Source organism: Bos grunniens, chromosome 18 (assembly GCF_055505025.1).
Source record: "Bos grunniens cultivar Pamir isolate PY7600 chromosome 18, Bosgru_T2T1.0, whole genome shotgun sequence".
NCBI lineage: Eukaryota > Metazoa > Chordata > Mammalia > Artiodactyla > Bovidae > Bos > Bos grunniens.
The window spans coordinates 27,512,966-27,585,054 of NC_141182.1; positions in this window are offsets into that span (position 1 = coordinate 27,512,966).

Consider the following 72,089-nt stretch of genomic DNA (forward strand, 5'->3'; position numbering starts at 1 on the left):
ATTTTTTAAGGTAGTAAAAATTATGGTAGCAATGCAAGCATAAAATGTGCAAGAACAGGGTCTGTCATATAGTAGGAACTAAAATGTTATGTGGAAAAATGATTGCCTTTTCTTATTTCTGAAATAATTTCTAATATGCTCATGGACATTTTAATATGAAATATTGAAATTTTGTATACATGCTTCTATTTCACAAAAATGAAGCAAACTTCCAATAGCATTATCCCACATCCCACTGACACTCTTGCATACTATGCCACCTCAGTAGTCAATCGCATACAGTAATTTGTGGATGAAAGTCAAACTCTTTATCTTTCAGTCTGTCAATGTGCTATTTTTACATGTAAGCCAAAATAGAGTACGTACAGGTGTTCTACCAAAGTCGCTTGATGCTATTTGCGCTAAATTATTTGCGCTAAATTATTTGCGCTAAAGTCTGATGAAATAGAAATTATCTCCTACTACTAAAATATGGACAGACTACTTTTCTATTGCTAAAAAATAGATGAAATATCCAGTTGATGGGTTAAAAAAAGAAGTAAACCTCTCTGATTTTAGTTTCTCTGAATTTCAACTTATTTCCAATAATTCTCTAAGATGATGTATTACAAGATTTTGTATGGATATTCATCTTTTATGGCAAATATGATTTGCTTTGAATTTTGGTTCTTTTTATAATTAGTCAGTAAAAGAACTTCTCTTCTAGTGTAACTCAATTCCATGAACCAGACTTGACAGATACTATCTTTAAGCTAAGTCACTTCAGTCGTGTCCGACTCTGTACGATCCCATAGACGGCAGCCCACCAGGCTCCCCCGTCCCCGGGATTCTCCAAGCAAGAACACTGGAGTGGGTTGCCATTTCCTATGCAATAAAACTATATAAAAGACTGCCTAAAATTATGTTGAAAAATCCTTTACTTTTTATATCAGTGAAACCATTCCAGGAACCAAGCATAAAATATGTGTTTTAATGTAGAAAATATGTAATCAAGTCTTTCTGAAGCTATTCTGTTTTTAAAACTGTCCTGTTATACTCAGTGTTCTTTGTGATTGTCAGACAGTGTGTTTGGAAAGATAGAGTCATTCTATATTGGCTGTTATATAACGTTAAGATGCATATATGTGTATCTAAGAAAATATTTTTTTAAACTGAAGAAGTTGATAGGCAATAAGAAATTCAAGTCCAAAGCTTAGAAATTAGGTTATTGCCTGAGATGAAAATGATGCTTTATTAAACCCTTGTATGGGATTTAATGTAGCCTCCTCAGGAGTGAGTATGGAGGATGGGGAAGAGGAGAGAAGAGGGGAGTAGAAAAGAGAAGAGCAGGAGAGGGAAAGGGGAGTCTGAGGTTAAATGATTAGAAGGAAAATGTGTAGAGGCCTGAGAAGCAGTGGCCACTGAAGCAGGTCCAATGATAAAGCAGATAAAACAGTGCAAAAAGAGAGTAAAAAGAGGCTAAAGTCAAGAGGAGAGATAAAAGTGAAGGTGGAAACTTCTTTAATTGGGCTTGGCTGTAAAGGGGAATATAGTATGCTTAGAAGAAAAACAGAAAATTATTTCTTTTTTTTTAATTGAAATATAGATGGTTTACATCTTGTTGTATTACTTTTAGGTGTATAACAAAGCTTCTTTTCCATTATAGGTTATTGCAAGATAATGAGTATAGTACTGTATCCTATACAGTAAGTTCTTCTTGTCTATTTATATATAGTAGTGTGTATCTGTTAATCCCAAACTCCTAATTTATCCCTTTACTGGCCCCTCTTACTCTTTGGTTACCATAAGTTTGTTATTGTCTGTGAGTCTATTTCTAAGGAAACTTTTGGTTGGATTATTTTAAATGGCGGAAGTCATCAGTGTCTACATTGCTGAAGGAATGATACTGTGGAGAAAGAAAATTAAATCGTGCAGGAGGAAGCAGGGGTGATTTGGCAACAAAGCAGAACGGCCCTGGAATCCGATTTTGCTGACAGTTCTCCCAGCTCACTAGGTCATTTGTAGGCTTGCATGGAATCTAACAGCCTTTCTAATTGTGACCCCAGCACATTATGTAATCCCATTAAGAAAAATCATAACTCCAAGAAGAATGCACGGACACTGGTCCTTTCTGTCTATATTTCTTAAAAGAATCTCCTTTAATTTTTTTTTTTTTAAATTGCATTTTCTCCCCTGTAAAAAACACTGCCTTTCTTAGGTGGCAAATGTGTTTTTGAAATATTCTAAATCAAATCCAAACTATCCAGACTATTTCTTGTGTGTTATTGAATACTTTCAGATTGTAGCTATAACAAATCATTACTTTAAGGGTTTTTATCATGAAAAGTAGAGTGAAGCAAAGGTAAAAAAATAAAGAAAAAATATACAATACAAAAATCAAGTGTCCTTTTGATACTGAGGATCAAAGACTGTTTTGACACTTTAGAAAATATAAATTGTTATAACTCATCCTTTTATAGTTGATATTTTTTGTTCTACAATACACCTGCTGTTTTTGGACACCACAAAACATTTGAACATGATGAGTAAAAGTGACCCATTTGGCCTAAAAACATTGTTTTGATCCTTTCCCTCCTCCCTACATTTTCTAAAAATCTGAGTTTGATTTTTGGTTTTAAAATGATACCATCTATATTTTATGCTGATACTTTTTCCCCAAGATATGACTGAATTTTTTAATATCCAGTAAAACTTAAGGTTGTACACATAAAAAAAATGGAAACCATTTAAAAATGAAAAGTTACCTTACTGAGTGTACAGAGAAAATTTTATTTATTTATTTAAAGAATGAATCATTACAGAATACATGACTTTAGAAGGTTTAAGTGTTTGGGTTTCAGATGACTGTGATTTCCACTTTAATATATTCATATCAAATATTGGTTGTATAGTCCTTGTTAAACTTGATGATTTTTGTTATTATCCCTGTTATCTCTTGTTGCCTTTTGGGCTTCCCTTGTGGCTCAGCTCGTAAAGAATCTGCCCACAAGGCGGGAGACCCCGGTCCGATTCCTGGAACAGGAAGATTGCCTGGAGAAAGGATAGGCTACCCGCTCCACTATTCATGGGCTTCCCTGGTGGTTCAGATGGTAAAGAATCCGCCTGTGATGAGGGAGACCCTGGTTCGATTCCTGGGTCAGGAAGATCACCTGGTGACGGTAAAGGCTACCCACACCAGTATTCTGGCCTGGAGAATTCCATGGGGTCCCAAAGAGTTGGACACGACTAAGTGACTTTCACTGTTGCCATTTATTCTTCTGATTGTGTTATAAGTCTTAAAGTGAACTGGAGGCATCCATCAACAAAACCAATAAGAACATAAGCTCCACGCCCTTTGCTCTACATCTGTGGACTTCTGTGAGAGTAATCCCAAACTATAGAAGTTATTGTTGATTAAAGCTAAAATTTGGATGAGCGTTAACACTTAACTCTTAAGATTATATCCATAGAGTATTGTATTTGTTCCAAGGTAGCTCAAAACTCTTGGAAAGTTCCCCTGAGGAAGTGGGACAAACAAGCAGTCACATTTTAACAATATATATATAGCTGTGAACTAGAAAAATAGTTCAAAATTGTTCAAATATAGTTCAAGATAGTTGAAAAAAAATAGTGCAAAATTTTTATGGTCCTGGCCTCAGGTAGTTTAAAACTGAAGTCCATGCATACAGAAAATATTTGCAAGGCAATATTAGAATAAGGACAAGAAAAGTCAGCAGAAGGAATCCTTTAGATTCAGAGTTACGATTTACTTTTCAAATGGAATTGACTCAACTCCTGGCAGTTTTGCTTCTAGAGTAAAGTGGTCTTGAGAAAGTCATTTCACTTTCTTGTATGTGTTCATTTGTTATTTTTTATAGACTATTCCAGGTTCATACATCTCATCTCACCCTCATGATTTCATTGGTAACCGTGGTAATTGAGAAATACATCTTTGCAACTGAAAAATGTCTTTGAACTAAAATTCCTAAATGAAACTTTCTTAATGACTGTTTTTATATAGTTACCCAGGGTCTCAAAAGCCAATGAGAAGTTACAGAAACCCTATTGCAGAGGTGAAATTTGAATCTTTAGACAAAATGGAATAAAATGTGTCAATAATTAATAAGTTGCTGCTGCTGCTGCTGCTAAGTCGCTTCAGTCATGTCCGACTCTGTGCGACCCCATAGACGGCAGCCCACCAGGCTCCCCTGTCCCTGGGATTCTCCAGGCAAGAACACTGGAGTGGGTTGCCGTTTCCTTCTCCAATGCATGAAAGTGAAAAGTGAAAGTGAAGTTGCTCAGTCGTGTCCCACCCTCAGCGACCCCATGGACTGCAGCCTTCCAGGCTCCTCCATCCATGGGCTTTTCCAGGCAAGAGTACTGGAGTGGGGTGCCATTGAATCCTTTGTAATTCTTTCCATTTTTTTTTGTTTTTATATTTAAAAATAAAATCCTTTGCTTAGCTTTGTGCACACTAATTAGACAGTTTTTCAGGTATTGTTCATTTTTGGAACACAGGACTGATTAACAACTAATCCTGTTAATGGGCTGAAATGAGGGCAGTATTTTCTTAATACAATACTGGTAAATTTAAGTAGGGATATTTTTATGTTTGGTCATATACTTGACATCAATATTTGACTCAGATTATAATTTGTAAAATTGTTTTTCCTGTCAAGACTTGGATCCTTTCATAGCTCTTAACTTTGTGATTTAGTAATAGTAGCCAACATCATCTCAGCTCTGACGGTATTCTTTTCATTTCTCCAGTTGCATTTTCAGGCTTACCCCACTGGGATTGCTCTGTCACGTTGCTAACAGAATAATTTTATTCAAAACAACACTGTTCCTGAAAGTCTCCTGCTAAGGTCATTCAATGACTCCTCATTAGCTTCCAGATAAAAATTCAAACTCCATTATGTATGGTATATAATGGGTCCATAATCTGGATATTTCTGTATCCATTACCGATTGCCACAAGAACACTGCTCAGTTCTTGAACACCCATGCTCAGTGGCTTAAAACGACAAACATTTACTCTTTTTTGAGTCTGTGGGTCCACTGGGGAGTTTGCTGCTCTAGCTCAGGCTTAGCTGACCTCACCTAGACCTCATGGATCTGTGGTTAGCTGACAGGTGCCTGGTGGCAGGCTATTGGTTGGTGTGATGTAGTGATGAGGCCACAAGTCTCCTTATACAATAGACTCAACAAAGCTTGTTATCTGGCTGTTGAGCAAGGTTCCAGGAGAGGATATAGAAGGCCACAGACCTCTTTAAGGCCTAGGCTTCATCCTGGTACACTGCCACTTGTGTTGGATTCAACTGGCCAAAGTAAATCATAAAGTTGGCTCATAGATAAGGCATAGGGAAAGGGAATTTTGATGGGAGAAACTACAAATATATGTAGCAAAGCCTGTGGATACAGATGAGGGTAAAAACTGGGGAGATTTTGCCTCCAGCCTGCTACACTTGCCCACCTCTCCATCTTTGATTCTTGCTAAACACACGCAGCAAAGTAATGCTCAAAATTCCCCAACCCAGGCTTTAGCAGTCTGTGAACTGTGTACTTCCAGATGTTCAAGCCAGATTTAGAAAAGGCAGACGAACCAGAGATCAAATTGCCAACATCCTTTGGATCATCAAAAAAGCAAGAGAATTCCAGAAAAACATCTACTTTTGCTTTATTGATTATGCCGAAGCCTTTGACTGTGTAGATCACAACAAACTGTGGAAAATTCTGAAAGAGATGGGAATACCAGACCACCTTACCTGCCTCCTGAGAAATCTGTATGCAGGTCTAGAAACGAGTTAGAACCGGACATGGAACAACAGACTGGTTCCAAATTGGGAAAGGTGTATGTCAAGGCTGTATATTGTCACCTTATTATAAATAAGCTATATATTGCTTATTTAACTTACATGCAGAGTACATCTCGTGAAATGCCTGGCTGGATGAAACACAGCTGGAATCAAGATTTCTGGGAGATATATATCAATAACCTCAGATACGCAGATGATACCACCCTTATGGCAGAATGTGAAGAGGAACTAAAGAGCCTCTTGATGAGAGTGAAAGAGGAGAGTGACAAAGATGGCTTAAAACTCAGCATTCAAAAAATGAAGATCATGGCATCCAGTCCCATCACTTCACGGCAAACGGAGAAACAATGGAAACAGTGACAGACTTTATTTTCTTGGGCTCCAATATCACTGTAGACAGTGACTGCAGCCATGAAATTAAAAGACATTTGCTCCTTGGAAGAAAAACTATGACCAACCTAGACAGCATATTAAAAAGCAGAGACATTACTTTGTTGACAAAGGTCAGTCTAGTGAAAGCTATGGTTTTTCCAGTAGTGTATGGATGTGAGAGTTGGACTATAAAGAAAGCTGAGTGCCAAAGAATTGATGCTTTTGAATTGCGGTGTTGGAGAAGACTCCTGAGAGTCCCTTGGACTGCAAGGAGATCAAACTAGTCCATCCTAAAGGAAATCAGTCAATGAATGAATATTCATTGGAAGGAGTGATGGTGAAACTCCAATACTTTGGCCACCTGATGTGAAGAGCTAACTCATTAGAAAAGACCCTGATGCTGGGAAAGGTTGAAGGCAGGAGGAGAAAAGGATGACAGAGGATGAGATGGTTGGATGGCATCATTGACTCCATGGACATGAGTTTGACCAGAATCCAGGAGATGGTGAAGGACAGGGAAGACTAGCATGCTGCAGTCCATGGATTTGCAGAGAGTCAGACACGATTGAGCAACTGAACAACAACAGATATTAAAAAAAATATATATATATTTTGTGATTTTTTTTTAAAGATTCCTGATAATCCTTCTCGACTTTTTCCCTTGAGCCCTGAACATAATTCTGATTTTATTTTTCAAAACAATCTTCGTCTCCCTGTATTGGAAAATGTCACTTCATCAATCCTTTAGCAATAAACGCCTGCTGTGGCTTGACTTCCCTCTGTACTTATGTGACTTTACAATTCATCCTTTAAGTGGAGCTGTCATTTTGGTATGATCCTTGGTTTAATCCTGTTAAACTCCTGCAAGCATTCCATTTTATGTATGTTGAACATTTAGTTGAAAGGTAAGACACTTTTACAATCTGTTTTTCATTTCCAAAGCTGTTGCTATAGAGTAGATTCTCCATTCACTCTTAAACTGTGGGCTTTCCCAGAGATTGACATGCCTGAAATTGTATCATCATTCCTTTTATGCACTGTACCTGTCATCTCTTTCTTTTCCCATTCTTCTTGGTCCTAGTGTGTCCTGTAATTCACCTAGGTTTCTTATACAGTAATAGAATTTCACCCCAAATTCTAAGATGTGTGAGATCTTCTTCTATGTTGAAAGCAAATAGAACATTATATCTGAAATTCATAAACCTGGTTTTAATTCTGGCTTCATCATATACCAGCTGTATGACATGAGAAAATCACAATTCCCTTTATTAATAACTAATACTGTCTACTTTAAATAATTGTCAATGATTCAGCAAGCCCAGTGAGAGAAATGCACAAGGGCATGGCCACCATCTGTTGTACCATACTCAGTTTACTTGATGGAGTTTTAGAGAACTAAAATGTATTCAACACCTGATATATGTGACGGGCAGAACTTTGTGTTTTATGTTTATTCAAGAATATTGCTCTCAGAGTTGCTTACATGGCAAAACCATTACAATATTGTAAAGTTAAAAAATTAAAAATAAAAAAACAATGAATAAAAAAAGAAAAAGAAAAAATATAAATTAGCCTTTGTTTATGTGTTGTGTAGACCCATTTTGTACAAATATAACACATTGTCTTTAAATCTCTATAAGTTTCTATGAAATTGTAATATACTTTTGTAGGTTTACTTTAAGGACTAATGAAATTAGATAAAGGTTTTAGCAAGATATCTCACAGATAATGTATTTAATAGAAGTTAATTAGCAGTTGTTTTTTGGTGTGATAGAGATAATTTCCAAATTGTTAATAATTGTATACCCACAATGTTTCTAGTATTTCTACTGTTATATGCCTATAAAATGTATCTCATTTTAATCTTTTTTTTAGGATGATATTGTGATTAGATGTTCAGGAAGGCCCACAAAACTCACTTAACTTCTAATAGCACTGGGTTTCTTGGTTCATAGTGCTGTATAGTTCTCTTATCCTGAAGTATCATCTCTGCACATTTCCAGTTTTACCATTTAGGGTTTTAAATCTTCCCAAGGAAACTGAATTGAACCAATTCTGACAATGTGCCCTAAAGAAAAAAATATATTTTGTAATAGTACTGCAAAGTGACAATAACATAAAGTTATCGAGATGTAGACATTATAATTGTAGAGTTTCTAGCATAACTTGTTGCTACAAGAAATGTCACATCTCACGCTTCCTTCCCCAGTCCCAGAAAAAAGGGTCCCACATCAATCTTTGAATTAGTTGTCTTAGGCTGCAATTGAAAAGTAAGGATTATGTTTATTACTTTTAATTCAAATAATCATTGGAAATATAGTTTTCTTACTTGTCAACCACAATTCCATTCTGAATTTTTAAGTGTTTTTTTTGTTTTGTTTTGTTTTCGGGTTCACGTTATGGTCTTTATTCAGGACATATATTTTCTCAATAAGGTTGTCTTTAATGCATAACAATTTATTTTTATTGAATCCTACTGAAGTATCAGGTTAATTACTAATAACTTTTTCATCTCACATGAATTGTCTAGAAAGAATATCAGAAGCTGACTTTAAATTCACATTTTACTCAACTTAGAATTTTGTCTATTCTAGAAATCTCAGTATTTTGCATATATATGTAGATGCAGAGAAAAGAGAATTTCTATTATTTAATTCATTGTTTATCAGTGTTCTCATGATACTTGAGTATTAGATGATTTCAAGTAATACATAAACTTTCTTTAAAATTTATCTTTAACTTAATATGTATTAACAAATGCAAATTGATTTAAAATCCATTATGTCACCAATAGTATTGCTTAGGTGATTACAAGAGGTTATTAGATTTAAAGTAGATGTAGATAAAAATTAATATATAGATGGTATGGGCTCGGAAAACTTGGTGAAAGCAAAACAGAATTTCACAGCTTTTGGTAAAATCAAAGATTGTTGGGGAAACATGTTTTCAAACTCCCAATCAATGTTGTGCTTGGTATGTTAAAAAAAAAAAAAAAAGTTGTTATACAATCCTCTTGGAAAATGTGTGATTGAGAGTCCAGTTATGTATGTGGCTGGAAAAAGATGAAAAAATGCTATAACCTAAAGGGTGTGCTTTAGTATTTAACTTGTATTAGCAAATGTAGATTGTTCTCAAATTGACATGAGAAACAAATAATGGAGAATATTAATATATTAATCTATACTACATACACAAGAAAACAATATCAATGGATTTCATGACCGAATTAAATTAAGCAAGCTTCTTTGCTCTGGGTTTTCTTGTTATTGTTATAGTGTTGAATTGCTGTGTGAATCAACAAGAGTAGGCTAAAATATAAGCTATTTCCTAAATGTATTTAACCATGAAGACTTTCTCTTCAAAAATTCCTTTGGGGCTGGTGCACTGGGACGACCCAGAGGGATGGTACGGGGAGGGAGGAGGGAGGAAGTTTCAGGATGGGGAACACGTGTATACCTGTGGCGGATTCATGTTGGTATATGGCAAAACCAATACAATACTGTAAAGTTAAAAAATGAAGAAAAAAAAAAAAAGAAAAAAATTTCAAATAGGCAGAGTATTGGGGGTAGTATTTGCTGACTGTTAAAGAATAATTTGTGAGAAAAACACATTGAATAGATTTTTCTCTTGAACTTTTCAATGGTAGGAATTGAGTTTTATCCATCTCTACATTCCTAATGTCTGGACAGAGCAACTGTATGAATGCATAAGTCTAAAAATTCATCAAGTTTAAGATACTAGAAAGAACAGGATGAGGGATTATCATTTGTACATTGAGTTATTCAGAAGACTACAAAGCAAATATTGAAATTTGGGAAACTTTTGATCTTATCTGCAACCTTCACTTTTATTAATGTTTCCTGATTTTTGTTCTGAATTTAGATCCAACTAACTACATTTAAATGACCCAAGTCTCCTCAGTTCAGTTCAGTATCTCAGTTGTGTCCGACTCTTTGTGACCCCATGGGCTGCAGCATGCCAAGCATCCCTGTCCATCAACAACTCCTGAAGCTGCTCAGACTCATGTCCATCAAGTCGGTGATGCCATCCAGCCATCTCATCCTCTATCATTCCCTTCTCCTGCCTTAAATTTTTCCCAGCATCAGAATATGTTCCAATAGGTCAGTTCTTCACCTCAGGTGGCCAAAGTATTGGAGTTTCAGCTTCAGCATCAGTCCTTCCAATGTATATTCAGGACTGATTTCCTTGAGGACTGACTGGATTGATCTCCTTGCAGTTCAAAGGACTCTCAAGAGTCTTCTCCAACACCACAGTTCAAAAGCATCAATTCTTCAGCTCTCAGCTTTCTTTATAGTCCAACTCTCACAATCATACATGACTACTGGAAAAACCATAGCTTTGACTAGACAGACCTTTGTTGGCAAAGTAATGTCTCTGCTTTTTAATATACTGTCTAGGTTGGTCATAGCTTTTCTTCCAAGGAGCAAGTGTCTTTTAATTTCATGGCTTCAGTCACTATCTGCAGTGATTTTGGAGCCCCCTCCCCCAAATAATCTCTCACTGTTTCCATTGTTTCCCCACCTATTTGCCATGAAGTGATGGGACCAAATCTTAGTTTTCTGAATGTTGAGTTTTATACCAGCTTTTTCACTCTCCTCTTTCACCTTCATCAAGAGGTTCTTTAGTTCTTTGCTTTCTGCCATAAGGGTGGTTTCATCTGCCCTTCCTCAAGTCCAAGACAAAACTATCCACATCAAACTTGTTTCTTCTCTTATATTACTTATATCAATGAATGATTCCTCCATTCACAAGCTTTATGAACCTTTAAACATTCATTAATTTTTCTTCTTTCTTCATGCAATGGCATTATCTTTTCCTCCACTCTCTTCTACTCTTAGTATGCTTGGAATATTATATTGCGTATTTGTCAAAGTTCTCAATATATTATTATATTCATAGGATAAATGAATAATTAGCCAATTCCAAATTATCCTATATGGCTTAGCTTAGACTTTCCTTTGTCCAGAAAAACTTTCCTCAACCCCTGATATTTGTTTAATAGCCCTTACATGTATGTATTTCCATAGCTCCCTCCACTTACTCATTTATAGAACTTGTGATAGATTATAGTAGTCATCATGGAAATTATTCTTTCTATCAAAATTCTTTGTGTTACTTGTGCTGAATTTGTCCCAAGCACATTGGCACATGCGAGTCCAGTCAATATTTCGTGAATGAATAATTGAGACTTTATCAACAATTATTTTTCAAAGAAAACCCACTCAGCCTAAATAAAATTGTCCATCCAATGTAGCACCCCTTTACTATGATAGTCTAGGAATATGACTTTTACACCTATGTAAACCATAGTAACACAAGGGTTATAATAGTGTGAAATAATTATTGGTGCTCATTAAAGTTTAATGGTATTAAGGCAAGTTTTGGCTGGTTATTATCTCTATGACTTCTCTCTATGCATCTTTTCCACATGTTATTTAACACCTTTCTACACATTATAAATGCATTGCATTTAATTCTCTGTAGAGCTGGAGGTGGAGATGGTAGCAGAGGGGGGAGTACTCATGAGAGAAAAGCCTGGGAAAGCACAGATGACATTAGAGATGTCTGTGCTGTCAATAGAACACGTGACCCAGGAATATCTTAATAGAGTGACATAATGCACGTGGGGTGGTCACCAAGAAGAGGAAATGCTCTTTTTCTGGATGGATGCTGGAGGCTGCAATGGGGAAGGATTTTATATGCTTTTCCAAGGTCCCACCTTAACAGGAGAAACAATGTCAGAATGGCCTAGTGGAAAGAGTGAAGAAGGAATGGTCTGGCTGAATATCCAGAGGTTGGAGTAGTTGGCAAGGAGAAATACATGGTACATTTCTTTCAAGTTCCTCAACAATTTGATGTATGCTAAAAGTTTTAGTGAAGTAATGAATATTTTAGGAAATTAGACTATTAGAGATGATCAATATCACTCCCTACTATGTATTCCCAGAAATATTTTTCATATATTTATCAAATAGTTACTTTGTATCAATATACAGCAGGAACCAGGTCCTTTGCTACAAATGTGAACATGATGGTACTTATTAGTACCTTCCAAAAACTAACAATTATGTAGTTTAAAAAGAAAAAGTAATTAAATTTTTAGTTAATATCTGTCATTTCTGTCAGATCAAGATTCTAGAGAATGGGAATTTTCTGATTTGTTCACCATTCAATACACAGTACTTGGCATATCACAGGTGTTCTATAAATGCTTATTAAAATTTGGAAAGATAGATCTGTTTCAGCATACTCAAATGTAACAGAGTTCTAGTTATAAAATTTTCATGCTGATAAGTTCCACTCAACATATAGCAGAGTAGTAGCAAAGTATAAAAATGTATAGCATTTCACATTATTTATTGACAACATTTCCCTCTTTTTCAGAGAGAAATGTTGTGTAAAGGAAACAGTCACTGGAATCAACACTGAGATTTCTTAATTTCAGATGCACTGATGAATGCAGCCCTGCCTTCAAATAGTTAGGCAGTGTACATGAAACCTGAAATTCCTCTACAGATTTGCAAACCACTTTTTCTGTGTTATGGCAGGTCATGCTCTGCATAAGTTGAAGCCTAAATTTTTGAATCATTTTGAAATTCTAAAAGTGTTGTCCATAGCATTGGAATTGTTTTGGGGGCCTTCTAATTTGGGCAGAAAAATCAGCAAATGGCTAGTGGTAGTCTCATGCACAAAAGGTCAGATGAAATTTTAAATAAGTTTCACTCAGACTTGTATATGGATTCTAGAATATCCCATGGTCCTCTGTACTTTTCGATTGGAGGGGAGATGATTCATTTTCCTTAGTTTATTTTTTTTTTCCCAAAGCACATCTGATATTGTCGGGTAGATATTGAGCAGGTATGTTGGATCTTTTATCAATACAAACCCATTATGATTAGGAAGGTTTTAACAACCACTGTCGATTTTGTCATTGCTCCCGTATTAGAAACTCTGGAGTTAATCCTCCCCACCCCAGGAAATGAGTGCATCTTGTGTTGTAAGATAAATGATCCAAGTGTGAAGTGGAGTCAGTTTTACTGTGTTTGTCTATGTATCCTTAAGAGCTTATAAAGGGCAAAAGCATATGCTTAGAAGCCTTTGGTCCCCAAGGCTGATGGATCACCTCTGTCATGAGAGGAAACCAAAGGAACTCATTGAAATGATGAATGCTCAGATAGGGAGCAACCCCTTTGGGGATTTTTACACAGGGCTCCCAAACTGTCTTTTTAAAAATCACTTTCATAGGGTTATCTAGTCCACGAATGAGTTTTCTGTTGCACAACACATACTACTTATGAGAAAGCCCATTCAAATATTGGGCAGAAATAATTATTTGAAATTTTCTCATTAAGGCAATCTGTGGCCTGCCTATTCATAACTTTCTGTTACCTATTCTGTTGAAATTATTTTCATCTACAACTGGCAAGTTTAACTTTCTTACATGTGTATGTTTAAGTATCTTGCCTTATCACCATTATTACAAAAGCCATTAGCCCTATGACTATAATAACTGATATTTAGTGATTGATATATACTAGATAATTGTTCTGTGGGAAATATGTGCATTATCTCATTAAGTACTCACAACAATCTGATAAATTAGGTAAAGCTGAATTTCTTTTTTTTGATTTAATTTTTTAATTTTAAGATCAAAATTAAATAGAAAAGTATAGGTTGAGAATACCCACTAACTGCTATCTTAAAAAACAAAAAAATTACTGGAGTATAGTTGGTTTACAATGTTGTTTTACTTTCAGTTATACAGCAAAGTGATTCAGTTATCAGTTCAGTTTAGTTGCTCAGTTGTGTCCGACTCTGCGACCCCATGGACTGCAGCATGCCAGGCTTCCCTATCCATCACCAACTCTGGAGCTTGCTCAAACTCATGTCCATAGAGTCAATGATGCCATCCAACCATCTCATCTTTTGTCATCCCCTTCTCCTCCTGCCTTCAGTTCTTCCCAGCTTCAGAATCTTTTCCAGTCATTCAATTCTTCTCATCAGGTGGCCAAAGTGTTGAAGTTTCAGCTTCATCATCAGTCTTTCCAATGAATATTCAGGAGTAGTTTCCTTTAGGATTGACTGGTTTGATCTCCTTGCAAGAGAGGGACTCTCAAGAGTCTTCTCCAACACCACAGTTCAAAAACATCAATTCTTCAGCTCTCAGCTTTCTTTATAGTCTGACTCTCACATCTGTACATGACCACTGGAAAAACCGTAGCTTTGAGTAGACGGACCTTTGTTGGCAAAGTAATGTCTCTGCTTTTTAATATGCTGTCTAGGTTGGTAATAGCTTTTCTTCCTTGGAGTAAGCGTCTTTTAATTTCATGGCTTCAGTCACTATCTGCAGTGATTTTGGAGCCCCCTCAAAATAAATTCAGTTATACATGTATGTATATTCATTCTATTCCAGATTTTTTTCTCATATAGGTTATTACAGAATATTAAGTAGACTTCCCTTTACTATACAGTAGATCTTTGTTGATTATCATATATATGGTAGTGTGTATATGTTCATCCCAAGCTCCTGATTTATTCCTTCCTCCCCAACCCCACATTTCCCCTTTAGTAGCCATAAATTTGTTTTTGTTCCGTTTGTGGGACCAAATCAAATCAATTTATTTAATTTAAAGCTGAGCATCAGTTAAAAGATACATAACATAGATAATTCATTTTAACTTATTATATGAATAAATGATCCCTCTATTTGCCAGTCTCTCCAGATAGGGTCATATAGTCTTTTCTTTCAGTATGTTCCCATTGACTTGAAGCCATACAGTCTTTTTTATTACATGATACTCTCATAGAAAATTATCTGTAATGTCTAATTTCAGTAGAAAAAGCACTTGAAAGGGACCTAAAGGGAATTTGGATTCAGACCTTTATCACAGATGCCTCTTACACCTAATTCATCAGAGTTTTTCTCCTTTGTGGTTCAAATATATCAATTTTTTTCTAACACTCAACATGGAAGAAAGAAGTTCTTTATGTCAATAGTTACATTTCAACCATTTATGGATTGCAAGATAAATGATCCAAGTGTGAAGTCAGTTTCAGTGCTGCCTGTGTTTGTGTGTCCTTAAGAGCTTATTATTATTCAGTTATTCAAATTTCATAATTATAACAGCAGGTACAATTGTCACACATATGTTTTTTGAGGGAAAGAAGATTTTTTTTTCTCTCCATTTGAATCTTGTGGAGAACTAAACTGTTGGGGACAGAGATGGGAGCATAGGATAGGTTGCTTCCATAATCACCAGCAGTTACACAGGTTACCATGGGCATCAAACTGTGCACCTTAGACAGGGGTAGAGAACTAACTCTAAGTCCATCCAGTCAGTGAGAATAACTTATATTACCCAAGGTCACAGGCTGGTTAATGGGGAGACCAAGATGCAAACCAAAGCTGTCAGACTTCAGACACCATTTTTGAACCATCACACTACACTGCGACTAACAATTGTTTTCTTTCCTCGCAGTTCTCATAAAATTTAAGCAAAATTTCTCATAAATTTTATGAGAAAGCAAATTATGCTTTCTAGACCTTTCATTCTTCCTTTTCTACTTGCTTTGAAAATAGTTATAGATAATAAGTTGGTTCTCTTTTTTATAAAATTCTTCTTTTTCCTGTTTCTAGCTTCTCAGGACCTAGGGTCTTCTATGGTCTTCATAACACTGCAAAGATCATAGATTGCTGCTAGTATTGCAAAAACATCTTCTGCTAGTTCTCATCTGGATTATAACATTTATCTGTGATAAATACTTTAAAACAAGGAACCTAGAAGCTCGGCACACGTGAGCGTCATCCAGCCTGCTCAACTCCTTTTCATGTGTGCACTTTGCTACTTTGCATTGCTCCTCCCTTCTCTAGTACACACTTTGAAAGTGAAAGTTAGTTGCTCAGTTGTGTCCCACTCTTTGCGACTCCACGGACTGTACCCTGCCAGGCTCCTTTGTCCATGGAATTTTCCAGGCAAGAATACTGAAATGGGTTGCCATTTCCTCCTCCAGGGGATCTTCCCAACCCAGGGATTGAACCCAGGTCTCCTGCATTGCAGGCAGATTCTTAACCACCTGAGCCACCAGGGAAGCACAGGACAAACTTAACTTGTTGGCATTTGCCCTTACATTATGTACCTATTGTGAAAATTTACTTCTGTAGCGTGTGGAAATGATTCAGACTGATTTTATTTCACTATTTGGGAGTTAATCATAACTTATCTCTGAACTACTCTCCTAAAAATCTGAATAAAGATAGATACCTATTCAACAGAGATAAATACAAATACAGACATATACACACACACATACCTGTCACAGTATCTAGAACACAGTAAATGAAAAATTCATGCACAGATTTTTAGCATCATCACTGAGGATTATATATTGTTGACTGACAATCTTAGAGTGTTTTTCCCTTGAAGTCTCTTATGATTTTTGTCATCTGGTTACTCAGTGATTCTAACTTATTTCCTTAAACCAGCATGGATTCTGATATTAGCTACTCTGATACAAGTTTAGCTACATTTATGCCTTTTAAGTAAGCCCGGAAATCACAATAGCTAAAACATGGAAGCAGCCAAAGTGTCCATTGACCAATGAATATATAGACAAATGTGTTATGCCATATGATGGAATATTATTCAGCATTAAAAAAGGAAGAAAACTCTGACACACACTGAAACATGGCAAAACCTTGAAGGCATTATTCTAATAGAAATAAACCAGGTATAATATGATAAATATTGTATGATTCCACTTAGATGAAGTGCTTAAAGTAATCAAAATCATAGAGGCAAAAGGCATAATCATGGATTATATTATATATTATATATTACCAGAGACTGAGCAGAAAAAGAAGTTATTGTTTAATGGGCATATTATAAGATGAAAAGCTACATAAATGGATTGTGTTGATGGTTTCACATTATGAATGTATATGATACCACTGAACTGTATCCTTGAAAATGGCTGAGACTGTGTTATATGCATTTTACCACAATAAATTAAAAAAGAGAAATAGAATGATGCTTCTTAAGAAATGATATTTCTATATTTAATATAGTATAATAGATCTATATCTGATCTTATTCATTGCACTCTATCTTAAATTTATTTCCATAAGAACTTATGCTCCCCCCAACTTTGCTAAATGATGGAGAATCTGCCAAAGTGAAGTTAATTCTCAACTTTGGGTAGAGAATTATGTCTCAAGGCTTCTGCCATTTCCAATAATATGACATGTATTCACATAAGACACAAGTTTTTCTCTAAGCAGAAGAGAGTGGTTTTGTCTACAATTAACTAGTATGAGATGTCTGTCCCTTCTGGTATCGACATAGTAAGATTTATCTATGGATCCAGTAGCATTCCAGAGGTGAATGTTGTTTCTAGAGGACAGATGCTCTGTTACACAAACTGTCACTCTCTGGCTTTCCTAGAGCCAGGAGTAACCCAGCTGCTAATTAAACTGGGATGAATTAAGGTAAATTGAATTTGCCTGCACATCTGCTCCAGGTCTACAAACAGGACCAGGGAGCAGAACAGGCACAGTTCACTTGACAAGAGGCTTCTTCTATTTCCAGAACAGTCCCAGAGCGTCTCAGCACTTCAGTTCATGGAATCCTGAGGCAAGAAAGAAAGGAGGAGAGGAAAAAAAAATTCTTCTTATGCCTGTCTGGATCTAGAGGGAAGTGTGCAAAACATAAATTTCATATTTATAGAATAGTCAGATGTCTCTCAAAGCTATGCCAATCTGAGAAAGAGACTGTGCACACCTATAAACTTAAATTATTACACTAGGCTTGAACCAGAAATCCCCTGATGACTCTCTGAAACAGTTTAAAAGAATGTTCTATAATATATAATTTTTAGTTGCTCCTTGAATAAGTTTATAATTAAACTTAATTAAGTCAGTAAGTTTATTATGTAATGGCACTGGAGTGGCAACTATGCAGTACAGGAGCAACTTTGAGGGGATACCCCGTGTCCAAGGGCAAAGGAGGAGCCCCAGCAAGACACCTTGTCTAACTCTGTGAAACTATGAGCCATGCCATGTAGGGCCACCCAAGATGGATGGGTCATGGTGGAGAGTTCTAACAAAATGTGGTCCACTGGAGAAGGGAATGGCAAACCACTTCAGTATTCTTGCCATGCGAACCCCATGAAAAGTATATATAGTCAGCAGTATGAAAAAGCAAAAAAAGATAGGACACAGAAAAATGAACTCCCCAGGTCGGTAGGTGCTCAATATGCTACTGGAGATTAGTGGAGAAATAACTCCAGAAAGAATGAAGAGACAGAGCCAAAGCAAAAACAACACCCAGTTGTGGATGTGATTGGTGATGGAAGTAAAGTCTAATGCTGTAAAGAGCAATATTGTATTGGAACCTGGAATGTTAGGTTGCTGTGAATCAAGGCAAATTGCAAGTGATCAAACAGGAGACGGCAAGAGTGAACATGGACAATTCAGGAATCAGAGAGCTAAAATGGACTGGAATGGGTGAATTTAACTCAGATGACCATTATATCTACTACTGTGGGCAAAAATCCCTTAGAAGAAATGGAGTAGCCATCATAGTCAACAAAAGAGTCTGAAATGCAGTACTTGGATGCAATCTCCAAAATGACTGGTCTCTGTTTGTTTCCAAGGCCAAACCATTCAATATCATGGTAATCCAAGTCTATGCTCCAACAAGTAATGCTGAAGAAACTGAAGTTGAATGGTTCTATGAAGACCTACAAGACCTTCTAGAACTAACACCCGCCAAAAGATGTCCTTTTCATTATAGGGGACTGAAATGCAAAAGTAGGAAGTCAAGAGATACCTGGAGCAACAGCAAATTTGGCCTTGGAGTACAGAATGAAGCAGGGCCAAAGCTAATAGAGTTTTGACAAGAAAATGCACTGGTCATAGCAAACACCGTCTTCCAGCAACACAAGAGAAGAGTCTACACATGGACATCACCAGATGGTCAATACCAAAATCAGACTGATTATATTCTTTGCAGTCAAAGATGGAGAAGCTCTCTACAGTGAGCAAAAAGAAGACCAGGAGCTGACTGTGGCTCAGATCATGAACTATTTATTGCCAAACTCAGACTTAAATTGAAGACAGTAGGGAAAACCACTAGACCATTCAGGTATGGCCTAATTCAAATCCCTTTCAATTATACAGAAGACGTAATAAATAGATTTAAGAGATTAGATCTGATAGAGTGACTGAAGAACTATGGACACAGGTTCGTGACATTGTACAGGAGGCAGTGATCAAGACCATAGCCAAGAAAAGAAATGCAAAAAGGCAAAATGGTTGTCTGAGGAGGCCTTACAAATAGCTGTGAAAAGAAGAGAAGTGAAAGGCAAAGGAGAAAAGGAAAGATAAATGCATTTGAATGCAGAGTTCCAAAGAATAGCAAGGAGAGATAAGAAAGCATTCCTCAGTGACCAATGCAAAGAAATAGAGGAAAACAATAGCATGGGAAAGACTAGAGATCTCTTCAAGAAAATCAGATATACCAAAGGAACACTTCATGCAAAGATGGGCACAATAAAGGACAGAAATGGTATGGACCTAACAGAAGCAGAAGATATTAAGAAGAGGTGGCAAGAATACACAGAAGAACTATACAAAAAAGATTTTCATGACCCAGATATCATGATGGTGTGATCACTCACCTAGAGCCAGACATCCTGGAATGTGAAGTCAAGTGGGCCTTAGGAAACATCACTAGGAACAAAGCTAGTGGCAGTGACGGAATTCCAGTGGAGCTATTTCAAATCCTGGAAGATGATGCTGTGAAAGTGCTGCACTCAATATGACAGGAAATTTGGAAAACTCAGTAGTGGCCATAGGACTGAAAAATGTTAGTTTTCATTCCAATCCCAAAGCAAGGCAATGCCAAAGAATGCTCAAACTACCACCCAGTTCCACTAATCTCACACATTAGCAAACTAATGCTCAAAATTCTCCAAACTAGGCTGCAACAATACATGAACTGTGAACTTCCAGATGTTCACAGATTTAGCAAAGGCAGGTTTAAGCTGGATTTAGAAAAGGCAGTGGAACGAGAGATCAAATTGCCAACATATGCTGGATCATCAAAAAAGCAAGAGAGTTCCAGAAAAACATCTACTTCTGCTTTATTGACTATGCCAAAGCCTTTGTGTGGATCACAACAAACTGTGTAAAATTATGAAAGAGATGGGAATACCAGACCACCTGGCCTGCCTCATGAGAAATCTGTATGCAGGTCAAGAAGCAACAGTTAGAACTGGACATAAAACAACAGACTGATACCAAATTGGGAAAGGAGCCCGTCAAGGCTGTATATTGTAACCCTGCATACTTATATGCAGAGTACATCATGAGAAACCCTGAGCTGGATGAAGCTGAAGCTGGAATCAAGATTGCCGGGAGAAATATCAATAACCTCAGATATGCAGATGACACCACCCTTATGTCAGAAAGCCAAGAAGAACTAAAGAGCCTCTTGATAAAAGTGAAAGAGGAGAGTGAAAAATTGGCTTAAAACTCAACATTCTTAATACTAATATCATGGCATTCAGTCCCATCACCTCATGCAAATAGATGGGGAAACAATGGAAACAGTGAGAGATGTTATTTTTTGGGGCTCTGAAATCACTGCAGATGGTAACTGCAGCCATGAAATTAAAAGGCACTTGCTGCTTGTAAGAAAAGTTATGAGCAACCTAAACAACATATTAAAAAGCAGAGACACTACTTTGCCAACAAAGGTCTGTCTGGTCAAGGCTATGATTTTTCCAGTAGTCAAGTATGGATGTCAGAGTTAGACTGTAAAGAAAGCTGAGCGCCAAAGAATTGATGCTTTTGAATGTGGTGTTGGAGAAGACTCTTGAGAGTCCCTTGGACTGCAGGAGAATCCAACCTGTCCATCCTGAGGGAAATCAGTCTTGAATATTCATTGGAAGGACTGATGCTGAAGCTGAAACTCCAATACTTTGGCCACCTGATGTGAAGATCTGACTCATTGGAAAAGACCCTGATGCTGGGAAAGATTGAAGATGGGAAGAGAAGGGGACATAGAGGATGAGATGGTTTGATGGCATCACCAACAAATGGACACGAGTTTGAGTGGACTCTGGGGGTTGGTGATGGACAGAGAGGCCTGGCGTGCTGCAGTCCATGGGGTTGCAAAGAGTCAGACACCACTGAATGACTGGACTGAACTGAAGTGAATTGAGTAAGATTCTTTCATTTGATAAGATTTCTTATAGCTCTGTGAATATCAAACTGGCTTAAAACCATTTTTTTAAAAATTGAAGTATAGTTGACTTATAGTATTATAATAATTTCAGGTGTATGAGATAGTGATTCAGTGTTTTTATGAAGTTCACTCAATTTAAAATTATTACAAAATAATGGCTATATTTCCCTGTGCTGTAAAATATATCCTTGTGGCTCATATATTTTATACTTAGTAGTTTGTGTCTCTTAATCCCATATTTCTATCTCTCCCTTTCCTTATTGGTAACCATTAGTTTATTCTCTGAGTCTTTTTCTGTTTTATTGTATACATTTGTTTGTTTTATTTTTTAGATTCCACAGAGAAGTGATAACATAGAGTATATATCTTTCTCTGACTTATTTCACTAAGCATAATACTCTCTAGGTCCATACATGTAGTTTCAAATGGCAGAATTTCAGTTCTTTATTCATGACTAATATCCCATTGTGTGTATATATGTATATAATATATAGTGTATTGTGTGTGTGTGTATCTCACAACCTTATTTGTTTATTACTTAGGTATCTTCCATGCTTTGGCTATTATAAATAATGCTATACAAACATTGGTGTGCCTATATCTTTTCGAATTAGTGTTTTTGTTTTCATTGGGTGTATATCCAGGAATGGAATCACTGGATCATATGATACTTTTATTTTTAGTATTTTGAGTTATTTCCATACTGTTTTTCATAGTGGCTGCACCAATCTACAATCCTACCAACCAACCATTTATTAGGTTTCCCTTTTCTTAAAATCCTCACCAATATTTATTATTTGTAGTCTTTTTGATGATAGCCATTTTAAAAGATGTTTAGATGATATCCCATTGTTGTTTTGACTTGCATTTTTCTGATGATTAGTGATATTGAACGTGTTTTTTGTGTGCTCTATTGGACATGAGTTTGAGTAAACTCCAGGAGTTGGTGACGGATAGGGAGGCCTGGCATGCTGCCAGCAGTCCATGCGGTCACAAAGAGTTGGACACAACTGAGTGACTGAACTGAACTGATTGGCCATCTGTATGTCTTCTTTGGAAAAATGTCTGTTCAGGTCTTCTGCCCACTTTAAAATTTAGTTCTTTGCTTTTTAATATTGAGTTCTAGGCACTCTTTATACACTTTGGATAATGACACTTTATGGGTCATATCATTTGTAAATATTTTCTCCCATTCAGCAAGTAGTCTTTTCCTTTAGTCTGAAACAACATTTTTATGACTATATAGAATATCCATAGCATGTAATACTATCATGCATATAACAAATGCTCTATTGTCCAACCAGTCCATTCTGAAGGAGATCAGCCCTGGGATTTCTTTGGAAGGAATGATGCTAAAGCTGAAACTCCAGTACTTTGGCCACCTCATGTGAAGAGTTCACTCATTGGAAAAGACTCTGATGCTGGTAGGGATTGGGGGCAAGAGGAGAAGGGAATGACAGAGGATGAGATGGCTGGATGGCATCACTGACTCGATGGACATGAGTCTCAGTGAACTCCGGGAGATGGTGATGGACAGGGAGGCCTGGCGTGCTGCGATTCATGGGGTCACAAAGAGTCAGACACGACTGAGCGACTGATCTGATCTGATCTGATCTGATTGTTGGAAACCACTAAAGCCTTCATTTCCCCCTTTATTATAAGTAAAGCAACAAATATGTTCTGTATATATAGAAATATTTGCACACTTATATTTATATCTATGAATTAAATTTTTAGAACTATAATTTTGGGCATCAAAATTTTTGCTGTTTTCCATTTGAGTATATATCATTAAGTTGCCAGGAGTTGTGTGAAGTTCACAAACATGTCTTTCTTTTCCTTTTTCTCTTTCTCTTTCTCCTCTTCCCCTTTCTCTATTTTTCTGTTATTATTCCATACTATACTCTCCCATAGTGGGTTCACAGAAGTAAAATTTGAAACATGTAAAAGTAATAAATTTACACTAATCATCTCTAATTTTGGAAAAAATGCTAATCAGATCTCATAGGAAAGCTGGTACATTTTCAGACAAAAGAAAGCTTGTTTTTATACTTAATAAATGATAAAAATTTTTCATAAAAATGAAATGAGCTTGATTATGTTGTCTAGAAAATTAGACACGCATGTAGTGAGAAAGCAGAGAAGGCAATGGCACCCCACTCCGGTACTCTTGCCTGGAAAATCCCATGGATGGAGGAGCCTGGTAGGCTGCAGTCCATGGGGTTGCTGAGTGTCGGACATGACTGAGCGACTTCACTTTCACTTTTCACTTTCCTGCATTGGAGAAGGAAATGGCAACCCACTCCAGTGTTCTTGCCTGGAGAATCCCAGGGACGGGGGAGCCTGATGGGCTGCTGTCTATGGGGTCACACAGAGTCGGACACGACTGAAGTGACTTAGCAGTAGTGAGAAAGAAGAAACATGAGGAATAAGAGTAATCTTCAACTTGACTATGGGTATAGCTATATCAGTTGATTCAATCTAGTAATCAAGAACTAATGGCTATGCTAGGTGATGTGTTTGTTATGAAAAAGACATAAAGATAGATCTGCATCAAAATGGTTTGTTCACTTGTCAGTGTTCCCTCTGGAACAGAGTCAGAGGGCATTCAAAAGCATTCCTTGTTCAAGAAATAGGGATTAGTTTTGTGTGGTCAAAACATGAAAAGTGCTATGAGAATGAGAGGTAATATGAACGGAATAGTAAATTATACTAGATGGCAGACACTTTTCAAGTCCAAGCTAAGAAATTTCCAGGATAAATTTCACAGAACACCTCCTAGCCATATTTGTCTCTCAAAAATGTCATCTATCAATATGTATAAAGTCAGAGGATTTTTGACTATATATCTTCCTCTTGGGCAAATGAAACATACCCTTACTGCTAAGAAGATCTAAGGATTCTTTTGGTAAGAAATCTGCTTACCTTGACTTAACCCAGCATTTCCTAAACCTATTTGACCAGGAAAACATTTTCTATGTAACTCCAGAGGATGCCCCTCAGAACAGTTTGGGAAGTACTCTTCTAAGCAATGAGAAGCCTTTGCAGGTTTTCTCACAAGGATGTGATGTTATTCCATCTCGAATATAAAGACATTGAATGAGATACAGGATATTTGGCAAAACTAATACAATTATGTAAAGTTTAAAAATAAAATAAAATTAAAAAAATATACAAAAAACAAACAAACAAACAAACAAAAAACGAGATACAGGAGACATCCACATTCAGTTTTTCAAAGAAAAACACAGTGGAGAAATACACCAGAAGTAAAGTGAACTCCTGGAACTTTGGGATTTCCAAACTATTTTGGGAAACTGATCTAGTTGGTTAGATTCTCTGCCTGGAGTGGGAAGGGTAGAGCTGGTGTGACCCTTGCCAGACACCTGGGTGCTTTTGGACATGACCTCAGTTTTGGCTGATACTCAGAACAGACAGCTTTCCTCTCCTTTTCAACACTTGTCCACTTGGTACTAGGCATTGAATGTAGTGCATAAATAAATGACTAGGTGCTTCCAATGTTACATAGAGACAAAAACATCAAGATTAAGGTTGATCTTGATTCTGAAAATGATCTTGCTCCACATTCTAAAAACTAGGGATCTTTCCAAATGTCAAATAAATTTTTTATGTGATATCATCGTGTATATGGAACAGACTGGTTCCAAATAGGAAAAGGAGTACATCAAGGCTGTATATTGTCACCCTATTTATTTAACTTATATGCAGAGTACATCATGAGAAACGCTGGACTGGAAAAAACACAAACTGGAATTAAGATTGCCGGGAGAAATATCAATAACCTCAGATATGCAGATGACACCACCCTTATGGGTGAAGAGTGAAGTGAAGTGGAAGTGAAAGTGAAGAGGAACTCAGAAGCTTCTTGATGAAAGTGAAAGTGGAGAGTGAAAAAGTTGGCTTAAAGCTCAACATTCAGAAAGCGAAGATCATGGCATCTGGTCCCATCACTTCATGGGAAATAGATGGGGAAACAGTGGAAACAGTGTCAGACTTTATTTTTCTGGGCTCCAAAATCACTGCAGATGGTGACTGCAGCCATGAAATTAAAAGATGCTTACTCCTTGGAAGGCAAGTTATGACCAACCTAGACAGCACATTCAAAAGCAGAGACATTACTTTGCCAACAAAGGTTCTTCTAGTCAAGGCTGTGGTTTTTCCAGCCGTCATATATGGATGTGAGAGTTGGACTGTGAAGAAGGCTGAGTGCCGAAGAATTGATGCTTTTGAACTGTGGTGTTGGAGAAGACTCTTGAGAGTCCCTTGGACTGCAAGGAGATCCAAGCAGTCCATTCTGAAGGAGATCAGCCCTGGGATTTCTTTGGAAGGAATGATGCTAAAGCTGAAACTCCAGTACTTTGGCCACCTCATGCGAAGAGTTGACTCATTGGAAAAGACTCTGATGCTGGGAGGGATTGGGGGCAGGAGGAGAAGGGGACGACAGAGGATGAGATGGCTGGATGGCATCACTGACTTGATGGACGTGAGTTTGAGTGAACTCTGGGAGTTGGTGATGGACAGGGAGGCCTGGCCTGCTGCGATTCACGGGGTCGCAAAGAGTCAGATACGACTGAGCGACTGATCTGATCTGATCTGATTGTGTATAAAAATCATAGACTCCCAAGATTGGGTTTGAATTTCAGGTTAAAGTTGGAAAAATTATATGCAATCCAAAAGTAGTTAAATGGTCACCTCTTTTAAATATCTAAGAGAAAGATTTGCTGTTTCTCAGATTCCAACAAAATATTAAACAGAATTGACAGGGATAAGAATAACTTAATTATTGAATCTTATTTTACTGCTACTAATATTAATTACATGTTAGCCAATGCTTTTATTTCTCATGATTCAGTAATAATTATTAAAACTCCTTTTTTTTTTCCTACATGGCACAGTGAATCATGGAGAGGCTGCAGGTATGAGGATGAGGTACAAAAGTACACATCTGTTAATTCTCCCCATCCCTCCTCATATTTCCAAAATCCCTTCACCAATTCTCTTGAAAACTTCTTCATCTTTTGTGGTCAAAAACTCCTCAGGATATGTGACAGTTTAAAAGTTTAGGATAAACATTGGGGTACACGTGTCTCTTTCCCTTCTGGTTTCCTCAGTGTGTATGCCCAGCAGTGGGATTGCTGGATCATAAGGCAATTCTAGGGGGTAGTGCACTGGGACGACCCAGAGGGATGGTATGGGGAGGGAGGAGGGAGGAGGGTTCAGGATGGGGAACACATGTATACCTGTGGCGGATTCATTTTGTTATTTGGCAAAACTAATACAATGATGTAAAGTTTTAAAATAAAATAAAATAAAATAAAAGTTTAGGATACTAATCCCACCACCCCACTCTCTGAAGTAATATATTTGAGGTTTTTATTATGTATTATCTAAAATAACTGCAACATTATTTTATCCCATTTTTCTCAAGTGCCATGCTAAGCACTTCCTAGTGTTACATTGCATTATCTCACTTGACCCCTACAGGAAATTCATGAGTGTAATTCAATATCATCTCTGTTTAAGGCAAGAGAAAAATAAGGCTCAGAGGTTGAGTGACTTGTTAAGATTTCAGAGTTAGGGAGTAGCAGAGATAGGACTCAGACCATGAGTCCAGGCTACTTTCAATTCTCTCCAAGCTTCTTTGACTTACACGACCTTTTATGATCTGACAGCCTCTCATTGCCCATCACTTCTCTGATTTAATCTTTGTTCCATTGCTAGATCGTTCTCCTCCTGAGGTTTCCTTGCTGTTCTTGCAATATGTCAAGCATGCTTGTGCCTTGGGGACTCTGTACTTGTTCTGCCTGAAATGCCTTCTCCCCAGAAATTTGTATCATTTGCATTTCTCACCCCCTTAGTTTACTTGATTGACTGATTAAATGTCACACCACTGTTACCATTTTCTCCAGAAGTTCCTCTCCTCTTTCACCTGCTGAATGTCTGCCAATGTACACATAACTGATACAATTCAATTTTACCTGCAATTATTTCCCCCACTTTCTCTCCAAGAGTGTGTAAGTTCCCTGAAGGCAGGGACTTTACATATTTTATTCACTATTGCACTCTAAGCACTTAGAACAGTGTTTGGCAAATAATAAACATTTAGGAAGTAAATAGTGTTCGGAAAATAGTAAATATTTAATATAGCAGATAGTAAATATTTGAGTGAATTAATGCATTTCTCTTACCTTTTTTCTCTATTTCATTTTCCTTATGTAGTCTCAGGATTTTTGAAGCTTATATTTCATCGCTATAGCCTTGTTATAGTAAGAAAATCAGTCTTTAAGTACTAAACAATAATCATATGCGACAAATGATCAGATCCGATTGTATTAGGCATAGAATGAGACACGTCAGCAGCACAAGATAAAGCAGATGTGTTCCAATTAGGCAATCACATGTAATCCTACAAAGCATGTAAGAAGAGCCTGCTTCTTCTCCATCCCACCCCCTTTATGTAAATAATTATAAAATTGTATTGGAATTTAGATGGGAAAATGTAGAAGTTTTATATTAAGTAAGACATTTTGAAAAATGATAATTTTAAGTGAAGATGAATTGTATTAAAGAAATAAAAAATGAATTAATACACTTTTAAGGGTTATGTCTAGAGGTAAGTGTGAAAGGAATGCACAAGCCCAGTGTACATGTACCATAAAACAAGGATCCCTAACCCACAGGATCTGTTAGGCACTGGGCCTAACAGCAGGGGCAAGCAGTAGATTAGCGAGTGAGGTTTCACCTGCCTCTCCCAATTGCTCCTGTCACTCACATCATCACCTGAACCATCCATCCCCGCCACTCCCTGGTCTGGGGAAAAAATCGTCTTCCATAAAACTGGTGCCAAAAAGTTTGGGGATCGCTGCCATAGAGGCTCAAGGCAAGTTAAATTGAAAGGAATCTCTAATTTACTCTGCCTTATATCAGCAGTGATTGGATTTCTTTATAAACACACAAACACAAGTGCTTCTTTTTGTTAAAATATCTGTGAATCATATGCTTGCCATGTATTTCCTCTACTGTGGCATACCAGGTGCTTCATGATTTTCTTCACTTTATCTTTGGTTGAATCACTTCCGTTTTCCCTAAAAAAGAAAAATTAGTTGTTCATTTCCATTTTCTATATTCTCATGAATGCTGACTGTATTTGGGTTTTGTCATCTTTGATGTAGAATATCTTAAAAATCTATTAATTATTTTTCCAATCATCTGTTCCTTGACTTCCACTTTGTCCTCTGAATACCATCAGAAAGGTCCTTATAAAGCTCAATATCTTTAAGGGTCTACTTTTACTTACGGAAAATTCCAAGCATAATATTCAAAAATCTTAATGACCTGGCTCTATCTCAATTCTCACTTTCAGTTCAGTTCAGTCACTCAGTCGTGTCTGACTCTTTGTGACCCCATGAATTGCAGCACGCCAGGCCTCCTTGTCCATCACCAACTCCCGGAGTTCACTCAAACTCACGTCCATCGAGTCAGTGATGCCATCCAGCCATCTCATCCTCTGTCATCCCCTTCTCCTCCTGCCCCCACTCCCTCCCAGCATCAGAGTCTTTTACAATGAATCAACTCTTTGCATGAGGTGGCCAAAGTACTGGAGTTTCAGCTTTAGCATCATTTCTTCCAAAGGACACCCAGGACTGATCTCCTTTAGAATGGACTGGCTGGATCTCCTTGCAGTCCAAGGGACTCACTTTACCCCACAGGTTATATAGACTGATTACTCTGTGCCCAGTGTCCTTCCTAAAAAGAAGCTATGAAGTTAGTTCATATGATTCTTCTTCTTTTTTTTTTTTGAAATGTTATAGTCTATTTCTAATTCTCTCAAAGTATTACTTATTCATTTTCCATTTTTAAGAACTCACTTGAAAGAAACTTCCTTCTTTGTTGGATTCCTTCTAGAATCAGAAATAGTAATGTACATCTTTTTCTTTGTAGATTTGTGTTCAGGGACCACATGACTTTAGGCTTTATTTTCTTTACAGTGTTTTAGAATTGTGCCTTACATACTTTCATAGTTCAGGAACAACTTCATATTTCTCTCCATTATTTTGCTGCATGTCAAAGCACAAAAAAATTACTAGCTTAAAACAATCCATTTATTATGTCCAAAGAATTTTGAGGTCAGGAATTCGAGCAGTGGACAAGGTAGAGCCCTCTGTTTTGAAAATGTTTGGGTCCTCATCTGGGGAGGTTACAGGTCCCGGCAGTTACATTTAGTCACATGTCTGGATTCTGGGCAGGAATGACTCAAGGATTCTCCACCAAAGCACCCCTGTCGACTTGGCTTCCTTACAGCATGGTGGCTCCAGGGAAATCCAGCTTCTGACTTCTATTCATAGTTCTAAGTGTGTTTCAGGAAACATGAAAGTGAAGTGAAAGTGTTCGTTGCTCAGTCGTGTCCAGCTCTTTATGACCCCATGAACTATAGCCTGCCAGACTCATCTGTCCATGGAATTCTCCAGGCAAGAATACTGGGGTGGGTTGACATTCCCTTCTCCAGTAGATCTTCAGAAGCCAGGGATTGAACCCAGGTCTCCTGCATTGCACGCAGATTCTTCTGAGCCACCACTGAAGCCCTTCAGGAAACATAGAGGAACCCAGGAGTCTTTATGACCCTTCTCAGAAATCATTTAGCACCGCTTCTGTCATTCACTATGGCTTAAAGTAGTCATAACCCTACCCAGGTTCAAGGAGAGAACATACAGACCCTCCCTTTGATGAGAGATGCATCAAAGAACATGGTAATCCATACTACCACTCTACACATAGCTACTTTTTGTGTATAAAAATGAGTTTCTCTGAAACAGCCATGGACAAGTTTCTGCAAATCCAGCCATGAGACTCTTTGCTCTAAATTGCTATTATGTCTGCAGTGCGGTAAAAGTAGAACAACATGAATTTTGATGGAGGACAAGCCTGGGTTCAAATCCTGCCTGTGCAGTTTGTCAGTATGTAGAACTGGGCAAATATATCAACCAGTCTAAGCTTCTGACCCCTCAGTTATGCAATGAATGTAATAATGTCTCCAAAACTCAAGGTGAGGTTTCAGTAAGGTAAGGTACCCAAAGTGAAATGTTTGAAACATAACCGGCTCTTGGTAAATATTAGTTCCCTCTGACCTTTCCTTCTTCAAGTGAAACCTGCTGTTACCTTGACATATACTAGGATAAACATCTTCCAGTAAGGAATATGTGAATTTACTGGAATAGACATGGAATTCACAGGTGTGTGAGGCAAAGATACCACCTGAGGTCTGACAGTTTCCTCTGAATAAGGAAACTCAAGGTGGAGAAGGAGAAGAGATGAGATGTAGGCATACGTACAGTTTAAACTCTGGGAGATGGTGAAGGACACAGAAGCCTGGCGTGCTGCAATCCATGGGGTCGTAAAGTGGAGGACATGACTTAGCAATTGAACAACAACAAATGTCCTCTTATTTTTCACTTTTCTTGCAATTATCCCAATACACGATGATTTCAACTGTGTTTATTAGGAATCCTTATAGTCCTCACTAGAGGTGTTAATATGGCAGAGGATCTCCTCATAGCCACAACACCAAATCGTTGAGTTTTCTCTTTGTTCTTCTATTATATCCTCCCTATCAGAACTCTGTGGGAAAGAGCAACTACAGGATGCACTGAAAATTAATCTCAGATAAGCAAGCTGATCAGGGAACGAATATGCTATCTAGAGACACCTGGGAGAAAAATGACTCCAATTAATGTGAGAGCTTATGATTATTTATGTTATTATTTTTGTTTTTTTTTTATTTCTTTTAAAGGGATTGATAACTTCATTTGAAAGTAGAAGCAAATAATTTGACCTGTAAGGGAAGAAGTGATTCATGATTTTGGAAGATATATTTCAAGTGATGCTAAGAGGACTTTTAATTGTTCAGGGTTGGAGTTATCGTGGAGCACCCAGCTAGGCCCTGCTTAACTCCCCACAGGAGGGAGATTGCCTTTTAATGGAAGTAGTCAGCATCATCACCAAAATCACCTTGTCTACTCATTATGCTATGTGCATTTAATAATTAATACCATACCTATATAGTATTCAACAAAATACATGGATAATTTTTTTATCCATATATATATTCACACACATGTGTGTGTGTGTGTGTGTTCGTGATGTGTGGTTAATAAAAGGTTGACAGAATGTGTGAAATTAATGCAAATGCTGATGCAGTCCTTATTCCTAAGCTCTGTATTTGCACTTATTAACACACTTAATCTTGAGAGTAACTCTTAGAGGCAGGTAAAATTGACATCCCCCCTTTTTTTTTGCCATCCCTTTTTAAGGAAAAAATAAGAAAACTGAGGCTCAGGGAGGTTAAGTAAACTGTTCATGGTCATCCAGATCATAAGCGGCAGAGACGAAATTCAAACACAAGCAGTCTGGTTCCAAAAATGAGGGCATCTCTGAATAGTAATTCTCTAATTAAGAATTCTTAATTGCATAATTAATAATTCTATAATAGCAACAAATTAATACATAAATATGTGTATTTTATATACATACATATATGTACATTTGTACCTATGTGTACATGTGTGTTGGTTTGTTGGTTGTATGAAAAATAAATATGTACCAAGGTAGAGAGAGATGCAGATAAAGTTAGATTTGCAAGTACAGGTGTGACTGTTAGGATACATTCCCTTTGCTTCCATGACCTTAGTGTACTGTGGTAACTTAGAATAGACATTTGAAATAGATCACTGGACCAGAAGATTTTTAATGATATTTTATTGGCCATATACATTTAATGTGCCCCATGAGTCAAGCAATGAATTAGTTCAAGCTTGAAGTAAAGACAAAATAAAGAAAACATTTTACAGAGATTTGATAGTCTCTGGGATGAAAATAAATTTCCATCATTTTACTCTAGTTGCCCCTCCTTTCACCCTATCAATCATTTAGAAAAATACAAGAGAAGATCCTGAGGCTACCTACTTTGATCTCTTTTTCAAGATTTACACCACTGCCAGTAAGTTCAGCATTATGATTTATAGAAGAAAGCTTCCTAATGTTTATACATCTCTGACATTCATTCCTCTCATAGGGTCATAAAATGCTATGGTTAGTTAACTGGCATGTCCATATACTCTGCATGAAGGCAGTGATGCCAGACAGTCATAGAGGGAGGGCATAGGGAGAGAGTAAACATAAAAATTTTCCATTTGATTTGTTCTGCTTCTTTGGGACCTATTTCTTTAAAATAATCAACAGTATAGTACAACTGATACTGTTAAAAAAAAATTCCTTAGCATCGTTCCACTTGAGGGGAGAGGAATTGGGAATATTTGTACATCAACTCTCTACTGGATGAAGGGTAGTCTCTGGGAGATCAGAATCCGTCATCCTGGTGTCCCTGTCACCAGCCAGGCATGCCAGAGAATTTCCTTTTGGGCTTGCTTTAGGAAGTTACAGTAAGCCGGGGGTTGGTGAGTCCTGAAGAGACTTGGGTGAGGCACTACGCGTATCTGCTGTAAACCTTCTATAACATAATCTTTCCATTTCTGCATAATGCTCAGTCATCGCAAGTAAACATTTGCTCTCGCTTTAGAGTATTACCTCATTAACATTACTATTTTACATGTGCAATGTGCTTTTTCATGCATGAGCTCATATCATTTTTTAATTAATTAATTTGGGGGGGCTGTATTGGGATTTCTTTGCTGTGCCGTGGGCTTTCTCTGGTTGCAGTGGCTTGGGGCTACTCCAGCACGTGTGATTTCACACGTTTCTCATTGCAGTGGCTCTTTCTTGTTGCAGAGCACAGGCTTTAGGCATGCAGGCTTCAGTAGTTGGGGCACATGGGTTTAGTTGCCCCTTTGCATGTGAGATTTTCCTGGACCAGGGATCAAACTCGTGTCCCCTGAATTGGCAGGTGAATTCCAACCAAAGGACTGCCAGGGAAGTCCAGCTCATATAATTCTTATAGGAATCGTGTCCCTATTCCTATCTTAGACCTGGAAACTGAATGACTTAACTGTGTTTCCAGTGACAAACAGCCAGTGAAAAATTAGAAGGAAGATTACTCAAATAGAGGGTGCCCACACAACACTTCTTCACTGGCAATTAAGTAGCATTCTTCAGGTTAAATTGAACAAAGGCTTTATCTTCTCAACCAGGAAAGGTGGCAGTCATCCTTGTAGAGTCCAAAAATGTCAGAGCCTTAATCTAAGGCTGTCTTCAAAGATTATAGGGTTTATTGGTGGAGAACATTCTCCAAAGCAACAGCAAAAGCTTTTTCAGGAAAGTTCCTTGGAAAGAAGGATCTAATTAACTGGTGGACGTTATTGAAGGAGCTCTGGTATAAAGGCAGTGGGGTGGGGTGGAAATTACACTTGGTGGTGGAGGAGCCAGAGACCTGATTCTAATACGGTCTCTGCCGCCAACCAGCTGTGGATTAAGTCACTTGTCCTCAGGGAGCCTCAGGTTCCCCATCTGTAAAAGGAATTTAAGGTGTATTTTGAGATTTTGAGGAGAGAAGTGGCATTACGTTTAAGTAATCAGTTGCTTTACAAATATGGATGATTATATGTATTTTGAGAGAACGCAGTACTTTGAAGTATTAGTGTAGGAAGCTTTGGGTCGTCAGATGTTCCTCTGACATTAAATACCACTTCCTTAATTCTCTACATCTCTGCCTTTCTCTTCCCCACCCTACCCTTCCTCATGTCCCTTCTCTCCCTAGCTGAACTTCCTTGTTTTCTGGTTCTTTACCAGTTACTGAGAATCACACTATTGTCTGCTTACCCACCTTTGGCCAAACTAATGACTTTTTTCTCAAAGAAAATGATTACTCACCCAGTTAAAGTGAGCACTTGGAGGAAATAATAGCTGAAATGCTCAGTAATTTTTGGTTATGGTGGGGAAAAATGATTTGAGTTTTCTTCAGGTCGTGTATTTGAAAAGGAATAATGCTTAATGGGTTCAGTCAATGTCAGCGTGGCAAATTTTTTTTTACAATCTATTGTCAGACAGTAAATTACAGAAGTAGTTGATCATCACACAGATTCATCAGCTTACCAATGCAGAGAAACCAATGACAATTTAGAGTGAAAGTAACCAAAATATATATCACATTTATTCTATTCAGAACAAAATCGTTTTTTAACATTTATTTTCTTCCCGCTAGTTAAGTTTCAATTTATCTGAGAGTCTGTCAGGATGACAGAAACTCATTTACAATCTAGGAAAACAGCTGACAGAATGTGCATTAAAAATTAGATTTTTTAATTCAAAGAATGAAAGCTTTTAAATCACTACAGTCAAGTCAGTGGGACAAGATTGATACCAGATCCTGTTTTGCTCATGTAGTTAAGGAAGTATTCCAGCCTTGAAGAGACCTTGTCACTACATAGCTTCTGTCTGTGTAAATAAGAACAAAGGGAATATATCTGTTGTCAATGATTTAAAAAAAAAATCCAGTTCTTCAGAGCAATAAGCTGGATCATATAAGGAGGACACCGAATGCTGAAAGATCCCTTACAGGTCATGTATACCTTTTTTCTCACTGTATATGTGGGAGAACTGAACTCCCTTGGGAGAAGGTTAGCAACTATGTTATAATTGTATAGAATCTAATTTAAATCAAGTAGTCTGAGTCAAGGCTCAGCTATTAATATTACCTAGGTAGGTGACTTTGGGAAAGACACTGGGGCACTTTAGCCATCATTACAGAGGACATTCATTTCCTGTCTATATGTGGTCTGGTTAGCATCCTTTCCACTTTCCTTCAGCATCTCCCTCCATTTTTGGAGAAGCTGTCTTTCCCATTGCATGTGTTCTTTTTTAAAATTAATTAATTAAGCTGCACAAGGTCTAGTTACAGCCTGTAAGCTCTGGATCTGTAGTTGCTGCCTGTGAGCTCTTGGTTGTGCCATGTGGGGTGTAGTTCCCTGATCAGGATTGACCCTGGGAGCCTTGCACTGGGAGCCTGGAATCTTAGCCACTGGACCATGAGGGAAGTCCCCATTGCATGTGTGTTGTTAATGGGCCTTTCCATTGAGTAATTCTACTGTCTTAAGGAACAGAAGGTGAGTTCTTTGCACAAACTAAGTCAACCAACCTCTTCCAATAGGTAAATGAACTCCCAAGCAAAGTGATGCACCTACAGGGAAGATTTAGAACTGATTTATTCTGTCAGAATCTTCCTGAAAGTATTATCTATTTGTCCTGATTGCCCAAAACTCACCTGGATTTTATCCTTCCAGTGTTGGATATTTTATGTTCTCCTTCACTTTTATGAGCTGCCTGATAACTTTCACTAACTTCTATTTTTAATTTACTTGTAGTTTCTCTTTTTAATTTAATTGTAGTGATCTCTATTGCTTGCAAACAAAAAACTGATATATTTGTGCATGTAAAATGGGAACAACTATACTTTATTCACAAAGGTGGTATCATCATGTTTTTAAATAAAGTAATGTATATTAAAATTACTGGCTTGGAGAATAAAACCTAAGAAACCCATTAAATATTGTTTGCTTGATTTTAAGTTCTTTTCTGTATAAGCTCATCTTTATCCTTCCATGGAGACTTTTGGGGGATTCTTGAGTCACAAGTTTCATCTTTTCAAAGAACCGTCTGTGTGAGGAGGGGATGCTCTAACCTTTTGATCCTTTTGAGGCACCAGCTAGTGAGTATCCAACCACATCCATGGCTTTCTCTTCAGAGCACACTTTGCTAACGGTGAATTTCCTAGTTTTAGCATCTTTTGCAATCTGGATAGTCAGAATCTTCTGAATCATTTTAAAGACCTGGTTTCTTTTTTGTTTACCAGTTCTTTCTCAATTTATCTCTTTCCTCTTACATTTTATTATTATCAACAGAAACAGATCTGGCCACACCTTCACCACATGGCTTGGAACTCTTAGATAAACACTCAAACAAGATCCACTTTCTTCATAGCTGTGCTGTGCTGGGCTTAGTTGCTCAGTCATGTCCAACTCTTTGCAACCCCATGGACTGCTCTGTTCATGGGGATTCTCCAGGCAAGAATACTGGAGTGGGTTTCCATGCTCTCCTCCAGAGGTTGAACCCAGGTCTCCTGCATTGCAGGCAGATTCTTTACCATCTGAGCCACCAGGGAAGCCCTTCCTCATAGTTGGAGGGCAGAATTCAGCCATCTTTTGCTGTGTAACAAGGGTACTCTTTCCTCCAGCTCCCAGAATCACGTTCCTCATTTTCCTCTGAGTTCTCAGCAGCAGTGCTTATAACAGTCATACTTCTACCAACATTCTGTTTATGATAATGTAAGTATTCTCTAAGATAGCATAGACTTTCGTGCTCTTTGCTTCTTTCTGAGCCCTCACCAGTAGAGCTTTTAATGCCCATACTCCGACCAGCAGTTTAAGTCAGCTGTTTCTAACCTGTACCTCAAAATTCTTTGAGCCTCTACTCATTACCTGATTCCAAAGCCACTTCTAAATCTTTAGGTATTGGTTATAGCAACACCCCATTCTCAGATACTGAAATCTGTATTAGTTTCCTTTGGCTGCTGTAACACATTTCCATAAAGTTGGTGGCTTAAAACAACAGACATTTATTTAAAGATAGAGATGAGAAGTCTAAAATGCAGTGTAAGTGGGTTGAAGCCTGGGTGCCACTAGGGTTTCATTCTGGAAGCTCTAAGACAAAATCTGTTTCTTGCCTCACCAGCTTCTAGTGGCAGCTGGCCTTCCTTGGCTTGTGGCCTCATGCTTCAGATCTCTGTCTCTGTGGCCATGTTCTCCTTTTCTTCTGTGTTAAATCTACTTCTGACTTTCTTTCCTAAGTGTCTGACACTTTGTGGCACCATGGAATGTACAGTCTATGGAATTCTCCAGGCCAGAATACTGAAATGGGTGGCTGTGCCCTTCTCCAGGGCATCTTCCCAACCCAGGAATCAAACCCAGGTCTCCCACATTGCAGGTGGATTCTTTGCCATCTGAGCCACGAGGGAAGCCCAAATATAGTTAAGGCCCACCTGAATTATCCAAGATGATCTCCCCATTTCAGAGTCTTGAATTACATTTGCAAAGTTCTTTTTTTCCACAGAAGGTAACATTCACAGATTCCAGGTATTAGAATGTGAGCATCATTTAAGGGGCCATTATTCAACTTATGGAGAAGGCAATGGCACCCCACTCCAGTACTCTTGCCTGGAAAATCCCGTGGACGGAAGAGCCTTGTAGGCTACAGTCCATGGGGTCGCGAAGAGTCAGACAGGACTGAGCGACTTCACTTTCACTTTTCACTTTCATGCATTGGAGAAGGAAATGGCAACCCACTCCAGTGATCTTGCCTGGAGAATCCCAGGGACAGGGGAGCCTGGTGGGCTGCCATCTATGGGGTCACACAGAGTCGGACACGACTGAGGCGACTTAGCAGCAGCAGCAGCAGCAACATTCAACTTATGGCATGCTTGCCCTGACCTTCATGGTTCTGCCTACTCTAATTCTCTACCAAGTTACTTCCGTAACTGGCCCCAGTGTGATACTTTAACATCTAAAATTTAGTTGGCTGAAGGAATTTTATATAGGAGAATACATGACATTTAAATTCTAAATTTTGTTAAGGGTTTCTTTTTCAAACTCAAAGTAACTCTTGTTAATAGGGAACCAGAGAGTGATTCAACACACACACACACACACACATCTGCCTAAATCGGCACATTGTAAATCTTCCTTACTACTAAAATTTTCCAAAATAAGTTAACAGAAGTTCTTTAATACAAACTTTTGTTTGAAGTTGATAATATTTTATTTAATAGGCAGTCAACCTAACCAATCTGTACAGTGGGAATTACATAAGATTTTTATCATTCCATACAATTGGACATTATCATTCAAAAACAATAAGGAAGTGAATTCTGACATCTTTCCAATTTCTTTTTTCTAGATAATCAATGTAAATTCTTAAACTATTCTAGCTATTATTTTTCTACTTTAATCTGAGGTTCTCTTTTTTTCTTTCTATATGCAATCTGAATATCTGAGTTTCTTGTCTCACAATTTTTAGCACAAGGTGGGTTAGTTTCCTATTGCTATTATATCAAATTACCACAAACATGGTTCCATAAAGTAAAACATCTTAGAAATCTGGAGATCAGAAATCTAACTGGATTAACAAGGTTGTTCTCCTTTTGGAGGCTTGAGGGGAGAATCCATTTCTTTGTCTTTTCTAGTTTATACAGGCTCCTGCCTTTCTTGGCTTGTGGTCCCATCCTTCTCCCAAGAGCACACCATCCTCCAATCACTTTCTCTGCTTCTCTTCCCCTGTCATCACTTTGGTTTTTTTTATGACTGTGACCTTCCCTTATCCTTTTAAAAGAATGTTGTCATTATGTTAGTCCCATGTAGATAATCCAGGGTAATCTCTATCTCATAATCCGTAACTGAATTACACTTAAAAAGTCTCTTTTACATGTGTAATTGTTCAGTTGCTCAGTCATGTCCGACTGTTTGTGACCCCATGGACTGCAGTAGGCCATACTTTCCTGTCCTTTACTATCTCTGGGAGTTTGCGCCATCCAGCCATCTCATCCTCTGTCATCCCTTTCTCCTCCTGCCCTCAATCTTTCCCAGCATCAGGGTCTTTTCCAATGAGTTGGCTAGTTGCATCAGGTGGCCAAAGCATTGGAGCTTCAACTTCAGCTTCAGCATCAGTCCTTCCAATGAATATTACTAGAATAGTAGCACATTTCCAGCCTCTAGGGATTCAGATGTAGCCATTTGGGGGAGAGGAGGCACTATTTACCCTACCACATGGAGCTTATCAAATTTTTTTTTCAATTTATTTTAATTGGAGGCTAATTACTTTACAATATTGTATTGGTTTTGCCATACATTGACATGAATCTGCCACGGGTGTACATGTGTTCCCCATCCTGAACCCCCATCCCATCTCCCTCCCCATACCCTCCCTCTGGGTCATCCCAGTGCACCAGCCCCGAGCATCCTGTATCATTCATCAAACCTGGACTGGCGATTCATTTCACATATGATAATACACATGTTTCAATGCCATTCTCCCAAATCATCCTACCCTCGCCCTCTCCCACAGAGTCCAAAAGACTGTTCTATACATCTGTGTCTCTTTTGCTGTCTCACATACAGGGTTATCATTACCATCTTTCTAAATTCCATATATATGCATTAGTATACTGTATTGGTGTTTTTCTTTCTGGCTTACTTCACTCTGTATAATAGGCTCCAGTTTCATCCACCTCATTAGACCTGATTCAAATGGAGCTTATCAAAATTTAAGAATCCATGTCTTGGGAATTCCCCAGTGGTCCAGTGGTTAGGACTCTATGTTTCCCCTACTGAGGGCCTGGATTTGATCCCTGGTTGGTGAACTAAGATCGCACATGCTGTGTGGCCAAAAAAATATATTGCTATTTTCAAAAAATTCTCATTGTCTGCTAACTAACAAATGGTCAAAATTGCATTTAAATGCACAAGGGTATTTTTAAAAAAATTTAATCTAGTGGAAATTACAACTTTCGAATAGAATCTGAGACACAAATGGAAATCCTTCATTGAATGTGAGTACACTACAGACTTTGTGACTGTGCTAGTATAGTATAATTAAACATCCATCTTAACTTCAAGAAGTTTCAGAGCTTTCTGGTGAGAGGCAGAAAAAGAGAAAGGAGGGCACGGTTTAGAGCAGAGGGACTCTCCTGCCTTGGGTAAGTTGAAAAGAGATGAACAATGAACATAGAGTAAGATCATGAAAGATGGTCCTGCCTGGCCTTAACCTAAGAGGGGAGAAGATACTGCATTTATTTAGGGGTGGGATGAATACAGAGCTGAAAGCTTGTAAGGTGGAGATTTCATAGTATTCCATGCCATTAGCAAGCTGGTGACATTGGTCTGCTCACGTCACTTCTCTGGGCCGTAGAGTTCAGCTTGTTAACCTCTAAAGTCTTAACCAGAACTAACCCTGAAGGATTAGCCTTGACATTAACTGATGTTGCTTTTGTAACTTAATCATTTACACTAATAGAAATATTGGTTGTAAGTACTGGGGGAAGAATATATTTTAACAAGTAAGCATTGCTACTTCTGAGGAAGTGGTGGAGAGGTATTTATCAAAGGCATCTTACAGCAATAAGAAATGTCAGTAGAGGAAAAAATTAAACAGATAAGTACTTTGTAATCTGAGGCTGAAAGATGTGGGCTGAGTAGAGATTATTCATATGAAGGTGAAATTCTCCTTCGTCCAAATCTCATCAGACAACATTACATATTATGCACCGATTTTTGCTGTTTATACAACTATATTTAATGGAAAATGCCCAAGTACTTTGGAAAAGGCTGAGTGATTTAGGGCTTACTGAAATGTGTTCTGTGGTAACAATAAGAAATTTCCAAAAAGCAATGCCTTAAACTGTGGGTAAAAATCATTACAATGTTGCCAAAGTTCTAAAGTGTCATTGAACAACATTTTAAATGAACATTTATTTGTGTCATCTCATTCATTCCTCTGTTTAATCAACCAGCAAATATTTGTTGAAAAGATACGCTGTAGGCTACAGTGAATATTAAACAAGTTACCAAGATGAATTAGACATAACCTTTGTACTTCAGGATGCTACTATCTAACTCAGAGAAATAAGATATAACCACAACTAGTGAGAAAACAAGATGCAAGGTACTATTTGCCATATGAATCATGTAGAAGTACAGGATAAATGGTGGTACTTGCAGCTAACTGCTAGAATTTAAATCCTAACTCTGCACTCCTCAGTAACTGTATTACTTTGAGTAAATTATTTAGTTTCTATCTATGCCTAGAATGGTTGTGAATGTTAAATAAATTACCTACAAAAGTACTTAAACGAATAGCTGCCTGAAACTAGTGTGTGCTCTTAGAAATCAGAATAAGTTATTTTGGGGGATAGAGATGGGGGGAAAAAAAACCCATTTTTTTTTAAAAGGAGTTTCTGTTGTTTTGGTCGTGTTCTATTTGTTGGTTACAAATGTACGTTTCCTCCGTAGAAATTCATCAAATAGTATCCTTATTATGTTTTTGCATCATGGTATGTTCAAAACACATATTAATGATGCTCAAATCGCAAATCATAGAAACTCAAAGGTAGGGAGCAGTCCCTTCTGCCTGGGACTCTGCACAATGATTTCAGGCAGTAGAACATCTGAACTAGATCCTCAAGATCGGTTACATTACATGTTACTGTGTTATTTAGTCACTAAGTTGTGTCTGACTCATTTGCCACCCTATGTACCCACCAGGTTCCTCTGTCCATGAAATTTCCCAGGGAAGAATACTGTAGTGGGTTGCCATTTCCTTCTCCAGGGGATCTTGCTGACACAGGGATCAAACCCACGTCTCCTGTTTTGGCAGGCGGATTCTTTACCGCTGAGCCACCAGGGAAGCCCATAAGTTACATTACAGACATGTATAAATAAGTTAAGAAGTTTCATTAGGCAGAAAGTACACCGGGTATTCCGGAGAAGGCAATGGCACCCCACTCCAGTACTCTTGCCTGGAAAATCCCACGGATGGAGGAGCCTGGTAGGCTGTAGTCCATGGGGTCGCTAAGAGTCGGACACGACTGAGCGACTTCCCTTTCACTTTTCACTTTCATGCATTGGAGAAGGAAATGGCAACTCACTCCAGTGTTCTTGCCTGGAGAATCCCAGGGACGGGGGAGCCTGGTGGACTTCCGTCTATGGGGTCGCACGGAGTCGGACACGACTGAAGTGACTTAGCAGCAGCAGCAGCAGCACACCAGGTATTCAGGAAAGCATAATGATTTAGGGTGTGGACTGATCTCTGTTTGAATATCAGCTCCACAGTTTAATACCTGTTTATTTTTATGCAAGCTATTTGAAGCAGTTTCCTCATCTCTGAAAGTCACTACTTCCCTGGATTGTTGTGAAGGCTTAATGAGACGATATATACAATGCCTTTGTCATAGAGATAAGCGCATAAGAAAGCTCAAGAAAAGTTGTGGTAAAGACATCTGCCTAAACTGAGAATTGTGGAGTTTGCATAGGGTAGCACCAAATATCAGTTTGCCCTAAAGGGATTTAACTCAAGTGGTTTATAGATCTTATATCTTCAGTTTATTTTAAAGGTACTGGAATACCTATTAGAACTGATAAACTTCGAAGATATCAGAATGGAAAAGTTGTTGAGATTACATTAAAATTTTTTTTTATTTTGTTTATAATATTTATTAACAAGTTATCTCCTTTTCATTTGAAGACTCTCATTGTGCAGGTTGTCACTCTACTCTGAAACTGGGATAAACACCATAGTATGAAACAGAGGGCAACATAAAATAATGGAAAATGGGAGATAAGAAGGTTCTACTTTCTTGTTCTGAGTCACAGATAGGGGTTCTCCATTCAATCCTTGAGAAGTCTCTTGTGCCTAGTGAATATGCCAGCTTAGGAGTATTGAAGCCATGTCTCTGCAGCACATTTTGAAGAATAAATAGTGTGTTAAAGCCATATATTGCAATGTAGCACATCTTTATTTATCTCACTTTCATTTTTCCTTACCTTCACTGCCTTGGTCTGAACCTCTTAAAAAAAAAAAACACATAAAACTGTTAGCACTTTAATCCTTGCTTCAATCTCCACTTTCTGGGAAATTTAGTCTAAATCGGACCATATTTGATACATTTTTTGGAGTTTTTAAGAAACTTCTCTTTGTGCTAGTTTGCAATATCTGTAGAATGCAAACTTTGTGCTATATTGTAGAGAAACTATGAGAAGAAAGTCAACAGAAACCCATAGACATAAGAGATGGTGATAGATTCCTGAGGATATTATTCAAGGATCTGGATATAGCTTTGATTAACACAAACTTGGAGTTTTCAGTTACATGAACCAAGGAAATGCCCTTTCCAAAGGTTTTGTTTGAAGTGTTTTTTCTTTTTTCTGATAATAACAAAATCCTGTGTATGCATTTAATTTTAAGAATAAGAGATCGGTGTAGCTCAGATGAAACTCCCCTGTTTATAGTATTATTTATAGTATTAGTATTGAGATATTAGATTAAGAACGTTGGCTAAAACCAAGAGTTGAATTGTGCTGGATATCAAGTTAAAACTTGGCTTACTTTCTCTAAGGTGTAAGGATACAAGGGAGGTATTTGAAAAAAGAAAAGTGGATTGTAGAGAGATATCTTTGGGAAAAAGGATAAACAGAAGTCTATATTAGCTTTCTATTACTAACATAAATCACAAACTCAGTGGCCTAAAGTAACAAAGCATTATTATCTGAACAGTTGCAGAGGTCAGAAGCTCAAAAGTCTCTTACATATTATTTTTGTTAGAATCATTGGATCCTTTCTACAAATACCATGGATACACCAAGAATGTTGGTAACCTGTGTCATAGGTCAAATTTTGGTTCTCCCCGTATGGGAACTTAGTGGAGCTAATATTCACTCAACATTTTCCTAGGATAGGGCTAAGCAAAAGCAAAACACATAAAAAAATAAAAACTAGCAGCAAACTGATGGGTATGGGTATTCTAATTATCCAAACATTATAGACAAGGGTTTTAGATGAAGGTAGCTGTTAGATGAGTTGCCTCTCTTGACTTGCATAGTAAGTGTTACATTAGGAATTTGAGATTAAATTTGATTTGATAGTTAGTGAAGTTTAAAGAGTACCACATAACTTTAACTACCACCATTTTAGAATAATGAGTTATATGTGGCCAGCAGAGCTCACACATTAATATCTAATCTAGGGAGTAGCTTTTCTTCATAATATAGCTTTAATACATTCTACTTCAGCATCTGTTTGAACTGTAGTAAAATTTGTAATATAAGTCAAAAGGCAACAAGCCAAATTGATATGTATTATATGAGTGCATTTCAGGGATTTTTAGATTTATGAGGCAAAAATGATCTGTTCAGATATTAGAATATTAAATAGTAGTTTTACTGTTTTGAGCCTCCTGCTTGAAAAATATATAAAAAATTGCAATCTCCTTTTCCATGGATAGAAACAAATTATTACAAATTTATTAAAATTATTATACCAAATGATTTTAGAACCCTTGGTAAGTCTTAATAGAGATTTGAAAATTGACATTTTGTTCAACCAGTATTAAATACTACAGGTTTATACTTTGGAAGTAGCAAATATATACTTCATTCCATGCAAAAGACAGAACTGCTTCACAGATAGCACACAAAATATCACATTTCCCCCCCTAAGGATTTTCTTTCTTTTTTTTTTCTTTTTTTTAATTTATCTTGTAATTGCTATTTACCATGATCAGTCGATATTCAGTCTTTGAAAAAAAAAAAATTAGCTTGTTGAACTATAATTCAAAATAAGTCTCAATTTAATCTTATTTTAAAAACACTAATTAATTGTAATTAATGTTTGACAGTTTGAAAGACATCTGTTATATTAACATAATGGTGTTATTGCACATGAAGTGAAATAGCTCAGCAGAATTGAATTATGGGTATTTTGTAAATAAAAGAAAATCTTCAATAAAAATATATGGTTCTTTCCACCATTTGCTAAATAAGATTTTTTTTTCCTGTTGACATAGTAACTAATGAGACATGCATGTTTTTTTAAAAGGGAAATATACTTCCCACTGTTTGTAAGCTTGGTCATTCTGGGGACAGTTTGTTTCTATATTTTAAAATTTGGAAAGTCATCAACATACTTTGTAATTTCATATGTTTACTCATTGTCAGCTGTGAGGTCATTTAAAGTCTTAGCTTATTCCATGCTGTTGCCAAAAGTATTGTCAATAAACAAATAAATGAAGCAAACTCTTAATAAACATTTTGCCACATAGTTAATTCCTTAAATCAGAGGTTCTGCACCTAGGGGACATTTGACAATATCTGGAAATATTCTTGGCTGTGACAGTTGGGAGAGGGGGGATATCGGAGGCCAGGGCTAGTGCTGAACAATCTGCAGGAAAACCTCCTAACCATCTAATCCAAAATGTCAATAGTGACAGGGTTGAGAAACCCTTTCTTAAATCAATAGTAAAAATCAAAAAGGAGGTTTTAAAATATTGACACAGTAGGGAGTAACTGATGCATGGAAGGAGCAGAGGCAAACTTTATAAATGCAAACAAATTTTTTTTGAGTCTCTTGTCTGTTCAGTCTATAAATTTGTGATTATGAAAAGTTGGTTTTGAATAGAGCTTTGTGACTCACATTCTAAAGCCAAGGAATGTAGGAGTGACTGCTTTTGTAAAGGATTTTTTTAATCTATGTGTTGGTTTCTTCTTATTCAAAAAAGAAAAAGCTGAAATAAAGTCACTAATTTAGTGTATTAGAAAAAGAAAAGGGTTATACTAGGAGAATAACTTTATACTGGGACAATGTTAGTACACAAAGAGATATGCTTGCTAGAATTGGGAAGAATGTTTTTATTTAAGCTTCCTGTTGGGAAATGTAAAAAGGGAAGCTTGCTGAATTGCAACATTTTCAGGGTCCATAAATTTAATGTTATCTATAGTTGCTCCTCCGTTCCCTAAGCATTATTTAATACAGTGCCTGAAATATAGAAGTTCCTCAATGAATATTTTCTAAATTATTCAGTTTCTTTGGCTGTGAACATGACAATATAAAAACTCCTTGTAAAGCTACAAATCACATTTCAGATGCATAGTCAAATATGCCAATTCTGTATTTATGCGTCTGCTTTTCTAGATGTTTCTTTTCCCACTTTCTGTGCTTCAGCTCACATGCATGAGTGTACATACACATGAACAGTCTAGAATCATTCTGATAGGTAAACATAACAAATCAAACTCTAAACTTGGCATCCAATGCTAATAACTTATAATTAGTACATAGTATGTACTGTTTTAAGCATTTATATTTGTCAATTGAGTCTTACAATAAGTCTATGATATAAGAGTTACATATTCTCAGTTAAGATGTGAAAACTGAAAAACAAATGTCAGAACCTTACCACACTCATCCAAATACTTTGACTGGGATTTAATTTATGGTTATAAGATGCTCCATATGTGTAACAATGTCCACAAAGAGCTTCCAACATTAACTGTGCTATAGTTCTTTCAATTTCTGATTCTCCTTAAAGGACCATATCAGAAGCCATCCATTTACAGAAGAAAAAAAATCCTATTCTCCTAGCTATAGGAGTTATTTTCCTCTCTCTTCTTAATTAAAATTTGTGGGAAAGATGTTGAAAGTATCAGATAAATTTTCTTGTATAAATGTCAACCCCTGAACTTAATTGCTTAAAGCAGCCACTAAATATTAGCTTTTGGTTTCGAGAGTTAGCAATTCGAACTGTGCTCAGCTAGATGGCCCTTTGGTCTTGGCTATGTTTACGCATGCATCTGTGGCTCTGTTTTGGCTGGTTGTTGGCTGGGGTTATAGGGGCAACTGGGCTCTGTGTCTCTCATCATCCAGCAAGCTAGCCAATTAATTAATGGCCACTAAGCTAGTTTCCAAGAACAGGCTGATATACCAGCTCAGAACTGGCACAACATCATTTATGTCCCATTCTATTTGTCAAAAGAAGACACAGGGATAAGGCAGATTTAAGGTGGTAGGAGATAAACTATACCTCTTGATTAGAGGAGCCACACTGTTCCACATCAAAAGGTCCTGTACACAGGTAAAAGAAAAATTGTGGCCAAAATTGCAGTTAATCTACCCAGCCCCAAAAGATGTCATATAATCTCCTTAAAGTTAAGCACATCATTTTGTCATTTTGTACACAGGGTCTGACATGTAGTAAAGGTTTGAATTTTATTTTTAAATATGTTATTATTTGTGTGACTTTATTTACTTAGTAAATACGAACTTCAGTTTTTCCATTGATCCATAATGTGTCACTTAGCTACCAGTTCAGTTCAGTTCAGTTCAGTTGCTCAGTTGTGTGCGACTCTTTGTGACCCTGTGGACTGAAGCGTGCCAGGCTTCCCTGTCCATCACCAACTCCAGGAGCTTGCTCAAACTCATGTCCGTCGAGTCGGTGATGCCATCCAACCATATCATCCTTTGTCATCCCCTTTTCCTCCTGCCTTCAATCTTTCCCAGCATCAGGGTCATTTCCAGGGAGTCAGTTTTTTGCATCGGGTAGCCAGAGTTTTGGAGTTTCAGTTTCAGCATCAGTCCTTCCAATGTATATTCAGGACTGATTGCCTTTAGGATTGATAATAATAATAGTAAATGAGACAATGTTAAAGATACCTAACACTGAGTACATAGTACATTGAACCTAAAAGTTAATTAAAATTTGCAATGCAGTATTTTGAACATTAATATTTTTAAATCACTTTAAATTCATAAGTATCAAAGCAGATTTTTTTTTTTTACTAAAACAGATGCAAACAATTTAAATAAAATACATCACAATTTAACTGTTCAGTCAAATTCAGGATAAACTTTCAAATAATAATGTATTGTTTCCTTAGAGAATAATGATTGTATTGAGTTCTTAAATAAGTTCTCTTTCAAGGTCCCTCACATTAAAACTCTCTTGAATAATTTTGGTGTTAATCTGTTCCTTCTTTTCCTAGCACTTATAATTTCTTAGCATCTTTAGTGTGCCTATATCTAGTAACTAACATTTAAATTTGATGCTGAAAGCATTTAGAAACTAAGAAACCAAATGATAACAGTGAATATCCAAGAGACTCCCCTTTAAGAAAGTGTGAGATAATCGAAAATATTCATACTGGTCTCTGCTCCCAGCTCCTGGCACAAGTTTTTAAAACTTTTATAAATTCCTTTTTTAAAATGTTTTCATTTTGTATTATAGTTGTTTAAAACATCGTGTTAGTTTCAAGAGTGCAGCAAAGAGGTTCAGTTATACATATGTATATATCTCTTATTTTTCTAATTCTTTTCCCATTTAGGTTACTACAGAGTACTGAGCAGAGTTCCCTGGGCTATCCAGTATATCCTTGATAGTTATCTGTTTTAAATATAGCAGTGTGTACATGTCAATCCCAAACTCCCAATCTACTCCCCTGCCATACCTTTCTCTCCTAATAACCATAAATTTGTTCTGAGTCTGTTTCTGTTTTGTAAATAAGGTCATTTGTATCACGTTTTTAAGATTCTGCATATAAGCAATATCATATATCAGTCTTCCTCTCTGATTTATTTCACTTAGTATGATTATCTCCAGGTTCATCGATGTTGCTGCAAAAAGCATTTCTTGATTCTTTGTTTACAGCTGAGTAGTATTCCACTGCATATACTGCCCACATCTTTATCCATTCATCTGTCAATGGATGTTTAGGTTGTTTCCATGTCTTTGCTATTGTAAGCAGCATGCAGTGAACATTGGGATGCGAGTATCCTTTCAAATCTCATTTTCCTTTGGATTTATGCCCAGGAATGAAGTTGCTGGATCATATCGTTGCTCTATTTTTAGTTTCTTAAGGAACCTAAAGAAACTAAGCGTACTGTTCTCTGTAATCCCATAGAAGCTGTATGGATTTACATTCTGATCAACAGTGTAGGAGGGTTTCCTTCTCTCTACATCTTCTCTAGCATTTATTGTTCATAGATTTTTGATGATAGCCATTCTAACTGGTGTGAGGTGATATCTCATTGCAGTTTTAATTTGTATTCCTCTAATAATTACTGATGTTGAGCATCTTTTCATGTACCTCTTGGCCATCTGTATTTGGACAAATGTCTATTTAAGTCTTCTACACATTTTAAAAAATTTTGAACCACATGAGCTGTTTGTAAATTTTGGAGATCAGTGCTGTGTTGGTTGTATTGTTTGCAAATATTTTCTCCCATTGTGTGGTTGTCTTTTTGCTTATAGTTTTCTTTGCTGTGCAAAAGCTTTTGAGTTTAATTTGGCCCCATTTATTCTTGTTTTTATTTCTATTACTCTGGAAGATGGATCCAAAAAGATATTGCTGTGATTTATGTGAAGAGTGTTCTGCCTATGCTTTCCTCTAAGAGTTTTATAGTACCCAGTGTGATATTTAGATCTTTAGTCCATTTTGAGTTTATTTTTGTGTATGCTGTTAAACAATGTTCTAATTTCCTTTTTTAAATTTTTTTTAAAATTTAATTTTATTTTTAAACTTTACATAATTGTATTAGTTTTGCCAAATATCAAAATGAATCCGCCACAGGTATACATGCGTTCCCCATCCTGAACCCTCCTCCCTCCTCCCTCCCCATACCATCCCTCTGGGTCGTCCCAGTTTTGCCAGCACCGTTTATTTACTGTCTTTCCTCCACTGTATGTTCTTGTCTCTTTTGTTGTAGATTGACCATAGGCCAGTCAGTCTGTCACTTCAGTCGCTTAGTCGTGTCCGACTCTTTGCAACCTCGTGGAATATACACACCAGGCTTCCCTGCCCATCACCAACTCCTGGACCACAGATACATAGGTTTATTTCTGGGCTCTCTATCTGATACTTAGTCTTTGACCCCAGTTCCTGACACAGCATTCCTGAAACCCTTGTAATTTCCTGGGTGATAGGAGTGTTGTTTGTTCTAATGAGGTAGCTCTGGGTGGACTCCTAGACGAGGGCTGGTCACAAGAAAGACCAAGCCACGATTAGATGCTTGAAACTTTCAGCCCTACAACCCTCCACTTCTCTAAAGAAGAGAGGATCAGGGAATGAAGCTAATATTTGATCATGCCTTTGTGAGCAAGCCTACATAAAAATCCCAATGGTATGGATTTCAGAGAGCTTCTAGGTGAGTGACCACATTCATGTACCAGGAGGGTGACACACCCCAATTCCATGGGGACAAAAGCACCTGCTCTTGAGACTTCATCCTCCTAGACTCAACCCTATGGACCTCTTCATGTGGCTGTTCATCTGTATCTTTTTCATAGCCTTTGATCAACCAGTAAGCATGAGAATTTTCCCCGAGTTCTGTGACCCACTCTAGCAAATTAATCAAACCCAAGGAGGAGGACAGGTGACAACCTGGCTTTGTTATTGGCATCTGAAGTGGGGTGGGAGCAGTCATGTCCAAGCCCTTAACCTGTGGGTTTTGATACTATCTCAGGTAGATTGTGTCAGAATTGAGATAAACTGTAGGACACCCAACTGGGGTTGCAGATAATTTCTTGGTCAGACAAAACCCTCATGCATCTTGAGCCAGGAGTGTTGTGAATGTGATAGTAGTGTGAAAGTTGAAAAATAATAATAAAAGATGGAAAGCTGATTTTCTAGTGCAGTAAATATACTCAAGCTTGATGTATGCCCACTGCAACATAGATTTCAGAAATCATGCTTTCTCCTTGTTGTTCAGTTGTAGCCAGAGGAAATGAACATACTTTTGAGCAAGAAGATATTCACTGAGTGAATTTTTAACAGAGTTAACAGAAACATTGTATTTCATGAGGCATTTTAGAGTCTTGACATTTGTGACTAAAGAGCAAAGGGGAAAAAACATGAGAGAACTGGGTGATTTTTAACATATCCAATGCATTGTTCTTTTCTGAAGCATATTTTCCTGTCTTAATATGGTGGAAAATGGAGCTAATTAATCATCTTCTATGCCTGGTTTAGAAGTTATATATAATAGTATTTCCCTGGCTAAATGATGTATTTATTTATTTATAAAAGCTGTGACGAGGAAGTTAAAAGACACTTTTTCAACCTTGTCTATATGTAAAGAAAATAAATTGTTCCCTTGATACTTTCTCCCAAATTGTCTGTATCATTCAGTGCACTTAAAATTTAATGTATCGAGATCACCATGAAACTAAAATGAAAGAACAAAGATATCTTCAGGAAAGAGATTTCTGAACCAATGTTGATCTTCATGGGGCACTTAAGACTATTTATAACTTGGAAGAGTGTAGAGGATCTAAAAATTACTGTGAACTGGCCTGAATTATCCTAAATTGCAGATAAAGGAGCAAAGTTTATTATCAAATGGTGTTCGTATGTTCCCATTATTTTTCTTGGAAATACAGTTCTGGTATTTTAGAGAGGATGATTTGTCTGGATTTGAGACCCTGGGGAAAGAGGAGTAACAAACATAGCACCCTCCTAGTGGCCGCACCATTGTATCAGATCAGATCAGTCGCTCAGTTGTGTCTGACTCTTTGCGACCCCATGAATCGCAGCCCGCCAGGCCTCCCTGTCCATCACCAACTCCCAGAGTTCACTCAGACTCACGTCCATTGAGTCAGTGATGCCATCCAGCCATCTCATTCCCTGTTGTCCCCTTCTCCTCCTGCCCTCAATCCCTCCCAGCATCAGAGTCTTTTCCAATGAGTCAACTTTTCACATGAGGTGGCCAAAGAACTGAAGTTTCAGCTTTAGCATCATTCCTTCCAAAGAAATCCCAGGGCTGATCTCCTTCAGAATGGACTGGTTGGATCTCCTTGCAGTCCAAGGGACTCTCAAGAGTCTTCTCCAACACCACAGTTCAAAAGCATCAATTCTTTGGCGCTCAGCCTTCTTCACAGTCCAACTCTCACATCCATACATGACCACAGGAAAAACCATAGCCTTGACTAGACAAACCTTTGTTGGCAAAGTAATGTCTCTGCTTTTCAATATGCTATCTAGGTTGGTCATAACTTTCCTTCCAAGGAGTAAGCGTTGTATAACGGGTGTCATATTTCTAAGATGTAATTTGTGGAAAGGACTGCATGTTTTTCTTTAACCATGCATCTCAGATCATGTAACTGCAGAGAGCTTCATGCTGAGAAGAAATGTGGGGAGTAAATGGAGTCAGTGGGAAATAGCATCTTAGAAGAGATCTGGGAATAAAATGGTGGCAGAATTGTATGCAAACAATAAACTTCACTCCTGTGACTGTTAGATCCTTTATATCCCACAAGCCTGTCTTTAGATGCAGCAAATGTAAAAGTAACTATGAGACTATGTTTGTAAATACTATACAAATATAAGGAATAATCACACTTATTATTACTGTTTCTACTCTTCTGATATGTGGGAAATAGTTAGTCCTGATGCCCTTGTGTTAAATTTGTAAGACAAAATATCTTGTTTACCTGGTCCTTGTAGGAGGAAGCAATTAAAACAAGCATCAATTTCCAAAACAATCTTTCATACTAGATCCTTATTTATACCTCTATTATACTACTTAATAGGGCTTCCCTAGTAGTGCAGCTGGTGAAGAATTCACCTGCAGTGCAGGAGACCCCAGTTTGATTCCTGGGTTGGGAAGATCCCATGGAGAAGGGATAGGCTACCCACTCCAGTATTCTTGGGCTTCCCTGGTGGATCAGATGGTAAAGAATCCACCTGAAGTGTAGGAGAGCTGAGTTTGATATCTGGGTTGGAAAGATCCCCTGGAGGAGGTCATGGCAACCCACTCCAGTATTCTTGTCTGGAGAATCCCCATGGACAGAGGAGCCTGGCGGGCTACAGTCCATGGGTTCACAAAGAGTTGAGCAAATAAGCACAGCACACACATGCTATTTAATGTCATAATACACTTTTTTGTTTTTGAGGAACTTTCAGACAATTCCAAATGAAAATGAGTTCCTTAGGAATCAGTTCTGTCTTATTGACTTGTATATCACTTTCATATGCAATACATTCTCAAAAGATAAATGAAGAAATTATTACAGGGAAAATGAAAAGTTGGAGGGAAGGGGAAAGAAAGAAGGAGAAAGGAGGAGAGGAGGAAGGAAGAGTAGAGAATGAATTGAGGCAAATTCCATTGGAAAAGCTGGAAGCAAGTGATGAACAACTACTTTTCCTGTGTTTGTGAAGCTGTGAGTCTTGTAGCATTAACTTTGTCTTTCAACCATTGATAGGAGATGAGGTCTGAGGTCAGAAGTGCTGAAATGGATTAAAAGCAGTGTGCTGCAGGTAATGCTGCATATGCAGCCATATGCTTCACTGCTTATCTGGTTACTCACTCTTACCCCTGTCATCAGAGACCAAATCAGTGAGACATTCGATGTTGTGCTTTTGTGTGATCATCATTGTTTATTTGAAAGCAGTGTTCACTTTCTCTTTGGCTAAGCTCTTAGGACATTTTTACTACAGAGAACAGCTTATTACACAGCTTCTTGGATAGAGTGGATGTAGAATGAACATTGATAGTGGGTAAGCATAGAAGCTGGGATCTTGGGAAGAAGTTGAGAAAGTAGAATAATGGTGTTTAAGAACTCAAAAGATTGATGTCTAAAGCAAGGGTTGGCAAACTTTCTCTGTAAAGTAAAAGTGAAGTCGCTCAGTCATGTCTGACTCTTTGCGACCCCATGGACTGTAGCCTACCAGGCTCCTCCGTCCATGGGATTCTCCAGGCAAGAGTACTGGAGTGGGTTGACATTTCCTTCTCTGTAAAAGGACAGCTAATAAATATTTTTCAGGCAATACTCTGTCACCATTACTCAACTCAGCCATTGTAATATGAAAATGGCCATAGAAGATACATTTAAAAAAGTATTCCCATGCTACTGCTAAGTCACTTCAGTCATGTCCGACTCTGTGCGACCCCATAGACGGCAGCCCACCAGGCTCCCCCGTCCCTGGGATTCTCCAGGCAAGAACACTATTTCCTTCTCCAATGCATGAACGCGAAAAGTGAAAGTGAAGTCGCTCAGTCGTGTCCGACCCTCAGTGACCCCATGGACTGCAGCCCACCAGGCTCCTCCGTCCATGGGGTTTTCCAGGCAAGAGTACTGGAGTGGGGTGCTATTTCCTTCTCCAGTGTTCCCATAAAACTTTATAAATAGAAACAGGGGCTAGCCCAGAGGCTGTTGTAGACAACAATATAACATTTAAATGTTGCTATTAATCTCTTAAGACAAAATCACTGTTAGTTAATCATTCAGTTTTTCTTTGAATTCTTTGACTATCTCACTATCACTTAGTTCAAACTTTTCTGAATAGTGAGGTGTGTGTTTTTATGTGTGTAATGTTACTGTTTTTGTTGTGATTTCTTTTTTGCTTTGAGTCAACATTTGGACTGTGATCACACACTAGATTAAATCATGTCTGGGAAATTGCTGTGACGAAGCCAACAGTTTTCATCTGAGATCTCCAATATATTAAAATGATAGCCATATTCTTTTATTTTTGAGCAAACTTTTAAATTTAGAACAGTTTTAGGTTCACAGAATTATTATAAAGATATTACGGACTTCCAATACACTTCAAGATCGGTTCCCTAATTATTCAAATTTAGTTTCTTTATCTAATATTAGTATAATACATTTGTCACAATTAGTGAACCAACACTGATACACTGTTATTAACATAAGTCCATATATTATTCAGATTTATTCACTTTTTTAAAGTCCCCTTTCTGTTCCAAGATACCATTCAGAGTACCCAATTACATTTATTTGTCAAGTTTTCTTAGGTTTATCTTTGATCATGGCATCTGGTCCCATCACTTCATGGCAAATAGATGGGGAAACAGTGGCAACAGTGGCTGAATTTATTTTTTAGGGCTCCAAAATAACTGCAGATGGTGACTGCAGCCATGAAATTAAAAGATATTTGCTCCTTGGAAGAAAGGTTATGACCAACCTAGACAGCATATTAAAAAGCAGAAGCATTACTTTGCCAACAAAGGTCCATCTAGTCAAAGCTATAGTTTTTCGAGTAGTCATGTATGGATGTGAGAGTAGGGCTATAAAGAAAGCTGAGTACTGAAGAATTGATGCTTTTGAACCGTGGTGTTGGAGAAGATTCTTGAGAGTCCTTTGGACTGCAAGGAGATCCAGCCAGTCCATCCTAAAGGAAATCAGTTCTGAATATTCATTGGAAGAACTGATGTTGAAGTTGAAACTCCAATACTTTGGCCACCTGATGCGAAGAACTGACTCATTTGAAAAGACCCTGATGCTGGGAAAGATTGAAGGTGGAAGGAGAAGGGCTTCTCTGACAGAGGATGCGGTGGTTGGATAGCATCACCAACTCAGTGGACATGAGTTTCAGTAAATTCCGAGAGTTGGTGATGGACAGGAAGGCCTAGTGTGCTGTGGTTCATGGGGTCACAAAGAGTCAGACATGACTGAGCGACTGAACTGACTGAACTTATCTTTGATGTGACAATTTCTCAGACATTTCGTGTTATGAAGATCTCAATAGTTTTGGGGATTTTGGTCAGGTATTTTGTTGAATGGAATTTAAGGAGGATTTGATGATATTTTACTCATAATTAGATGGAAGTTATGGATTTTTCAAGGAAGACCATAGAGGTAAAATCTCATTTTCATTCATCATATCAAGAGTACTGTGCTGGTTAATTTTATGTGTCAACTTGACTGGGCTAAGGGATACCTAGAGAGCTGGTGGAACATGAAATTTCTGGTTGTATCTAGGGTGTTTGCTGAAGAGATTAACAAACTAATCAGTAAATTGAGTAAAAACAAATACTACCATCACTAAAACAGGTAAGCATCCAATCCATCGAGGACTTGAATAGAACCAAAAGCTCAAGTAAGGACAAATTTGATGAGACATCCATTTTCTCCTGCCTTTGAAAATCAGCAATCTTGGTTCTTGGGCCTTCAGACTCTAATTGGGATTTACACTATCAGCTCGCCTCGTTCTCAGGTTTTCAAACTCAGGCTAAATTATACCACTGGTTTTCCTGGTTCTCCAGCTGGCAGATGGCAAATTGTAGAACAGTCTGGCCTCTGTAATTGCAGGAGTCAATTTCTATAATCATCCATCTAACCTTCTATTGGTTCTATTTCTCTGGAGAAGCCTAATACATGTACATAGTTTCAACACGACTTATTATGGTTGATTTTAACATTGATCAAGCTGTCTGTTGGTGTTTGCCAGGTTTCTCCACTGAAAAGTCATTCTGTTTTTCTCCCTTTTCATATTGTCCTTTTTGGAAGGCAATTGTTATGCGCAGTCAGCACTTAATAAGTGATTTAAAGGTGAAAGGTCTACAAGATTGGAATTGTGTGTAGATGGGAGATTTGTAAATACAAGATTTGTCTCTCTATCATTTACTCAGTTAATTATATCAATCGAGTCTCTTACTTATCCATTGGTTTATAGCCGATTAGTGCTTTATTGTGTTGCTCATATTGTTCCATCCTTGGTCGTTGGAAGTTCTCTCTGTTTATTCCTATGTTTCTTTGACACACCTCAATTATTCTGTGTGCGTGTGTATGTATTACTTCCTTAACTTTTTGGCACTATAAGATTCTCCAGGCTTGTCTTATATGTTTCCTGCCCTAGTCTTACTTAGAATAAGCCTCTAAGGACTTCTTGTTCTTTCTGTTGCATAGTGGTATTACAAATCATGTTCTGATTATTAGGTGAGCTCACTGATAAGGAGATATTTTCACTTCTAGCACCTCTCAGCTGACAAGGCATAGAATAATATCTGTGTATATGAATCCATGTACATACAAATATCTACAAATAATTCTTTACCTATTTTGAGCTAAGCATGAGTACATTTTGGTATCTCTAACTCTAATCCTTTACTGCATGGATCATTCTTGTCATCTTCTCTGGATTATTTGGAATATCCAACTGTGAAAAAACTAACTCCCACTATTTTCCATTCATTTACTTTATTGGTTAATTCCAGTATTGTGTACAGTGGTTTTAGAATTTTTAACCCATTTGTCTATAGGAAACAACTTAATCAACTAAAATACAGTGCTTAGTTTTTTTTTTGTGTGTGTGTGTGTTTCTTTGCCTTTAGTTCATTTCCAGACTCCATTCATTTCCAAAGTTCCTTGTGCCAGTAACTTATTCTACTATTCTTTTCAGTGAAGTTGTCTCATGTATCTATAATCAACTTTTTCACATTGTGTATCCCATCCTGGAATTCCCCAGCCTTTTGATTTTTTTAATCTGCATATAATAAGGTTTACTGTTTGTTCTGTAAAGTTCTATAGATTTTCACAAATGCTAGAATATTTACATTCATGGTTGTGGTGCTATACCACATGTTTACCACCATCAAAATCCCTTGTGGTTAATTTATTCAACCTTCCACTCTCCCCTCACCCATCCACTGTATCCTTGCCATCACTGACCTCTTTGTGATCTCTATAGTTTTGTCTTTTTCAAAATGTCATAATTGAAATCATACCATTTGTAGACTTTTTCATGCTAGACTATTTCACTGAGCAATATGCATTGAAGATTTACTTATACCATTTCCCCATGGCTCTGGAACATGGCTCTGGGAAAATCTTTACCCCTGGAGAGTTGAAGAGGAGGCTCTGGGAATATTCATAATAGTTATTCTGTCTTTCCTCCTTCCTGAGCCACTTGGGGATTTTTCTCAGATCTTTAGCAGAGAACCTAGTGAGGTTTCCCCTTTGAAAAGATGGGGACCTCTCTAAGACTAGTCTATCCTCAAGCACTTTATCAAAATTACCATTTAAGTGTTACTACCCATTTTTGACTCCAGCACCTTAAGATCCAGGTAAGCATATCTTGAATTGATTGATTCTCTAGATTTTCCTATCTCCCCAGACTTCAGAGTCTTGTAGTTTGTCTTAAGTTCTTATTACAAATGGCCTCAACTTAGGTCAGTATTTTCATTTTGTATAATTTTTTCTTCTGGTTAGGATGGGATGATGATTTTCAAGCTCTTTACATGTTGGGGCTTAAACTGATAGTCTGTCATGTCCTTCTGAGGATTTGTTTTACCTTTGTCAGGCTAAATGTCAGTTATTGCAAATGCGTTTTATTATTCATGATTTTAAGGTCCTTTGAAAACACTTAAAGGGCAGTCAAGAAATAGTCACTTTCTAAATTTGGGATTAGCCCAAGTAGTATACAATATTCCAGGTGTACCCTAAGCAATACAGAAAATAATCACCTCTCTTATTAACATGGCTTGAAATAATCTTTTTTGGTGGGTTTTTATAATCTCTTCATTTTTCTTCATTGTTGACTGCAGAAGTGGAAATGTCCTGGAAACACAATAGATGCTGTTTCTGCCTGATTTTATAGAGCATCCTATAAAAAGAAATGCTTCCCTGGTAGCTCAGTCAGTAAGAATTCACCTCCAATGTGGGGGACCAGGGTTCAATCTCTGGGTTGGGAAGATCCCCTGGAGGAGGGCATGGCAACCCACTCCAGTATTCTTGCCTGGAGAATCCCTATGGACAGAGAAGCTTGGTGGGCTGCAGTCCATGGGGTTGCAAAGAGTTGGGCATGACTGAGTGACTAAGCACATAAAAATAAAAAAAAAATCTTTTCTGTGTGTAGAAAAATCATGAGCTGTTTCATCAGATCTTTCTGGGGTAGGATTAATGTAGATTAGGTAATTCTTACGAAACATAGTATCAGTATTTTGGAGTAATACTTTTTCCTGTTTGAAATAATAATTATTGAATAATAATAATTCTTTTGAAATAATAATAATTCTTTCCCTTTTTGAAAAAATGTTAAGAGCAAATATCAACATTTCTAAAAGTCTAAAATTGATCCTGATGGATACAGGCATGAGTTCCTTTCAGAAAAAAGTATTTTGGAAATAGTAGTCTAGATTTTCTAAAACTCACAGAGTGAGAACCTCTATATTCTCACAAGCCTGAGTGTGCTCCTGGTGGGAGAGGACATTCAGCTTCAGCCACATGGCAGTGCCGCCCTTAATTAAATGATGCAGCAGCATATGGGAATTAGCAAAGAGATTAAGAGACTAATAGAGCAGAACACAGTAATGTTGATGTAAATGGAGAGGAGCTCCATGCTGCAAATTGAAAAAAACAAAAACAAAAACAAAAAAACACAAAATGATGAAGTATAGAATCATAGAAAAAGGATCTGAGTGCTGAATGGCAATAGGACCCTAAAGGTCACTTAGCCTGATCAGATTATGTATTCTATTTGCTGAGGACTTTTGGTAAGGAGGTTGCAGAGCTTCTTTGCAAAGCTCAAGTGGGGACTTCTCCAGAGGTCCAGTGCTTAAGACTTTTCCTTCAAAGGCAGGTGATATGGGTTCAGTCCCTGGTAGGGGAACCAAGATTCCACATGCCTTGCAGCCAAAAATCCAAAACATAAAACAGCAGCAATATTGTAAAAAATTCAGTAAAAACTTTAAAAATGGTCCACATTAAAAAAAAAACACAACTTTTTTTTTTTTTTTAAGAAAAAGAAAAGTTCGAGTGGAAAGATAAATAGTTATCTTGTATCATTTGTTTACTCAGCCGATTCTGCCTTATTTTGATCAACAGAAATCTACTGAAGCTTATGTAAGCCCTTGCTGTCCTTGGCTTAGTGTATATTGGGGGGGGAAATAGACATGGTCCCTGGAAATGATGCCATGATGCCATGGAAATCATGATCTTGACTGAAATAATTACTTACATTAAGATACAATGAGTGCTTCTAATATTCTTGACTATTTTTTAAACTTACAAAGTATTTTAATTTCTGGCTTTGTGAGATTTTGTCAAATAGTTAAAGATATGCATTGTTCTAGACTATTTTCCACCTTCATGGCTGAAAGTTCCTTTTTCCTAAATATCAAATTATCTTTTCTTTGGATTCCCAACAAAGGCACTCCGTTACCCAGATAATGTCAGAAGGAATAAAAGGGGAAGGATCCGTCTTTATTGCATTTCTACCATGTACCAACCCATGGATCACCCCATACATCTGGACTGTGAGGTCCATGAGGGTACAGATCTTATTTGTACTTCACTACTGTGTCCCAGTGCCTCAGAGGCATCAGGAGTGTGGTATGCACGCAGAACATACTTTGAAGAATAAAAGAACCCAATCCTTTGGTTAGTACCATAATACAGTATTACAGCCCATTTTCAGATGGGAAAATTCATCTGATGTATGAACAGTATTCTCCCAATGGTAAGTTTACAGAACATACTTAAACTTGTATAAGCCAGGTACTGCTACTACAAGTTTTACTATTAGCAATAAAAGCTATTAGTGTTGAATAGATCTTAGAAATGAGAAGTGACATAGTTGAACTTGAGTGTTCAAAGAATGTACTCAGAGCTCTTTTGTCTTTTCTGTCATAGCTCAGCTTGCCTTTTGGCACTGGGGTTTTGTTTCTTTTCCTAAAAACAGGACCTCTGCTAAGCAACACGCAGGGCCTCAGGCAGCTCCAGGCTTACTATATGCACCTATTGTGAGTCACTGTTGCCGCACAGTGTCTGATCTTTGAACAATTCATTGAATCGATGCACTCATGAAAAATATTACTCATGTTTTATAGTTTGTATTATTTTTACTGGAGAAGTGATACATACCATGCAAGATGTAAGTCATTTGATTCTAGAACTGTGGTATAACCAAAACATTCCAAAGACATAAAACCCCAGATTATAATGTTTGGAGGAAAATATAAGACCAGGGATATTATTTCTCTGATTGAATAATCCTTTCTGTGGAAAAAAAAAAAAGAAGAAAAGAAAGTCAATATTCCTTGAGTTAAATGAGGCCTGAGAGTCGGACAAAACTGATGCCAAATGGGGGTCAAAGAATTGGCAACTTAGCCTTGAATTAGAGTGGCAAAGAGCCACAGTATTCCAGTTAAGATACTAATAACTGAGCTGATCCTAATATAGGAGGTTTCATGTATTTTTTTCTGTGTGATATATCTAATATGGTGATAGAATGAAAAAGAGCTATTAATAACATTCATTGAACACTTTGTACCAAGTATTACTTTAAAACATTTTTATGTATATGTCTTTAGAATCTTTACACAAAGTATGTGAAATTGTTAATTTTTATTTTAATTTTTATGTGTATGAGTAAAAGATACAGATAGGTTTAGAAATTTACCCACAATTCTACAACAGATACAATAAAGCCACAGTTTGCAATCTGACAGTTTGACTTCTAAATCCATGTGGTTAAACTTTACAGTGTACAGTGTGAAAATACACTCTTGATACAGAGTTAATGTAGAGAAAATTATGATTGCTATGTAGCAGTGTGTTTCTTAGAATAGTTGGGTTTCAAAGGCTAAACAGAAGATGAGAAGGTAGACAAGGGAATGGATATCAGATAAAACATCCAAAAAGCATGGCATGTTTGGAGAACTAGTTTGTTGGTATTCCTTACTAGTAAAGAATGTGGAGGAAAATGATAGAAGAATATGTTGGAGAACCCAGTACATTCACTTCACAGCCTCCCTTTGTGCCATGCTAGTAAAGAAAACTAGACTGAAGTCAGCTGCATACTGCCTCCAACCTCAAAGATCCCAATGTCTGCCTCACTCTGTATTCCTTACTCCTGATTGTTCAGTCACCAAGTTATGTCTGACTCTTTGCAAATCCATGGACTGCGGCATTCCAGGCTTCCCTGTCCTTCACTATCTCCTGGAGCTTGCTCAAACTCATGTCCATTGAGTTGGTGATGCCATCCAACCATCTCATCCTCTGCCACCCCCTTCTCCTCCTGCCCTCAATCTTTCCCAGCATCAGGGGCTTTTCCAATGACTTGCTTCTTTGCATCATGTAGCCGAAGTACTGGAGCTTCAGGTTCAGCATCAGTCCTTCCTATGAATATTCAGGGTTAATTTCCTTTACTCCTACTCTACACCAATTTGAAACTTGGTCAAGGGGCAGGAGGATTAAAGAGTAACTCAAAAAGAAATGATTACCATTCACTGTATCTCACCATAGCCCATTTACCGTATATGATTTTATATGTTCCACAGAAGTGTTCACATTTCAGAGCATTTAAAACAAATGAGACATTTATTAGTGTAACCTTTATTCTGTGGATGATTTAAGTCATTTCAAAAGTAACTAGAAGAGGAACACTATTTTCCTTACACTTGAGGCTTCCCTGTGCCCCCACCAGTCTATGAAATGCTTCAGTAATTTTAATGCACTGTACATCTTCTGAAATACCTACATAAATAATCTATTGTTCTAAAGGTCACAAAGGTAGAAGATCACTTTGAAATGTCAGGGAAGTAAATGAATTGGTAATGGGGTGTCATAAGTTTGGATATGTCCATTAGCTCCTCATCCTTAGATACTGTTGCACATTGGAGAACCCGAGGAGGTGACCTGGGAAGCATGAAAGCCTTCAAGTACTGGAAGGAACAGATAAATGGCTAAAAGCATGTGGGCTCTGACATAGCCTAACCTTTTCTCCCTCAGGACAGAAATCATCAAGTGTCGAGCAGATATGGCATTTTTGCTGGCCTTCCTTGCCTTTGTTCAAATGGGATGAAACTTCATTAAAATGCCAACTCTCAAAGACACAGTTCAGCTACACATCTCTTTCAAGTTAAAGGCCACCTCGTTAACATGGCCCTAAGAGTTCGCTTGCAACTTTCAAACATCCTATAAATTTGCAGTTAATAGGAAGGTTGATAAATTTTCTCTCGTTTTAACTGTTGTTCAGAGCTATCATCCTTCTTGATAGATGTCACTGCCTGAAAGGAATTCCTAGACATCTAAATGTCACCACAGGGATGAGCATCCGAAATTTTTTTTGCATATTACCTGGGAAACTTAAAAAAAAATTCTTACCAGACATAGGGCACGTTAGAGTTGGACAGATAGTAGAGACCTCAGAGACAGGTATGGACTTCAAGCCTTTCATTTTACAGTGAGCTGAGGGCAGGTAGAGAAGAGGTACATAATAAGGGAATCGAAACTGGGATTGGAACCACAATTTCTTTCTGGAAATTCTGTGTTCTTTCCAAGATTATAGAAATGCCACTCTTCTGCCTTGCAAGGCTAAATGTCCTCAATGAGGTCCTATAGCTGTAAGTAAATACATTTTTCAAATTTATTTTTGGCTGTGCTGGATCTTCACGCTGCGAGGGCTTTTCTCCAGTTGTGGTGGGCAGGGGCTACTCTGTAGCTGGAGTGCATGAACTTCTCATTGAAGTGGCTTCTTGTGTTGCGGAGTATGGGGTCTAGGGTGCATGGACTCAATAGTTGTGGTGCATGGCCTTAGTTGCCTTGCAGCATGTGGAATCTGCCTAGACCAGGGATCAAACCCATGACCCCGGCACTGGTAGATGAATTATTAACCACTGAACCACCCGGCAAGTCCAGTAAATGTATTTTTTAAAAGTGAAAGATTCTCCCATACAGGGTTATCGTTACCATCTTTCTAAATTCCATATATATGTGTTAGTATACTGTACTGGTGTTTTTCTTTCTGGCTTACTTCGCTCTGTATAATAGGCTCCAGGTTCATCCACCTCATTACAACTGATTCAAATGTATTCTTTTTAATGGCTGAGTAATACTTGATAACCCTATATTGGAGACAGCAAAAGAGACACAGATGTATAGAACAGTCTTTTGGACTCTGTAGGGGGGGGATGATTTGGGAGAATGGCATTGAAACATGTATAATATCATATAAGAAATGAATTGCCAGTCCAGGTTCAATGCAGGATACAGGAAGCTTGGGGCTGGTACATTGGTTTGACCCAGAGGGATGGTATTGGGAGGGAGTTGGGAGGGGGGTGCTTTTGAACTGTGGTGTTGGAGAAGACTCTTGAGAGTCCCTTGGACTGCAAGGAGATCCAACCAATCCATTCTGAAGGAGATCAGCCCTGGGATTTCTTTGGAAAGAATGATGCTAAAGCTGAAACTCCAGTACTTTGGCCATCTCATGCGAAGAGTTGACTCATTGGAAAAGACTCTGATGCTGGTAGGGATTGGGGGCAAGAGGAGAAGGGGACGACAGAGGATGAGATGGCTGGATGGCATCACTGACTCGATGGACGTGAGTCTGAGTGAACTCTGGGAGTTGGTGATGGACAGGGAGGCCTGGCGTGCTGTGATTCATGGGGTCGCAAAGAGTCGGACACGACTGAGCGACTGATCTGATCTGATCTGATCAGGATTGGGAACATGTGTACATCCGTGGCAGATTCATGTTGATGTATGGCAAAACCAATACAATATTGTAAAGTAATTAGCCTCTAATTAAAATAAATAAATTTAAATTAAAAAAAAGATAAGATTATCGTGGGGGAAAAAATAAAATAAAATAAAAAAAAATAAAAGAGAATTTGTGGCTAAAAAAAAAAAAAAGTGCAAGACTCCTCACAACACCATCTGTCAAAAGAGAGCGATGGCCAGGTCCAGGATTATAAGGACAAGGTTTATTGCTACCATAGAAATCCCTGTCTCCATTTGGTCCTGTGAATTCACTGCTCATTTCTCAAGCTGGTACTAATCTTTCTGTCTCAGGTTTTGATCAAGATATTTTGTCCAACACTGGCCATATTAAATACACGTTTCTCTAGGTGGTAAAAGATAATCAAGGGTGATCACATAATACTCAATCATTTCCCTTGGTCAGCCTTTTTTATTCCCAATTCAAACAAATCTTTATAGTGACTCATAATCAAACCATGCCTGCCACTCATACTCAATGAAAAATAGCAGGTTTACAACGAGAATAAAGAGTTCCGGAACACCTACTATGTGTCATGCCGTGTGCTAGCTCATTAACAATGGATTTGATATTAATAGTCCCATGGCTCAGAGGAAAAAGGGGAAGTTAGATAATTTGTCCAAGTTACATAGATTCACATTTGAACCTATGGCCATCTGACCCATGAGTGGAAAGTTACTGTTGAGCTAGAGAAGAATCTCAGTTTTAAAAAGCAGACCAAGCACGGCCTAAAATTATAGCTTAACAATTTTACCTTTTAGTTTAGCCCATCTATTTATAAAATGCACAGAAGGAAATTCTCCACAACAGAAGTAATCTATAAATCACCCTCTAAGGACTTTATATGTATGCTGCTGCTGCTGCTGCTAAGTCGCTTCAGTCGTGTCCGACTCTGTGCGACCCCATAGATGGCAGCCCACCAGGCTCCGCCGTCCTTGGAATTCTCCAGGCAAGAACACTGGAGTGGGTTGCCATTTCCTTCTCCAACGCATGAAAGTGAAAAGTGAAAGTGAAGTCGCTCAGTCGTGTCCGACTCTTCGCGACCCCATGGACTGCAGCCTACCAGGCTCCTCCGTCCATGGGATTTTCCAGGCAAGAGTACTGGAGTGGGGTGCCATCGCCTTCTCCGCTTTATATGTATATTTAAGTGAAAAACATAATAATGTGAAATAGTGAATGATTTTTAGTCTCAGAATAAAGAGCCGTGTTTTTTCATCTTTTCTTGGGGAGTTAAGCCAAAAATAAGAGGGTCACACTTGCCTTTCTTGTCGAACAGTGTGATCTCATTGCAGAAATGAAATCATGGCTTGCCTTTGCTGGAAAGCTTTCAAAGGAATCCTGAAACAATAAAATGGAATCTGGGTCCTCATCAAGTCATGCATATACTTGCCATCTTCTTCACATTCATGTCTCCCATTCTTACTGTCACTGGATCCTTGCTAGCCACACCAGGCTTGGTGCTACTTATTACAATGAATAATAAAAGACTAATTGTTGGGAGCATGCCAGAAAAAGCAAAGATGGCAAACCAACAATGTAAAATGTTGGCAATTTTCTCATCCATTTAAGGAGACATTTAACCCACAATCTTGCAGTTTCACTCCTAGATATTTACCTTTGTAAATGAAAACATATAAACAGAAAATACTGTACAAGAATAGTCCGAGAAGTTTTAATTAGTAATATTGAAAAACTAAGATAACCCCAATGCCCATCAATAGATGAAGGCACAAACACATGTAATGTGTTCCTCCAGAGGAGCACTACTCAGCATTTAGGAGTTGTGCACAGGAATGCACAGTAGCATGCATCCGTCTAAAATATGATTTTTAGATAAAAGGCAGAAAGACACAGAAGAACACATACTGAAGGATTTTCATTTAAATGGAAGTTCAAGAATACGAAAAGCAAAGCTAGGACAGTAGGACAATGGTTTTTTTCTAAAGGATTAAATACAAAGGGTCATGAGGTTGGTTTTCTCTGTTTACTCCAGTGAATGGCAGCTTAGGGATGGAGAGTTAACTCCGACAGTTCTGGAGTTGGTATGAGTAGGTGAAAAATTGAGTAGTCACCACTTCCACTACTTCTGCTGTTGTAGGATCAGAAAATTACCACATGCATTCATTCAGTCAGTTAGGTACTCATTTAGTCATCTATTGATTCATCTATTTAATTTTTTTAATGATGTAATATGAAACAGAAACATTATTTCAAGCATTAAAAAAAAATAGTTTTAGTAATCCTAGACAGGGAAGAGGTGTACATAGATCCTCTAATTCTGCTCTGGCTGCAATGAAGTAGTACTTTGTAAAAGGAATCCCCTGGGATTCCTCATAAAAACATGAAATTTTCAGAATGCCAATACTCAGTGTAAAAAAAAACAAAGACAGCTGGAAGTTCTAGAGAATACAGCCTTTGGACAGATCTTAAAGTAAGGAGACGGTCTTGTCCCAAAGGTAAGAATATTACAATGATTATGTCAAGCCCATGGGTAATCGCTCAGTCAGTGCCTCCTCCAGGAGTTCTGCCAGCGGTCTTAACGTCTGCAACAAGCCTTGTTTGTTCTTGGGTCTGAAGTACTAACAAGGCTTCTTAACAATTAATTACACCCTGTTTTACAAGTGTGAATGTTTTGATTTGTGAACTTTGAGGAGAGCTTCAGGGAAATTTAAAATGCCCTCCAACTACCCAGTTCACTGCCCTGTATGATGGAAATTTGATATTAAATGATCAAATAGGAACTCCAAACCCCACAAGGTCATGGAATCTTTTGATTTGGGACCAGGTGTAGAGAGATGTTCAATTATTAAATAATTAGTTTGAAAATAATAACTAGTGTAGTTTAATTCTCTTGCTGATTTCCTAATGTTTATTAATTTAAGCACCTGTGTCTTCCTGTAATACTTTCCTACAGAATAGTTACCAGGATATGCATAGCATGTAAATTTACAGTGAATATAATTACCTTTTTCCAGCTCACTCCAGGTGCCTAAGTGAGTAGAAATGAATTATGACTTTAATTGCCAGAAAGGTTTCAATATTCCGAATCTAATTACTTAAAAATTGTTTAAATTTCTAGCTAAGCAATAATGTGTTGGTATTAATTAAAACACCAAAATATGATATTTTTTAGGATATCCAAATGGCCCATTAAAGAAGATTCAGAGGAATAATTGTGTGGCGAGGAGAAGCAATTGTCTTAGCATAACTAATTTGTTCTCAGAATATTTCAAGGATGGCTGAAGTTGTAGATGCCCTCTCTAGTCTTCAGAAAAATCCCTAGTTCTTTTCTTTGACCTTCCCCGTTTTTCTTGGGAGTCAGAGAACATTAGTCTTTGCAGAAAAATATTCCATTGATACTTTAAATTCATGTTCAAAATTGAACTCATTATCTTCATCTAAAACTATCTTGATTTTTCAACTGTAATGTTTAACTCAATAATAGCATCACCATATCCCATCTAATTAAATCAGAATATGGAAATTATTCTAGATTTTTCTGTCTCCCTTAAGCCCCACTTTTAATAGTTAGCAAATTCTTGGTCATTTTTCTTTAGATACCTCAATGAATTCTCAGCATTATTGCTTTAGCTTGTCTTATCTGACTTAATCCATCTCAGTAGTCTTTCCCTAATGAGTAGTACTACCCTTTCTCCAAGACCCTTGCCCCCAACTCTAGGCTTCAAACTATCCTCTGCACATCAGAGTTATTTTCCTGAAGTGCAGTTTAGAAGGAGAGAAAGAAAAATGTGCCTAATGAGGGCTACCTGGTAAGAATGGGAGATGAAAAAGATCAACTCTTCATGAAATCTGATTAACCAGAAAATGCAACCAGACATTTATTTCTTCATGTGCAAAATTAATATCTTTAATGAATACTGAAAGTAGTGCTGTTGCTGCTTAGCCACTAAGTCGTGTCCAGCTCTTTGTGACCCCCTTCCATGCTCCTCTGTCCTTGGAATTTCCCAGGCAAGAATACTGGAGTGGGTTCACGTTTCCTTCTCCAAGGGATCTTCCCAACCCAGGGATCGAACCCATGTCTCCTGCATTGCAGGTGGATTCTTTACCACTGAGCCTCCTGGGAAGTCCACTAATAGTGGTAACAACAAGGTAAAAAGTGAAACACCTTCCTTTTTAAAAATTTTTTATTTTTTTTAATTTATTTTAATTGGAGGCTAATTACCTTAAAATATTGTAGTGGTTTTTGCCATACATTGATATGAATCAGCCATGGGTGTACATGTGTTCCCCATCCTGAACCCCACTCCTACCTCCCTCCCCATCCCCTCCCTCAGGGTCATCCCAGTGCACCAGCCCTGAGCACCCTGCCTCATGCATCTAACCTGGACTGTCAATCTGGTGAAACACCTTTCTAACATTAAAATACTCGTGCAATTCCCACATAACACTCACATAATTTTACTCATATAAGTGTCTGTATAATTCTCATATGCCCATCCAGAGATAGTAAAAGGTATACAGTCTTATGACATGATTATGAGCAGGTCAGCCTTTATCTTTCTTTCACAGTTTCATCCTGGAACCTTACATTCAGATAGTGAATATATACATAAGAAGGTACATTTGTGAAAGTGCCCTATTAGCACAAATTGATTTTATAAAGACTGACTGCATTTTGACCAAAATAGAAGAATGTGTAAAATGATCTTTTAAAAATTCTATTACTTCAATGGGAGTTCGGCAGGAGTACCATATGATGTGGTATAACATATAGTATTATTCCATGCATAAGAGTGTGTGTTAAAATGACAGGAAATAAACAGCGGGATTGAAATAAGAATGAGGTTGCCTGCATATATCATTTCTTAGAAACATAATTACTGCATCATTGAAGCATGAAGGTAGCAGCACATATTTGCAGCCACTGTAATTGGCCTGCCATTTCCTCTGCTTACCTGCCTTCAGTTAAGATATTAGGAGTGTTTCTGTGGGAATGATGCAGTGAATGCCCATTTGCTTTCTTCATGCTGTTAAATCATGTTGTTCATCTCCTCTGCTCACGTTGCTACAATCTCATAAGGCATCATTTTCAGAAGTCCACGCCAACTGTGAGACTTAAGGGTTTTCTGTCAGAATAAATAGAGTCTGTAAAACAAAGAAAGGAACCAAGATATGTTTTCATTGTTGTTTTTCTTTCAGCATTTCTGAGTTCACTTACAAATGTTCACCTGTTTAGTTCCACTCTGCCTGGGCACCTTGCTTGTTGGTGATGGTATTAGTATTCTAGAGGATTGGGCAGAAATACTATGAAAGTATGAAAGACTATTTGTGGGTGAGGGAAATTTTTTGTGTGTAGTTACCTTTAGCCTTAATAATTAAAAAAAAATCCTTTCTATAGAATGGCATTGAAATATGTATAATATCATATAAGAAATGAATCACCAGTCCAGGTTTGATGCAGGATACAGGAAGCTTGGGGCTGGTTCACTAGGGACGACCCAGAGGGATGGTATGGGGAGGGAGGTGGGAGGGGGGTTCAGGATGGGGAGCACATGTACGCCCGTGGTGGATTCATGTTGATGCATGGCAAAACCAATACAATATTGTAAAGTAATTAGCCTCTAATTAAAATAAATAAATTTAAATTAAAAAAATCCTTTATATAAAACTCAGGTCTTCAAGTTGCTCTTTTATAGCTGAGGTAGATCAAATTTCACGAGTTGAGCTGGTTGTTCTCCTTATAGAAAATTCTGGCCTGAATTCAGAGAGGCCACAGATAATCAGACTTTCAGATCAAGATTCTGAATCTGAAGAATTAGAAATAAACTCATGAGATGAAGGCAGTAGCACACCATGGCAACCATAGCCCTTTGTCTTCAAAAGTGCTAATCATATCTTTTAGGATATACAATAATCTAACTTCCATCATGTTAATTATTCTAGGTTAGTGGAGTGAAGACAATCTTTTAAGGATAATCTCATTGGAGTAGAAGTGGAAAATAAACATGGATTTCCCCAATTTATGTCTCCTCAGACCAATAAGGTCTTAGTTCTTTAAATAGTCAATCACCAATAATAATTTATAACAGAATCAACTGATATTATAGTTACTAGCCATTGTGAGTCTTTTGAACTTATAGAACATGATCACTCTATTTTACTTCAGATAACTATTATTTGTTTCATTTATTTTGTGCTTGGCCTATAAGTAAAATATTACGAGTTTGAAAAATTCATTTAATCTTTGAATTTACTCGTGTAGTGAAAAATGTCCCCATTTTGCAGATACAACATTAGAGTTTGAGGAAAATCTTAACTGAGATCATATGAGGAACTTGAAGGGCAAAGCACGAGCCCAGTTGCCCCCCTTCAAACCTCAGACTCAAATGTAGTGGTACACTATCATCATGTTCTGTTCATGTTATAAAAGAAATGGTGAGTCATAGGTGTTTACCCAAGAACATACAACTACCCAAGGACCACTAAGACCTGTATTCAGATTTTTCATATTTAATCATTAAGTATTCTTCCTACTTCATAGCATCTTCTTATATAATGGATCACATATAAGCAAGTGTAAGACATATTTTTCAGTTCCCATTTCTTTCTGAAATTTGTAAATATTCCTGTCTCAGAAAGGCCTTCAGTTTATACTTTTTGCATAAATTGTGAGTGAAATATAGAGTTCATGAACATATATATATATATATATACACTGCTAAGTGACTTCAGTCATGTCTGACTCTGTGCAACCCCATAGACGGCAGCCCACCAGGCTCCCCTGTCCCTGGGATTCTCTAGGCAAGAACACTGGAATGGGTTGCCATTTCCATCTCTAATGCATGAAAGTGAAAAGTGAAAGTGAAGTCACTCAGTCGTGTCCGACTCTTAGCGAATATATCATATCAGATCAGTCGCTCAGTCGTGTCTGACTCTTTGCGACCCCGTGAATTGCAGCACTCCATATATATATATATATATACATATATAATTACTACAAAGTGATTGTTCTATTTGGAGGAGATTCTAGAGTTGAATAAATAATGAGCATAATGATTTCACATATAATTTTAATCTAAGATCAGATACTTCATAGGAAGTAAATTAGGTGTCAAAGTTCTAGATAATTCAAGAAAAAAAAAACAACAACCAAAAGTACTATTTTTGCAGCTTTATCAAATTGGCCTTTTTTGGAATTGTGACAGACTTTTTTGTTTCCAAAAGAGAAATGACAATGTGTGGATAAATCCAGAGGTGAAGCTGTGACACTATGGAGAATGCCCCCAGCCTGAAATCAGAATGCCTGGAATTGAGAGTGTTAAATCTCTCTGATGTTGGGAATGTTGCTAATCTTGTTTTTGTTTTTCGCATCTGGTAATTGGAACCCTAAGGCCTACTCTATTTGACTATTTTGAAAACTGCATGCTATAGTGTACAGGAAAACAGGCACTTTCCTTACTATGTGAAATTACAATTATGTGGATGAATTAGAAATTGAGAGGAGTTGTTTTTTGTGTTTTTGTTCTTCATGGATTTGCTGGTTGAAATCCTTAGATTTCACACAGGATAACACATCCTTAGAGGGATGGGTTGCCACTCTTCCTTCATTATTAGCTACAATTCATACCACTCTTAAGCCTTCTTTGTGTTAGCCCAATTCAAGGGTCAATGACTTTGCTGCCTCCAGTGTATAAAGTAATGGTCACAAGAATAACATCTTGTGCTTAGTGTGTACTTATTGAGTGTATCTTGCTTCATGGTGCTCTACGTATTATGTCTCTATTCATCAAAACTACTCCAAGAGTTAAATGAGAATAAGAAGACTGTCTGACATCTGGAGAATTGGACACTCTGTGAGGTTTTGTAATTTACCTAGAATCTCATAACCTGTA